The sequence below is a fragment of the Humulus lupulus genome, chromosome 3 (genome assembly GCF_963169125.1).
Source record: "Humulus lupulus chromosome 3, drHumLupu1.1, whole genome shotgun sequence".
Lineage (NCBI taxonomy): Eukaryota > Viridiplantae > Streptophyta > Magnoliopsida > Rosales > Cannabaceae > Humulus > Humulus lupulus.
In genome coordinates, this window is record NC_084795.1 from 174809380 (window position 1) to 174881468 (window position 72089).

At 34.9% G+C, this 72089-nt stretch overlaps 1 long non-coding RNA gene and 1 pseudogene across 1 annotated transcript; one reads left to right on the top strand and one right to left on the bottom strand.

Annotated features, from left to right (window-relative positions):
- Positions 1–10452: 10452 nt before the first annotated feature.
- LOC133825227 (kinesin-like protein KIN-UA) lies at positions 10453–17273 on the bottom strand (annotated as a pseudogene).
- Positions 17274–63163: 45890 nt separating this feature from the next.
- On the top strand, positions 63164–64756 carry LOC133821447 (uncharacterized). Its single transcript, XR_009887585.1, has 2 exons — positions 63164–64307; positions 64384–64756. It is a non-coding gene; the product is annotated as an uncharacterized LOC133821447 (long non-coding RNA).
- The last annotated feature ends 7333 nt before the right edge of the window (positions 64757–72089 follow it).

Consider the following 72089-nt stretch of genomic DNA (forward strand, 5'->3'; position numbering starts at 1 on the left):
TAAAAGACCTAGAGCTTAAGAGAGTTTAAGAGCTAAATGCCAAGCTCAAGGAGGACAAGAAAAAAACTTACATGTTCATTGAGAGTGAGAAAACTCGTCTTCTTAAGGAATTCAACACCAAAAATGACAATTTCATTGATATGGCTATGTATCGAATCTGGGTAACAAATCCTAACCTCAATACCAGTTTCCTGAGTTGCAAGGAGACTGAGTACATCGACAAGTTGCATGCTAGTTTAGCAGAGGAGCAAGCCCAGCTCGCAATTCAGGAGGCTACAAAGTCAAAGGAGCAAGCTGGATCAGTGGTTGTCGGGTCCGTGCATCCTTGAAGATTCAAACATGGGCTGCAACCCATGGTATTATTTGATAATGAATTATAATTTTTTGAGGCCCTTGGGGGAACGACAATTTATAGCTTGATGTCTACTGAGTTTTTCGGAAACTACGAATATATCGAGGAGTGAGAGCTAAAAAGTAAAGAAAAGAAATGAACAAGATCACAATTTTTACTTTGCTGGGGCATTAATGAGGCTTAGTCCATAAGTCAATAGTATTGAGCTTTAAAGAGTTTAGCAATGAAGGTTTTCACATGTTCAGCAGCATTTCTGCTTGCATGAAAAATCGGATCCTTTCCACAATGCAATAATGGCCAAATTTATAGGTGGCCATGTAGTTTGGGCTGGACTATTCCAGGCCTAATAAAGATATAAGCATAATTTCTCTCTAATGTAGCTATAATACAAGTTCATAACAAGATTACATAATGTTTATTTTAGGCCCACTGGCCAGTTTAAGCATGATAAAGAATTACAACTTCCTTTGTACATTAATACGGACTGAGGCGCCCCTAGGGGATTTGAGGGACAGGATCTCTAAGAGTAGTGGCAGAATCGATCCCTAGGAACATTGTACGTTCCGTGTGAACCCTTTCTGTAGGTTAGTTGAGGAGACCAACTACTGAACATTGTACATTGTACATCAGCTGTATGAAGAACTGATCTTGTTCTATCAGGACATATGGTCCGGGTTCATTTACTGAGGATCAGGTCCTACTCAGGTCCAGGGTCATTTACTAAGGTTAAGGTTCATTCATCGAGATGGACGTCTATTAGCAGTGATAGATCGAAGGGCGTGTCAAGGTAGCGAATTGAAATACGAGGATGGACTTGGAAACTTTATCTGGATCCCACATGATTGGATCCGTCCTTTGGAATGGACCACCCACCACAGTGATCTAAATCACGGATGATGGATTTTGGGTGCACCCATGAAGTTTGTTTGAGCCTACGTCTTAGGTCCGGACCCTTTACTATGCTTGTGCTATTCGCTAGTTAATGGGCTTAGCATGGTCTAGGCCTATACGGTTTGGTTGCTCATTGTTCGCTAGTCCTTGGTTGTGCCCGAACCTCTCATGAGAGCCCATAAAGACCATCTTACCATGCCACATGTTCAAGGCTGAAAATATGGACAACATTTACCCCCCAAGTCTTCATCTGTGTTCATGCGGCGAACATTTGCTTCTTTGTCCAAGTTCAATCACCTGACTCTAGGATCATTTACTAGTTTCCCAATACATTTACCACAGCCCCGCTCCATTTACCTAAGTCCAGGTTTGATGGGTTGGGGGCTAACTGAGTATCCCTGGTCCTTTCGAATTCCCGATGACCTAGACAAGTGACTCTAGGTGAATTGTACGTTGAGGCTGCTCGCACCCAAGAGACGTGTGGAAACCCCTTCGTGCTTCTGGGTGACTGATGGAAGTCAGCGTGTTTTTTGAGGCGTCCCATCTAAGGGAAAATGTGCTTCTAGCACTCGAGTGGGCTACTTAATGTTTATGCAATGTCCGGAATTTTAAGATAAGGATCGTCTTGGGATTTTCAACATGGATTGACGAATCGAAAATTTAGCACTTGATTAGGCTAATTAATGCGCCTTTGCTATCTGGAGCAGTCGGACGTGGATCCTTTGGGGATATTCCATATGGATTGTTGGATTGAAAAGGAGAATTTTCTCCTATAAATATACCAGTGGGCTCCTTTCCTCACTTTTATTGATTCTAAATTTTCAAACCAGATAGCAGAGAGTAAAAACCTTGAATGTCTGAAATTGCAGACGAGATTTTCCAACGTTTTGTTGCATTTTTGATCCCACCTATTTTCATAGAAGCCGCCCTCCATTCATCAAGAGGACAACTTCACCCCGGACGACCCTTCTAATAACATCGACAAGATGTTCTACCGTCTCCTCAAGTTCAAGAATGAGTTTCTTCAGTAAGTTTTTTGGTCAATTCTTTGTTTTCCATCATTATTTTTTATTATCATATTGCTTTTGCAACCATGTGGCCATTAGGGCCGCGACCACCTTGTAGGCTGGTTCTAGGTAGTAATGAATAATAGAGAACTTTCTAGGTGACATTTCCTTTCCTAGATAAATTGGCCAATGGAGTGTGTTGGATCGCTCTAAATCAATGAACTCAGACGCCTCAAAACCGTCTGGGTGAATTAGTTTCCTTTTGCAAAAATATTTTGCTTTTAGTTCCCGACTCTTACTCTTGGGACCGTAATTTTTCTCGGAATGGTGTCTAGAGGGGACCTCTCCAAGCAGTTTAGGAGAATCCCCGTACCTTAAAAAAAAATTTGCGGTTTTGGTTCTAACTGCTTGGCTCTTGTTTTTCCTATCACTTCCAGGTGTTCGATCATGGCTCAAAGCATCACACTCTACCCGGAAGATGTAGTAAATACATACATGGAAATAGATGGGAAGACAAACAAGTTCCGTAACCACTGGATGTTGAACGAGTTGGAGAAATCCTTTAAGATAAATTCGACTTTGGGGCTCTTCTTGAACAGACAGGCCCGGAAAGAGGAGAAGGCCCATACTGAAGTGGGTGTATTCAAATCCTGGAGCACAGGCCTCATTACCGTGGGAGACGCTCTCCCGCACCACGAATAATTTGTGCGATTTCTCAAGTTTATGGGGATCGTGTCGTTCCAACTCTTGCCCCAGGCGTACAAGTTTCTTGCGGGGTGGAATGAATTTTGCACCTGGAAGGAGATGTCGGAGCCCACCCCCGCGAAGGTGTTGTACTACTATCGGTTGGATCCACAACTGAACTCCAAGGATAAGATGCGGGATGGGTTTTATCGATTGAAGAGTCGTAATTTCAGTCCGGCTCAATCCATCTCCTGGAAACACCCCCGGAATGTCAGACACTACGTGTTTATGACATTCTGTTTCCTTCTAGAGAAGAACTTTACTTTAGTGTTAGACATTCAAGATGTGGGTAAGTTATCCTTTCCCATTCTATGTCTCATCCCCTTTTTTTTAATCGGATACTTATGTTCCTTTGGATAGGTCTGTATGCTCACACCGAGCTCACCAATTTCATCTTTGACCGGAAGAACAAATACGCTACAACAAGTGTAGAAGATCTGGACGTGGGGGGGGGGGGGCGTCAGTAAACACGGAGAGTCTTTGGCTGACCGGGCTAGTTGCCGATCGTCAATCAATAAACACCCAAAACCTTCAGGGATTGCAATTCGAGAGGGACCCCACTATGAGAGAAGAGTTGGCCCTTATTCACATTGAAGCAGTGGAGGCTACGATCAGGGTAGACGTAGAGAGGTTGAAGGTTGAGCGTTCGTGCCTTGCAGAGCGGGTCGAGTCCAAGGAGCTAGATGCCTTGCTCGAGGGGAGGCATTCCAACACTAGAGCTTCTGGGGCCAGCATCTCCAGGCAAGGTAAAACGCCTCCATTTTTACATATGCCCCTCATACTGAGGGCTTTGTTAGGAATAGGCAACGACACTGGCACTTCCTTGCCCCATTGTCGTGGACACTAACCCTCATGCATTGGTCTTGGTTCCTTCAATATGGTAGATTTTGGGCCTGGATGACATGGGGGATCAAATTCATCCTTTTTCCCTAGGAGAACTAAGTCGGGCCCGTTCCATAGTTAAGGGACCGTCCCGCAGGACTTACACTTGCATGTTTCTTTTGTGTTTGTCCTTCCCACTTCATTACTAATCAATATTTTATTCTCTCTTTAGGTGAACCGAACATGGCTTATCTCGTGGCCAAGATGAAAGAAATGATTGAGGTCAGGGCTACCAAGGCCAAGGCTTCAACGAAGAAGGATGCAACAGTCCGACCAAGATGAAGATCATTGACTAGATAGTCGGGGCCACAAAACCGGCTGCGGGGCCCTCAGAGGGAGTTCAAGCTGCCAACCCACTTATTATTCCATTTGTTGAGCAGCATCTACTCTCACCTGCTCCTTTCTAAGTAATAAATTTGCAGCAGGAACCTCCGGTAGAAGGCGGGGCGAGCAAAAGGAAAACGGATCTCACTGCCATGACGTCCACAAAGCGGGCCAAGAAGGTGAAGATAGTGGGGTGCTCCATTGTGAACTAGGCGAACACCCCCAATGATGGCTTTATCATTACACTGAAGCTCCCGGACGCTCCCAAGCTCCCCACCCTCCTGACTCTTTTTGGAGAAGGTGAGGCAGTCGTCCTTGAGGAGAGGATGAAGATGGCATCCCGGGCTTGGGATGAGGGGCATGAAAAATGGGACAAGGTGGCTCAAGCTCTGATTACTCGCCGGAACGTGGAGTTCTACTATTGTCCCGAGGATCAGTTGGGAGCAAAGATTGGATTTCGGCTGGGCAGGACGTGGCCCCATTCATTGCAGACTTGTTGACCTAAGTGGGGACGTCCGAAACCTTCTTTCGACTCAAATGCTATGCCACCCTGGCTAGCAATGACGCCCTATTCATCTCCCAGGCCATCCTTCATCAGGTCACGGAGGTAAGCCACTTGTTCGTCTTTTTTCTTTATTACCGTTTTCTTTTTGTGTTGTTTTTCACTTTGATTTGTTACAAGACACACTGCTGGCTCATAGTAACATGGACCTGGTGGTCTAGATGGCCATGAAGTTGGAGACAGCCCAAATGGAGCTAGACAGAGCCGTTAACCAACAGGCAACTCCCAAGGTTCAAGCTCAGCATGAGGAAGTTGACAACAAGAAGGTGCTGGACAACCTGGAAGCGAAACTGTCCGGTGCCCACAGCTTGAAAGCTTCGACCAAAGCACTCTTAGAGGCGACTGATGCCCAAATTATTCAAGAGTGGGAGAAGGTTGAATCTCTTGGGGCCGAAGTCTAGGCGTTGGAGGTCCGGGCCCAGCTAGAATTGAAGCAAATTGAACAGGCTCGCAAGGAAAAAAAAACAAGGTGAATTGTCGATGGGGGCCACTTTTGATGAAGCCATTTCAATGGCCTGGCTCCCGGACAAGAATATGAATCTCCTTGTCTATCCAGATCCGGCTACATAGAGGGTCGAGCTTGAGGCCAAATAGAAAGAAGACGCAGAGCTCCTTGCTGAGGATCCATGGGGTGAAACTGCTCCAAATGTTCCAGATCAGAAACGAAATACAGGCTCAAGCCTTTGTAAATTTACTTCGAACTTCCTCTCTTTTTATTTTATTCTTCATAGAACATATTTTTTACGGGCATGGATGTGCTCTAGACAATGATTTATCTTATTATCAGTTATTATATTTGTTTCCATCCGTGCATTATTATTTCCTGCTTTATTCTCATTTATTTATGTAAAAATTCACTAAGTGTTTTACCACTATGCATGAATATTTTAAATGTGGAATCCTCGTTCCAACATCTAGGACCATTAGGGGAAAAATTGTGGAAGTTTATTAATTTATCCTGAAACCAAGTTTCAGGTTGCAATAGCCTGGACCATTTTGGACTTACCAGATATGGTTTAACTGATTTATCCTGAATCTATGGTTCAGGTTCCAACAGCCTGAACTGTTATAGACTTATTAGATATGAGTTAGTTTTAATTGCCTTGACCATTAAATAGTTATAATTATGATCAATTCAAACCTAAAATTCGAGTTCTAACGGCCTTGGATCGTTATGTGGAAACATTAAATAATGGTTAAACTTTCTCAGACCATGTTAGGTCTGGGCTAATTTATGGGGAGTTGGGTTTTGAACCCACAGTCCATACAAGTCCGGAAAGGACTAATCTCTGAGCCTTGCATCCCATTTTTTATATCCTGGACTGTATAGATGGTCCTACCTACCAAGTGACCTAAGACTGTAGTCTTAGGTCACTTATTTGTGTGTAAACTAAAGAAGGATACGAACTTTTTCTTCTCTTAAAAAATTGCTTATGGTGTTTTAGTCACACCATTTACATTAAATAAGAAGTACCCCTGGAGCATGCATTACTTGAGAATAACATGCTAAAGAGAGAGAATATGACTAAATCCTCCCGCTACTGGTAGTACCGGCGGAGGTGTTCAACATTCTAGGCCCTTGGGAACTTTCTTCTATCTATACACTGTAGGCAATATGTTCCCGGACATACTTCACTTTGGATCTCATACAGTCCTTCCTAGTTAGGTCTTAGGACCCCACTACCGTATCTTGAAATGTAGGGAAGACTTTTCTCAGGATCAGATCACCAGTCCCAAACCTTCGGCTCTTAACTCTAGAGTTAAAGTGTCTTGCGATCTTCCCTTGACACATCTTCAGCTACACTTGCGATTCTTCCCGGATCTCTTCGATGAGATCTAGGGATTCTTGGAGCAAGGCGTGATTCTGGATAGGATCATATGTACATCATCTGTGGGATGGGATTATAGTTTCTACTGGGATGATTACTTCAAAGTTCTCTCTATGGTCTAGTATGGCAATAGGACACGGGGCAACTCTTCCGGTCACTTGCTCTTGCAAGCTTGTAGCTTTTTCTTCAGTTTCCCTTTTAAAATTTTATTCACAGCCTCTGTTTGCCCATTTTCTTGAGGCCTTGCAACTGCGGAGAAGCTTTTCAAAATTCCATGTATTTCACAGAAGTCGGTGAAGTGGACGCTATCAAATTGCTTCCCGTTGTCGACACAATTTTATGACGAAGGCCGTATCGGCACACAATATTGTTGATGATAAATTCCAGGGCCTTTTAGGAGGTGATTGTGTTCATTGGTTCTGCCTCGACCCATTTGGTGTAATAGTCGATGGCTACAATGGCATATTTCAATCCACCCTTTCCTGTTTGGAGGGTTCCTACCAAATCAATTCCCCAGATTGGAAATGGCTAGGGACTAGTCATCAAAGTTATCTCCATGGAAGGAGCTCGCGGGATCTTTGCATATCTCTGGTATTACTCACACTTACAGACATAATCTACGCAGTCCTTCTTTGTTGTTGGCCAGAAATATCCTTGCCTTAGGATCCTTTTGGACAAGCTGAGTCCAGCTGAGTGATCTCCACAAAAGCCTTCATGCACTTCATGCATGATTGCACTTATCTCAGTCCCGAATACGCATTGAAGACAAGGCATGGACAACCCAGTATGATAGAGCTTGTCGTCCATCATGACGTATTTTGAGGCCTGGTATTGAAGCTTCCTGGCTCCTCCCCTATCCGTGGGAAAATCCCTAGTGGTTAGATATTGGATAATAGGCCTCATCCAGGACATTGTGTAATCGATAGAATTTATGATTGTAGGGGCTTGAATACTGGGCACGGGTAGGATGGTCGATTTGGACAACTCCAAAGAGTTTTGCTTCAACATCTGTGACCAACTTTGCCAGTGTGTCTGCAAACACATTCTATTCCCTGGGAATTTGGGGAATTATGTATCTTTTGAATGATTGTAGTAACTCTAGGGTTCACGCCATGTATCACTACAACAAAGACCCCTTTCAATAACACATGATTATAAGACTATTGAAAAAGTATTATAATATATATAAAATAAATGCGCTAAAGAAAGTAAAATTAAATTAAAAATGTGGCAACTGAAAAAAAGAAAAGCGGTAAATGGAAAGAAGAAAAGCCCTCTTATACGCAATACACTTTCTTTTCCTCTCTCTCTCTCTGATTTTCCTCATGCCCTCTCTAATCTTTCTTAAACCCTAGTTGAAATAAATTTGTAAAGAATGAACCTTGAACACCACCACCTCTTTCCAATGCAACCTCCTATAAGAGCCTCAACAAATGGAAGGAGCCCCTCAATCACCAACTTTTCAACCTCTTTGATGAAGCGAAGTCGTGGGACAGACCTAACCATTTCTCTTTGTCCCTTTATCTTTCTCTCTGGTTAGAAACGTATAACCATTTCTCAATGCTATGAACTAACGAACAATTTATACATTATATATATATTATAGTTTATGCAGTCAGGGTGTTTGAATGAATGCCTCAATGGCGAATGACTCAGTAGATTTGTGTTGTTTATTATGTGTGTCATAGATTGCTTTTTTCTTCATTATTTATATATTTGCATAAATTTATTTGTAAAACATGATGTTTATTAATGAAATCAAAGAAATTAAGTCATGGGTGTAGGCTATATGCAATTAAATTCAAGTTAAATTTATGTCGCATGTCATATGTAGGCTATTCCATATACTCTGTAGTTTCACAAAATTAAATTCATTTTTGTTGTAAATCAAAGCATATTGATTCATGATACAATTATTGAACTTCTGAAAAAGTTTTAGAGCTTATTTGTTTAATGGCCATTGACTACATGAGGTGTTCCTCTTATTTAGTATTTTAATTTATATTCGACTGAGAATAAACTTCTTAGTTGCATGAATGATCTTTTTGAAAGTGTTTTTTTAAGTTATGAAATGTTTCTTACATTTTGTGGTGTATCTCTCTGTTCAGAGATAGAGCTCATCTCTTCATCCAACAGGGTTTTCATTTCTGTCTTAGATTTCTAATATTTTCTTTTTAGTTTTTCTTTGTTGTCACCTGATCTGAAAGGTGCTTATATATATCTGAATTGTGTTGCTAGCTTGCCTTTTTTGTTATTTATGTAATCTATCTCAAGTCTATAAATAAGGCTTAGTTGACCTAAGTAATGTGATTATTTCTAGAATAAAGGGATCTAGAGAATGCAAGAGTAAGAGAGAACTCAGTGAGAATGCTAACGGATTGGGGTACTAAACGCATTTTTATTAGATTGAATTAAGCTATTAACAACCTTTACTACAGATGTAGGTAAATTGAAGATATTACCTCAGTTGATTTGTAGTGCATTTAATTTATTACTTTGTTGTTCTTATTATTCATGGTTTCCTTGTATCAATTCTTCGAATCTTGCAAGTCATGGGAAAGTTTCAACATTTTGTATCATGAAGATTCATTTAATTCCCTTATCCACGTGTGAGAGTTCAGTTTTTATTGTTTATTGTGTTTTTTTTAATAAAAAGTTTAGAACTAAAAAATACTTAGGAATGAAAGAGGAGAAAATTAACTCAATTTTTATGAAGGTTTTCTCAATACAAGGAAATTTGTTTTTAAAGTAATTATTAATTATAATTTTAATGTGGAACTATATACTTGGTGATAAATTATTTTTAGAAGATAATGTGATTGAGTTTGTTAACATTTTCTAATAGAGCATAAGTGCGTGGTTTAAGCTTATCAAATAAGTGCAGTGGTCTGTTTATTCAAGGCTGATGATGATGAAACAGGCTCATCAAACAATTTGAATGGTCCTTTTACTGTGTTGATTTTTATCTGGGATGTTATTTGAATGCAGTTTCTATTGTGTGACTTACTAATAATCAACTCAACTGGACTAATTTTTTATTCTTACTTGAGTTTTGACATATCTAATGGCTCTATATATACTTCAAGAAATTATATTGCAAGTCAGGAGGAAGTACAGTATATGTCTTATTTGAAAGATGTCTAATATTTCTACAACATGATCAGGATATGCTACAAGAGGAGGAGCCACGTTTCGTCTGTGGGCTACAGGATATGCTCAGGATACAAATAGTTTTACCAAAAAGAAGCCTCTCTTAAATGGTATGATATTTCTTAATTTCTTTTTTCTCTGTCTATGTATATAAGTGTATATATATATATAAAACAAGTATGTAGGCATGTATGTATACATTCTGTGACATAATGATAGAGATAGTGTTAATTTTAATTTGTTTTTTGTTTCATTGCATTGACTATCAGTTTCAATGTTTATGTTTTGGAAGTGAGAGATAAATTACTTACGTGGATTAGAAAGATAATGTTATTTGGATTTATTTGATATGCTATGTTTGTATCGATTTATCTGTAAAAAAATTAGTCTGACTCCTTAAGACAGTATTTTTTTATGAATATATTACTAAGCTTTTCTCAAATAATGCATAAAACTACTTGATGGAATGATTCTATTGATTCTCAACCCTGTATCCTTTCTTAATTTGGCATATTCTTTAAGAGATAAGGATTGTAAATGTTAGAGTAGACCATTATTTCTATAGCATTGGAATAATTTTTTGTAAATTATTTGGCTATCCTAGAATTTAATTTGCGAACCTTAGCTTATGATTTTATGTGTTGAAGATACATAACAACCATATATTATTTTTTAGTATAGATTATTGTGTGTGCAAAAATAATATGCATTTTATGGAAATGAGGGTAATGAGAGTGATGAAGGGGAATATGAAGAAGGGCCTGCTGAAATTATCTGGCAAGGAAATGAGATCATTTTCAAGAAGAAAAGGATTAAGGTCTCGAAGAAAAATAGTCAGCTAGATGACTTAAGTAGAAAAGAGGTTTGGATATGAATATCAAGTTTGGGTTTCATTTGTGTATATCATGGTCTTGAGATTAGTAGAATATTAAGGAGAGTAACTTGAAATAACTTATACCATAAAGGCATCAACGAATTAGAGTTATAAGAAGAGAGGAAGAAACATACCTCTGACCTTATCCATTGAGAAAGTCGATATTTTAGAATATTAATTTCATCTTCAGCATTCTTCCTTAGAAGATTTTCTTTCTGAAGCATTTTTTTGAGTTCAACAACTTCCTCTATAGCAGAAAAATTATTTAGCTAATTATTTAGTTGTATTATAGTATGTATAGTATTATCTTTGTTACTGTGGATTTTTGGTTCAGACCAGGAATTGTTTGGACACTCATAGTAGTACTTATAGATTTTCTAAGTTTAACCTATAGTTTAAGAATATTAATTTTAACATAAGGTTGATTAATATGACTGATATTAAGGATTATATTTATTATACTATAAGGTTTAGATATCAACCAATAGGATTTTAAGCACATGTTATGAATGGTAATTAAGGATTAAGTATTTTTGAGGATTAAATTAAATAAGGGTAAAGTTTGAATGTTATAGGGTCAGTCAGCAGCTTTGAATACGTTGAAGGCTTAGTCAAGGTTGTTTACTCCATTCAAACTTAGCTAAAAATGTGTAATTTCGTGTTTAAATATTCAGCGTGTGCTGATATATCGCAGCTATAGGGGGTGATATATCGCAGCACGTAGATACGGAAAACACGAGACGATGCACGGTCGCCTCGGGCATACTGGCCCAGGCGATATATCGCCTACAGGGGGCGATATATCGCCTCCTCCAGCATAAATTCAAACACTTTTGAATTCTTTTCCTTTCAGCCATTCAAACTCCTCCATAAGTCCAGCATCTTTTGAACGAGTCTTCAGCCTCTGCTGAACGATTATTCAAATGATCTTCACCTAAAAAGCCATTATTTTTATTCAAGTAAAATCAAGATACTTTCATTCCCAAACTCTATAAATAGGACCTTGTACCCAGCCATTATTCACCTTTTGCTCTAAGTTCAGAAGCTGCTAGTGTTAAGTGAGTGTGAGAGTGTAAACACATGGTTTGGGAAAATCATAAGCTTAAACATTATAAGCTTATCAAACACTTTGGGAAGTGAGGTTCTATAGTATTTCGGTTGAGGTGTAGATTGGTCTTTCAAGTCTTTGAGGTAACCAAAACTCTAGTTCATTTCTGTATTATGTTATTTTCTTTCTCATAGTCTTCTACTCAATCTCTAACCTTAATCTTCATTTTGGTTAGGGAATCTAAGTTCTTGAGCACATAAGTTTTGGTAAGCATGTTTCTCAAATGGTTTAGTCTTTCCATCCCTTTCATTTCATCTCCTTTCTTCTTTAGACTCACTCTTTCTAATGGTTATTAGGAGTGTTCCAAAAGGTCCCAACTCAGTCCACATATCTCGGTAACTTTGGTAAGGAAAATAGGATAGAATCTATATGTTCATTGCTTATGTTATCTTATGTGTTATGTTATGAAATATGATATGTTATGAATATGTTATGAATATGTATGTTTGTAGGCTTGGGCTTATGCCCTATTTGACTAACAAGACCCCAAAAAGATTATGGGCATATGCCTACTTAGCTAGTAGGACCCCACTAATCTCATGGGCATAAGCTTGTTTAGTCTATGGGACCCCAAGTAATAATGGCCATTATAATAAGTGTATGTATTAAGTGTTATGATATGTCTATACGTTTATTATGAAATTTATGTGTATGACTATGTGTTAGATTTTCCTTGCTAGGCATTAGGCTCATTCCTTTCTGTTTTATGTGCAGGAAAATAAGTTTTAGAGGCGGTAAGATTCGTGACGCTTAGAGGATGTGTATCGATGGTGAATGGAGTCAAGGGGCCGAGCGTTATTCGATTCGAGGATGTAGTCTCATTTTACCTTTTTTATGGTTTTACATGTATTTTCCGCATTTTCTATGTAACTCTTTTCACTTTAAGTTATTTTTGTTTTAAAGACAATGGGTACCCATATCCTACTTAATTTTATGAAAGTAACCTTTGTTTCTACAAGTTTATAATAAATTATGGTATTTTCGCAAATGTATGTTTTAGTAAGAATTTGTATGTATAGTTCGATAATGGTCCAAGAGTCTAGATTAGTGGGTCATTACAAAGACGTTGTAATAAAGCAACATATTCATCACTATATAAGCCAATTATTTAATGATTGAGATATTGAGATGATCAAAATCAATAGTGAATACTTTATATTTAATAAATTCTCACCATTTATTTTAGTGTTTGTTTTTGTTCTAGTTGAATTAGCCATGTATAATTATTACATCCTTAGAGACATCAGTGCTGCCAAACACGCTTTATGGTGGATCAGAGTACAAAATAAGCAAAATGTGTTGTTTGATTTGATGCTTTATTTTTCCAACTTCTGTGATGATAATAGAGGTGTCATTCAGAAACAATTATATAGGAAGCTTTTTTTCTCATCTGATATAATTACCTCTTTGTTAGATGTCACATCAGTGCCATTATCTTTCGCTCCATTTGCGATTTTGTCACTGCCATGGTTTCACTGATTCATCATCAATTGCTCTTCAAGCTTCTTTATGGATTCCATGTAATCTTTCTGATACTTTAATCTCTCCTTCTACAAATACAAAAAATGAGGATTACAACAATTACAACAACTATAGGCACTTATCAGATCAGAAGTTCATGTATTAAAAAAAAACGAGGAGACCTGAGCTACTTTTCTTACTTATAAAAAATAATAAAATGAAAAGCTGTTAAGACCAATTATCTTTTAAGAAAATTTAACACATGAAGGAACACACTTGAAGAGACAAATAAACATGACAAAATTTTCAAAGGAACATGATGCTTCTGGATAATATTAACACAAATATTTACCTCCAAGGCTTCTGCATAACTACTTTCAGTCTCAGAAATATGATTTTGTACCTCTATGATTACTCTCTCAATTTCATCCTTAAATGCTTTCTGCTGCCTTTCATTTTCCATAATAAGTTTATCTAATTGTATATCTAGCCTTGTGGATAAATATTTGTGATCAAATTCCTCTTTAAGTTGGTATAAAATGTGGAGAAAAAACTGCCTCAGTTTAAAGCATATGCCGCATTGTTGCTAAATGTTGCTGACAATTGGTATAAATGTTGCTAAATGTACGTTGTTCCTATGAATAAATGCCAGTCAATAAAGCAATAAAAAAAAAGACTCATTTTGTAATAAGAAATTCAAACACTCATACCTAACTTATCAATACGCTCTGAACCAGCTAGATCGAACTAAAGGATAGCCTTTAGAGTTTTACTTATGTGGGAGATGTTACCATTTTCATTCACAAGAGTTGAATCTCTTCCTTTCACATGCCTCTTCACATTTACATGTAGCAGTTTATGCGATTGTTAATGCTCCACCTTAAACAATTTAAAACTTTTAAAATTCAGAACCATTGAAGTACCAAGAATTACACATTAAGTATTACCATCAAAATACCATGACTACGAGAAGATTATGTTTTCAAATTTGTATTTGTAGCAAAACGATGAGCCTCTCCAAGTCTTAATAGTTCCACAAAACTCATATGGTCCCAAATTTCAATTATTGTAGCCTCTAGTAGAGTTTCATCTCCAGTTTTGGGGTCTTCCACTATGGAAATGTTATCATTTACAGGATCAAGAAGGTCCTGTATAGTTTCCATATAAAGCTGCAAGCATAGATGGAAAGAAAAAAAACTAGGACCATTTGGAAAATATTACAAATTAATCAAAGCACAAAACAACTTTGATTGTTTATGAAATCAAATATCTGACAAGGAATATACATAAGATTATGACTATGTATAAAAAAATAAAAGAAATTGCCTTAAAATATAACAACCTACAAATATGAAACTGACACAGAATCAGTCTCTAGAGAAATATCTCCTAAAATGTCCTCCATTGCACGCACCATTATACCACGAGCAGCTGTGCCTTCTTCTCCAAGTCTTCCAAGAGTATATGTTTTACTTGTACCAGTCTGGCTATATGCCATGATTGTCCCATTATAACCATCTAGGACACTCTGGGAGAAGAGAATTGCAAAGTTCCATGTTACTTAATGAAATATCTAAAAAAAATATAGTTTGTATTATAAAAGTGCTATGCATAAGTACAACACTAATAATGAAAAAAAAATTGATGTAGATGCACCTCCACAACAAGTTTTTTCACAACTTCATAAACACATTTTTGTGATGCAAACTAAGTTAGCACCTCATCAAACTTGAATGTATCAAAGTCTAATTTCAACCTTTTAAGCTGATAACAAAAGAAAAAGAATCTAATCTAGTTACAACAAGCATCAAAAAATAGTGTCTGCAGATGGTTGACAACTATTACCAAAAACACCATATATAGCAGCAGGGTACCTCTGACTGTAACTCTACATAATCAGCAAAGTCAGCATCCGCTATCAATCTTACAGCAACTCAAACTCTTTCAGCAATTACATCCACATATAGAACAATAAAATGGAATTAATTAAATTATAAATTTTATTAAAGGTAATCATAATTTCTCTTTGATTGAAGACAACTAGACAAGCAAGTACAAAAAAGGGACAGCCAACGGCAAAAGTATGTGGACTAAAAAAAATACAATGATAATGTTAAGATATAAAAAAACAAGTAATCTTTTATTTTTGTTGATAAGAAGAATAATGTTGTTGTTATGCCCGGTGCTTTTTTATTTCGTCCTAACTATGCGATGCATACTATACGAGAAGTTGTTGGTTCAACAATTGCATGGCCTTCTCAAAAGGTTATTCCAAGAGGTATTTATTTGGTTATTTGATTATACAAATACTTGTTCAACATTAACCGATATGCAATCGAAGATCATGATAGTATTATTTGATTGATTTGATAGGGAAGATGAGAAAGACAAAATGATAATGTGGCCAATTTGAATTAATATTATGCACCATTTAATTAAAGTTCTAAGGTCACTTGAGTATAGATAGTTGTAGTAATGTGTGTAATATAATAACTTGTTTATTATTCAAACTCAATTATTGTAAATTTTGTTATGTGTCATGATATTATTGACTATTTTAGAAGAATGATATGATATTTCATGACCTCATTAGTTTTTCTTTTATGTTTTAGTTACCAAATTCAACAAGTGAAGTGCAAAAGAAAATATGATTTGGAAGGCTTTGGTGTGCTGACATTTGGAAGATCATGAATTCTGACCTTTACTTTTGAATATGCAATTGTTTAAGACTATTTTGTTGACTATTGTGAGAATGTTTTGTTTAAGTTAATTAGACAATGTTGAATATCTTAAGACTTTTGGAATGTTTTTTAGATAATCTTGAATGTATTTTGACACAATTATTTGGTTATATGTGTTATGAACCATATAATTGGTACTCAAAAATATATTTGTACAATGTTAAGGGTGTCTTAAGTATATTAAATGAAGCGGGTTTGAATTAAAGCAATAAAAAATAATTATCATGTACAAGTTTATATAATAATAATTCAAGCTTATCCAAATATTAGAATAATACAAAAAATGTGTTATTGTATCTTTTACAATAACACTGGTTTATAAGCATAAAATTATATTATGCAAACTATTTTCTATAATGCAAAAGGTGTGTTATATAATCTATTTATAAATAGCATAATGAAATACTTATCTAACAATTTTAATAACAAAATAAAAGTGTTATTGTAGGCTATACCATAACACATGTCTATAACTATGGAAAAGTGTTATGCAAAGTGCTTCGACCTACTATAACATCGCTTTCCTTAACACATCAAAAAGTGTTATGGTATATATTTGATAATAATTTTTCGGTCTTATTGAAAGTATTTTCTTGTAGTGTATGCAGCCATCTTCTCCCCCTGCGTTTGGTATTCTCCCGAGATCTGTCTTCCCACAAACTGGGAATCAATGTGGACTTCAATGTTCTCTGCCCCCATTTCCCGAGCTAAACATAATCTAGCCAACATGGCCTCGTGCTCAGCCTCATTATTTGACACTTCAAACTGGAAGTGTAGGGTTCTTTGCAATTGGTGACCTTGGGGAGATATTAGGATGATTCCTGCCCTAGTCTCGTTCTCATTGGAGGCTCCATCAACATAGATCTTCCAAAATGACATTACAGGGACGATTGACTCTTCTTCCTCAGCAATCTCGGTAAATTCTACGATGAAGTCGACCAGGGCCTATCCGTTGATGTAGATTCTGGTTTTGTAATACTTGTCACAGAGGATGGTTCGTTAGTACCTTGATGGCATGAGCATGAAAGTAAGGTCTTAACTTCCTGCAGGCGGTCTGTACGCAAAATGTCAGTTTCTCTATCATAGGGTAACTAGACTCTGCGCCCAGCAACCTTTTGCTTACGTAATAGACCGGGAGTTGGATCCTTCCTTCTTCTCTCACTAAGGCGGTGCTTATAGCATGTTCTTACACGGACAAATATAGGTACAGTGGCTCCCCATCCACCGGCTTTGACAATATTGGTGCTTGTGCCAAATGCTCCTTCAATTTTTGGAAATCCTCTTCACACTCGATTGTCCATTGGAACATCTGGTTTGCGCGAAGTATGTTTAAAAATGGGATGCACATGTCTGTAGACTGTGACACAAAGCAGCTCAAAGATGTTATTATTCCCGTTAGGCTTAAATGTATTTATGTGGTGATGGCATGTCGATCAAAGCTCTGATCTTATCCAGATTAACTTTTATCCCTCTCAAGCATACTATGAAGCTTAGAAACTTCTTGGATGCCACGCCAAAAGTTCACTTCTTGGCATTTAGCTTCATCCCATAATTATGGATAATGGTGAATGCTTCCACCAACTGGTACCACATTGAGTGTGTCAACTTCCCGGTTTGTCTCAAGTGGAGCTAGGGCACAATACTCTCCTAGAGCTTGATTCACTACCAACTGAGAGTCACTATAGGAGTGTATGGCCTAAGCTTTAAGGTTAGAAGATACTTGGAGCCCTTCTAATAGTGCTTCATATTCAACCGTGTTATTTGAATCCTCGAACCCAAATCTTAAGGTTGAGTGAAACTTTTTTCCTGATGGGGTTATTAGGATAATGTCTGCCCCCGATCCGTTCTCGTTAAAGGATCCATCGACATAAAGTCTCCACAACTCACGAGCTAGGGTTATGACTTCTTTATTGGTTATTCCAGTACATTAAACTACAAATCATGCTAAGGCCTGACCTTTTATTGTTGTTCTCGAATGATATGTGATCTCAAACTGTCCGAGTTCAACTATCCACTTCAATAGTCTTTGGGATGCTTTAGGTTTCGCTAATACCTATCTTAATGGCTAATCACTAAACACATGTATAAGGTGTACTTTGAAGTAAGGCTTAAGTTTTTGATACGTATGTACTAGGCATAATGCTAGTTTTTCCATCAGTGGAAATCTTGATTCAGCTCCCAGTAATCTTTTGCTAACGTAATAGACTGGTCTTTGTACTTTCGTATCCTCCTGAACAAGCGCTGCACTTATTGCATGCTCTATTGAAGCGAGGAATAAGTACAATATGTCCCCCATGACTGGTATGGATAATATTGGTGGCTCAGCTAGGTGACTTTTGAGAGCCTGAAAGGCGAGCTCGCACTTGTCTAACGACTCGAACTTCTTTCCCCCTCTCAAAAGATGAAATAATTGTAGGCACGTATGTGTGGATTTTGAGATGTACTTACTTAAAGACACAATTCATCCAGTTAGGTTGTGTACTTCTTTACGCTTTCAAGGTGATGGCATATTGATCAAGGCTTTGATCTTATCTGGATTTGCCTCGATTCCTCAAGCATTCATTATAAATCCTAGTAACTTTCCCGAAGATACCCTGAAGGATAAATTTTGTGGGATGAGTCTCAATTTTCATTTTCAAAGTATAACAAAGCATTCTGCAAGGTTGTAATGCCCTAATTTCCTAAAGCATTAATTTGACAATATTCATCATTGACGTTTAAAATAAAACTACTCTTTTATTTGTAGAAATCGATTGTAAATACAAATCCAGGTTAAAAGAATGAAACTCCAAAGTTTCGTAGTTTTTATTAATAAAATAAAATAAACAACTTAAAAATCCAATCCTTAAAACTAAAATATTATTAAAAAAATACTTAGTAAATTTCCAAAATGGGCTGATCCCTTATGGTCGTTAAATCCTTGACATGTACACCTTCTGCCAAAACTTTCACACTTATTGCATAGTAACCACATCTTTGCCTTTACATGCAGCATAGAGTACCCATGAGTCAAAGCCCAGCAAGAAGAGCTGTGTAGGACCCAACCCTGTAACATTAATAATGACTTAAATCAATAACAATAAAGATAATGTAACATAAATCATGTAAGATCGTAGCCCAAGTTGAATTGGAAAAGTGCGTATAACTTAATCATGAAATTTCCAACATATCATAAGCATGAAATTTAGTAACATAGACTTTCATTTTAAAACGTAAGCATGTCAGGCAATTATTACATTCACATACACAACACATAATCACATTTACATATAAGCTCATTAAGCATACTCATTCACAAGAAAAATCATATAGTAACATAAACATATCATATAAAATACAATAACTACCATAAAGCACGTCAAGCATACACCCTGTGTGCAGGTGTCCCCTCTTCTTACCTCAAAAGCAACAACAATCCACATGCCCTAACGAGTCTCTTCAAGTATCTTTAGCGAGCCAAAACATAACTTATAACATCAAAGTTTTAAAAACCTCAACCAAATAAAACAATAAATATACCTACTAGTATTCCTTCTATGATTAATTCATCCCCATATCATCCTTAAGAAAGTCTTAAATCCCCTCAACATATAGCCCCAAAAGTAAAATTCTTGAGAAACTGGCATGGTAGCGCCAGTGTCTTTGCACGGTAGCGCCCATAGAGCACCTTGCCAAACTAGACAAGTAGCGCGGTCGCGCTAGGTCTCTACTTTCAGAGATCGCAGTTGCAATTTCTAAACTTGAAACTCGAGCCAAATCATAATATCTCGACCCCAAACCACCAAAACAGGTATCCTAACACCATGAATCCAAATATTAACATCCCTAAACCTATATTAAACATTCATCAACCCAGAAACAACAACAATAGCCTCAGAATTTCAAAAAATTTAGATTGACAATAACTTTAACCAAAAGTTGAAAATTTACAGATCATAATCCAGCCACCAAATCCTAGATCCTTGCAACCTATGAGATTCCTAGCCCTTCAATAACTCAGATTGGTGATCTCCTACAAACCTGAAGCTTTAAAAATCACAGATCGAGAATGGGAGATGGTTTTTGGTCTGTTTCCCTTTTAGCTTATCGCAAAACTAGATTCTGAAGAAAATATGACATCTAAACCTATTTTACTTATTAATTAATTATTTAATCTGACTTAACTCGTGTAAAAAAAATTACACTACTATCCCCAACTTCTAATTAATCCTTAATACTCACTTAAGATTCGTCCACATACACTTCCATTTTGTTTCCAATTTGTTCAGCAAACACTCTATTTACGAGTCTCTGGTACACTGCTCCAGCATGTTTTATCCTAAAAGGCATTACATTTTAACAATATAGTTCTTTGTTCGTCATCAATCTTGTATGCTCCTGGTTAGGTCCATGCTTTGCAACCTAGGTATATATCCAGAATATGCATCCATGAATGACATGATATCATGACCTGCGGTTGTATCAACGAGCTGATTGATTTGAGGCAACAAAAAATCATTCTTTTGGTCATACTTTGTTGAGGTCTGAATAATCGATGCAAGTTTGACACTTACCATTCAGTTTTGGGACCAGTACTGGGTTAGCTATCAAATCTGGGTAAAAAAATGTCTCGAATAAACCAATTTTCCTTCAATATGTCGACCTTCTCTTTCAAGTCCTTTTTCTTCTCATAATCGAGGAGTCTTTGCTTTTACTGTTGTAGAGGGAAGATTTTGTCGATGTTTAGTATATAACTTAAAACATTAGGATTAATTCCAATCATGTCTGAGTGTGACCACTCAAATACTTCCCGATTTTCCCTCGGGAAGTGAATTAATTACTATCTCGCTTCCTTTGTGAAGTTCTTCCCAATTTTAACAACCTTAATGTTTTCCTTATCATTGAACTAAATGTCTTCGACCTCTTCAATGGGACCAAGATCGACCCTATCTTCTTCTATTTTGGGGTCAATTTTTTCTTTGACCTCCTAGATTCTTTCATCAATTTCCTCTATGATTACTAATGCCTATGTACTAGCTTGGCTTTTTCACCTTATGAGATATTGTAGCATTCTCGAGCTGCTAATTGATCTCCTTGCAACGTTTTGATATGACTAGGTGTTGGGAACTTTATGATCAAATTCCTAACAGATGTGACTGCCCCTAGCCCAACCAGACTGGTGTCTTGAGCAGGACATTGTAGGTTGATGGGGTAACGACTACTATAAACTCTAGCATTTTAGTTATCAAGACTAGATAGTCTCATAAGGATACTAGGTGCTCGATGGATCTTGTAATGGTGATTCCCTCTCCTGAGAATCCGTATAAGGTCGTTGCACAAGCTTTTATGTCTCAAACAAACAACCCTATTTTTCTCTAGTGTCACCTTATAAATGGTGTTGATATAGCTCTCGTTATCGATGAGGACTCAGCGAACCCTCATATTTGTGAGCTGGAATGTTATGACCAGTGGGTCATTGTTAGGAAATTGTACGTGGGAATCATCTGATTTGGTAAGAGTGATCGGTTGGGTTTCGATTGTCTGTTGTTTCGAAGCTCGCCGTTCAAGAACGTAGGGAGATCCATCTCCTATTTTCAGCTCTTGTACTTACCTCTTTTAAGCATTTCTTCTTGCCCCTGCAATGTAAGGTACCCCAACGATGGTTATTACATCTTCTCCATCAATTGGGTGAGGTCGAATATCCTCCCTTGTAGGTTGTGTCGCAGCTTGTTGAGCAGGTTGAGCTGGAGCTGGCCTTTGATTAGGCGGAGCCTGGGCATGATTCTGATTTTAGAAATTTTGTCTGAGGTAACCCCTCGAGATCAATGTTGGTCGTTGTAGTTATTGAGGGGGGAGAAGCCAGTTTAAGTGTTGAACTCGGTTATCATTTTCACGGGCTTCCTTTGCATATCGTCCCAAAGAGAACTTCCAGGAAATACTCTTCCTCATACTTCAATGAGATGACCGGTGTCATCAACGTTACGAGAAAGGGCTACCTCTATATTAACCTCCCCAAGTCACTCTTTAACAATTCTCCTGGCTGCTGCCTTATTTTTGTCAAGGAAAAAGCCTCAGGCTTGATGCTTTTCGCAGCTTGGAATTGTTTCTTGAATTCCCATGAAGAGATCGAGTGCCTTCAAAATTTGTCAAACCAACTATTTGTTGGTCCATTAAGTGTGGTCTAGAAGAGCATGCATCTGAGCTCATACAATACATTTTTAGCCCTCATTACTATATCGAAGGTTCTTAGGTGGCTGCCTAGGTCGGTAGTCCCATCGTAAGGTGCAACGTGAGGTATCTTGAATCCATTAAGGAAAATTGTGCTCGAAATATGTGGAGCACAGGGCTCGAGCACCTCATCTAAGTCATAAGCCTTATCCTTGTTTTTCCATTCACAGAGGAGCCTTGACATTTCCTCGAGTTGGTTAATTCTTTCTTGAACTGATTCCTTTGGAAGGAGAGCCTATCCCACAGGGAGCTCGTTATTGTTCATAGGTACTCCAACTCCTTGTTGCAGTATAGAGTTAAATTAATTCGCGTACACAGGCTGTAATGGCTCCCTTTGAGCTTTTAAATGTGCCCTCGGGTCTGGGTTTGGCCGGTTGAATTTCCTCAGTTCTAGTTCAGATGATCTCGAATATCAAAATGATCATTTAGATATTTCTCGTAAGATCTAGCTCGATGTTATAGACACTCACTAACCTGGTATAATCTTCCCTTCAGGTGGCTAAGGGTTCTTTGTGGCTATTGTTGTTGTCGTTGGGCATGTTTTCGAGCTGGATTATTCACGTGCACCCTAACTCTGGTAGTACGTGACCTAGACATATAACTTCCCGATGGCTGGGGCTGTCTAGAATGTCTATGGCCCCAGTGGGACCTCATGATCTCCCCTATGCTTGGGTTAAGTTTGATGGCTTTTGTCCCGACTACCACTCCTGTCACTTTGGGCAGACCTATGAGGTACCCTTTCCAAAGATTGATTTACACTAAAAGCCTTCTAGGGTACATCTCAGCCAAGAGATCGATGTCTAATGGGTGGCGGAGGATGCCTAATTGGAGATGGAGGTGGTCTCTTGATGTTCGTGGGTGGCCTCGCTGGTTATGGGTTATTTTTCTGAGCTGCTTGCGAGGCAGCTCGGTTGTTCCAAATGGAGATTGGAACCTCTGTTGGATATTTGGTTCGCGAGGGGTTTTGAGATAACACCCCAGACTAGTTGATTCTTGTACTCACACCAGCCCTTGTTACTTGACCTTCTTGGGCTCTTTGTTCGGCCACCCTTACCACAGTACTACCTCGAGGGCGTCCCCTAGTCCGTCATGGGGGTGCCTACAATTCTGCAGCCTTCTTCATCATTTCTTTGTTCAGCCACGTGGCTTCAGCAAGAATTTTTCTCAACATTCGATTCTCAAACTCCATCACTACCATATATCTCTTGGGATTACAATAATAATCCTCTTTAGGTGGTCTAGACCCCTGACCAGGTTCTCGCGAGTCCGATGTTACACTCCCTTCAGCAGGATTTTCCTCATTCGTCGGTTGTTTTCCAAGTTGTTGGGGATGTTCTTCCATTTGAGGAGTGTTCTTCTTGGAGATTCTGGGCAATGGTTGACCATTTCCAAATCCAGGGACATTGCCAGTGAGTGCAGCCATTTTTTGTTCAACAGAAAGTTTGAAAGAAGAAGAATGCTTAATGCTCTCAATGAAAGCACCAAACTGTTGACAACGTTTATCGTCAACTAAGAATAACAGCAAATAAGAAAATGTAAAATTTAGCATGAAAAGAAGAATAGAGATTTTGCACATGGTTCAGCAGTTAAAATGTGCCTATGTCCACGAGTCACTTTTATTAAGGTCTGTATTAAAGCTTTGCGATAAATTTCACGGATCATTTCTCAGTGCCAAATAGAGCGTGAGTACAAATGAATTAACCCATGATATTTATTGACTCGGTTACAAGACCCCTCCATTAATCTATCGGATATTACAATATACATATCAAGTTTCAATTTGAAATACAAATCTGTTCATTATAATACAATCATTTGCATTAATTGTACATAAATATCCCTAAACAATAGGGATGATTACAAGGTTTGAATTAAATCCCCATGATTATAGGGAATTCCTAATAGCAACTTCGAGTATTAGTTTAATACGTCTTCGAGATTGAATGTCGCTTCAGCGTGCTTTCAAGATCATATGTAGCTTGAAGCTCATCGTTCCATTTGTCGCTACCTCATTGCTTGATTGGACTTTCGAACTCATCTTTTGGAGGAGACACCTGTTGCCTTCGAGCCCGATACTCATGCCGAGTGCAAATGATATGGCCCTTTGGAACTTAATGTTTATTTGTACAAGTGTAATGTTAATACTTATTAATTACGAGCTTACACCTTACGAGCCTACATTTCGAGGTTGTTTATTTATTCTCAAAATTTAGGTGTAACAATACTGAAAATAAAATCTTTAGTAAATTGTATACGACATACAACACGAATCAATGCCACAAATTTAAAGCAACAAACAAACTTAGCGAGTTACCAAAAAGAGTCTTCTTATGTTCTATTTAAAAGTTAGCAAACATTATCCTAAAGAATCTTTTTTAAAAAATTAATTTAAAATGTTTCTAAAATTTCTTTAAAGGATCTTTGAATATCATATGTTATCTTTTAAATGTAAAATAGGAATACAAATTTTGATATATAAAATTTTGTTTAAGTTTAAAATTTAGTTACTTTTTGGTGAACAAAATATAGAAAAGATACTAAATGGTTGTCTTTTATTCTGATCATCTTCTCTGGCGACGGCGAAAAAATATATACTTCCCACATATCAAAATGACCACCATTAAGAGTAGGTCATGAGGGACCACTCTTGAGCCCAACCGTTCAAGCCTATTTCAAAATTTAAATTGGGTTAATAATATTTCAAAAATACCATTCAAGCCTATTTTTTATCAAAAATTTCTTGTTGAGTCAATTTAATGTTTTAAAAATGTTGTTGGTTCAAGTGGTATATAAAATATAGAGGACTTTTCATAAATATGGTATTTTATTCATTAATGTGTAATAAAATGACAGTACCATATATTAAACTTTGAGAAACTTAAATTTTTAAGACCAATATGGAATATGGCATTTTAACATTATTAACTTTATAAAACAACCATAATATAACCTCACAAACCTCTAGTGCCGAAAAATAACGGAACAATGAAAGAGAGGCAGACATATCATAAAGAAGTTAGAAATTCTTAAGTAAAGTTACAAATAGAATCAAACTTCCGATTGATTCCGACAAGACAATCAAGAAAATAGAGATTGGCAATCCATACTCTCTGAAAGTGAAGTTGATCATCAATAACCTGCAAAATAATAGAAAATACAACCACAAACATGAGGTAACTATGCTAGAAACTCAAAATCTTAAAATCTATAATTTTCCAATGGCATTTCAACAAATCAGATTTAATCTCGATAAGAAAAACAATTTTGATTTAATAAATACATTATGATATAAAATAATGAAACTATTTCAAATTTATTGGACAGAATTTGACTTTGTATGTCCATTTAATGCATACTGACGATTTAGTTACAAACTTATGCTCTAACTCTAATATGGATTATTTCTAACAATGATTTTGTTGCCGCAAGAAAAAAATTTGTTCGAGTTTTTAATATGATTTTCTTGTGAAATATTATATTATTCTGTAATCAGTTACAATAATAAGAATTTGGATACTTATATATTTCTTCGTATAGATTTGCGAAAAAAAATTATTATGTTGTAACAAATTACATTAATGGCACTAACAGCAAAACTGAAATTCTTGTGAAATGTTGTATTATGTTGTAACTAGTTACAACAATGACAGTCAAAGCTATGCTTCATAACGGAGGAGTGTGGACTAATTGCAATGAGTATGTAGACTATACAATCGCTAGTTTATTGCTTCCTAGCAGTTGCACATTTGAAAATTTGATGGGGATGATTAAAATAAAAAAGAAATGCATCCTAAAAGCTCTATAGAAATCAGCTACCAACTACAAAAGAAAACTCAACCAATCAAAATATTTACTGACAACGCAGTAGCCTTCTACGTGGAGCTAAAGAAGCAAGAAAACTCAATAACAAGCTTACCATTGTGTGTCAAAAGTTTAGGGGACAACTCTTGCAACACAACAAATCAAATTACACCCATTCAAAACAATACAACAATACAAGACATGCAAATGGGTTCAATACTTCACCAACTGATAACTCTACAAAATATAGTTATTTTACTACTTTTTTGTGTGCTAATTGTTGCTTAAATCTTGAGTTTTTAATTGATTTATTAAGTTTTTAATTAATTTTGAATTTATTAGTCTTCTTTTGATTTTATATATTTTTGTGTGTTTTTATAGTTATTTTATTGTAATATATTGTAGTTTAATTATTTGAATTATTGTAGTTTAATTTGTGGTAAAAAAATGTTATATTATTGAGCTTAAGTGTTAAATATAAATTAAGTTATAATTAATATTTTAAAAAAATTAGCTTGATTTATTTTATAATTGAAAATATTTGAATTTGATTTAATTTATGTTTATTTTATAGGGAGTAAGTTGTATTTTTTTTTTGCTTTAAAAAGTAAAGAAAAGAAAGGAAAACAAGTGACAAATTTGAAAGAAAATATCTTGAGTTGTGGCATTTTTCGCCACAGCCACTTGGGCCTCCTTCAGCAAACAGCCCAGGCCCACCTCCTAAAGCAGCTCCCTGCCTTGCCTCCTTCCAAGTGCCAAACCGCCTGTCACATCAACAAAGATCAGCAAGTGACCATGCGCAAGTCAGCCTGCTGCATTTCCTTCCTTCAGCATCTCCTTGCATATATGAATGCCTCAAGCCCATCTGCCAGCCCAAGTCACCCACGTTCAGCACATCTCACGCCACCTGCCTCCCAACTCCCACATGCCACAAATCAGCCAGCCACTTTGCCATGCATGCCATTTTTTCCTTGAGCCCATAATTTGTACTCTTGTCCCTTATATTCAAAAATGTCACTTTTTACCCCCACTTTCTACACATTTTACCCCAAAACATAATTATTATACCCTATAATTTATCCCTATTTGCCATATTATAATTAATTTAATCAATTTAATTAATTTAAATTGATTATTTTAATACCTCATTTTTTGCTATAAATAAGGGATTTGGGGTGTCAATATTTTAGAGAGAGGTTACCATACCAGAAACTCTACACATTTCAAAACCTCTCCATTCTCTTCTTCTTCTTCTTCTTTTTGGTTATTTTTCTATGTATTGTTAGAGGAAATTTTGGGGGTTTCTCCTCCAAATTTTCCTATTTATGTTTGTAATTTTTAGTGTGTATTTGCTATTCTAGTTATGAGTTTCTAATCTTTTTAAGATTATTAAGGTGATGATGAAACATTTTGTAACTAGATAGTGTTTATTTTGTATGTTGATTTCTCATTTTGTTCAACAAAGTTTATGGAATTTTCTTATTCAAATATCTTCTTTTATCTTAAATATCATGTATTTTGGATTGTTAGCACATATTTACACTTTGTTCTTCATTAGTGCTAAAACATGATATTCTTTGTGTAAGATGTGTCATTAAATTGTACACATCCATGCTTAGAACAAAAATATTATGTTTTTCCTTATAAATAATGTTCATTGATTTATTTGTTATTTCATTAGATTGATTTACACTAAATGCTTTGAAATTATAATTTTGAAAAGTGAAGAAAAATCATATCTTTTTAGAAGTAATTTATGCTTAAAATTATAAATATATTTGGAAAATGATAGCTTGATTTATTTTAACTATCACTAAAACTTGGGAATCAATATACTTATAAATATTATTGAACTTATATTTTGTGGATTCTAATCCTTAATAATCTTATTTTACCATCGTGATTTCTACTAGTAATTTATGTTTATACATTGTCTTTAATTTATTTATAGTCTTTTATTTTATTTTTATTATACAAAAATCCCATCAATCTTTGGAACTAGGTTAGAGTTTATTACTTTTGATTTAAAATAGTTTTCTCTTTTCAATTTTAGACAACTCCTTTGGGTTCGACATCCTTGCTTACACGATCACTATTCTTTATGAACGATTCGTGCACTTGCGAGTTATAAATATTTAAAACATACTCGTTTTGGGTCCATCACTAACTAAATAAAGAACTAGTTCCAGAGAACAAGCACTTTGAAGAAACTGCCTCAAGTAACACCAACATATACACTCAAGAGAATCAAATCATTCTAAAGGTCGATGATTTCAGCAAATACCATATAGAGAATAACCTCAAAGGCAACAAGCTATTGGAACCTCCAACCATAATCATTACTGATTACAATGTGTTAAATATCAATGAGGGGGATGTTTTTTAAAGACTAAAATGTATTCAAATCTGTTGTTATCTACTTATCTTTGTTCCATTCATTTTACTTGAAGGTGAAAAGGTCAGAATCTAGAGAATGTGTGCTTGTGTGTATAAATGAAAATTGTAACTGGTTACTTAGAGCATCCAAGTACAGAAACACAAACACTTTTTTTTTAAAGAATGTTCATAAGGAACCAGACATGTCCTCTACATGTGATATTAGAAGATCATAGGCAAGCAACAAGAAATTTCATTGGAGAAATGGCAAAACAAAATATTTTTCTCCCAAGAGAATCCACTAGCCAAATTATGATTTAATGGACATGGTTGATGACTTTGGGATAACCATGGCATATGAAAAGCTTGGACAGAAAGAGAAAAAGCCATAAAACTAGTAATAGGCAACCCCAATGAGTGATACCAAAAACTTCCTATGTAGTTACACATGCCCCCAAAACCATAACTCACTTGGAGACCGACCACAAGGATCACTTCAAGTACCTATATGTGACGTTCTCAAATGCATTTAGAGGATTGGAGCATTGCAAACCTATTTTTGTTGTGGATGGAACATTTCTGACATCAACTCATATGGGTACAATATTCACAACTTCAATGATTGATGAAAGAACAATATATTCCCCCTCGCTTTTGCCTTTGGAGATACTGAGAAGCATGAGTCATTGGAATGGTTTTTTAGGAGGCTGAGGGAAGCATTTTGATAGCGTGAAGGAACATTTATAATATAAATTATAATTACAAAAATAAAAATCCTATATACGAAGCTAGTTATACGAAAATTCTACATTCAGTTACACTATTAAATTGTAACTAGTTATAGTTTTACAAAAATAGAAAGAACTCAATTACAATATTGCTCACTTAACAGATTGCTGCAACACTTTAATTTTTGATACCAGGTTTAATAATAGTGTCTAACATGCACAAAGATATTGTAAATGCAGTACAAAAAGTGTACCTAAATGTATTTCATAGAGCATACATGTTCCACTTGCTAAACAATTTTAGATCAGGGTTTGGAGGCTGTAACGCCTCAAAATTTTACATAGTTAGATAGTAGTAGCTTATGTTGCAGCATTTTTTTTAGTTTTCAAGGATATTGGTTCAAGCCGAGAATTTTTTGGAAACTCATAGTGATAGTTATGGATTTTATAAGTTTAGCCTATAATTAGAAATATTAATTTATCATAAGGTTTGATTATTGAAGGCGGTCCTAGAAATATTATTTATTATAACCTAAGGTTTAGATAGAATGATTAAGAATGTGACATTTGTCACATGCATGTTTATTAAGGATTTAAGGATTTTAGATGAATAAAATAATCAAGGATAAACCTAGGAAGTTTAGAACCTTCCCTCATATGTTAGATACTCGTCAAAGTTGATAACTTTAAGGCTGCTTAAAATGTGCAAAAATGTGGTTTAGTATATTAGCGTAAGTCGATATATCGCAGTTATAGGGGTCGATATATCGCCTATGCTGATATGGAAAACACATCAAATTTGCACGAACGAAACCACGGAGCATCAAGAAAATGGGGCAGGCGATATATCGCCTATAGGGGCGATATATTTGCTCTACTAGCCCATTTTGAAAATCCGTGGAATTCGAAGATACAAATAGTCCTCAACAACTTGGACTTTCTCTTGAACGATTCGGACCAAGTTCTTGGAATCTTTTGAGCAGAAAATTCAATTTTTTATTCATTTATTTAGTCATTTTAAAGGAGTTAGTTTCACTCCTTGAACTCGATAAATAGGACCCTTCACTCAGCCACTCGCATAATCTTTTCAAACACTTCTCAGAGCCTCCAAGTTGCCAATTTCGTTCTAGAAAGAAACACTAGGGTTTTGGGGTTAAAATTTAAAAATCTAAACTTTTCAAAACACTTGGGAAGTAAGCTAGAGTGTGATTTTAGTATTGAGGTATAGATCGAAGCTCTAAGCTATCTAAGGTACTCTTAATCCTTAGGTTTAGTCCATTTCTATTCCTCTTATTCTTTTCTTTTACTTCAAATCCTAACTCGTTATAATTGCTTTTGGTTAGGTGCTTGATTTCTTTGAAAGTTAAGGTTTTCAATAAGTTCTTATCTTGATGGCTTAGATCTTCTTTTCTTTAGGAAATTTATGGTTTCACTGTTTGGTTTTAGGAGTTTCCAGTCACGCACTTGTCTCCAATACACCGATTTTTGGTAAGGAAAATAAGTTAGATTTATGCGCTACGTGCTATGTGTATGTATGTTTTTTTATGTCTTTTAGTCGCATGGGAAATATGGTTTGTTATATAGCAAATCCCGAGATTTTAATCATTATCGCAAACTATAGTTGTGCGTAAACCTACCTGTAAATAGTAGCAAGAGGACTATAGTGGTTTCTATCACATACTACGGTAATGAGTTAATAGCCATTAAAGTTGTAGCCCATTTTTATGTTTTATGTATTATGTTTTATGTTTATGCTTTCTGTAGTTTTTCCTTACTGGGCATTAGGCTCGTTCTTTTTTTTATTTAGATTGTGCAGGTAAATGAACATGGAAGGCGAGTGGATCTGAGGTGGCTTTGGCATGTGTATTGGGTGAGAACTAAAGGAATGAACCAATGGGATCGATCGAGGATGAAGTTGACATTTGAGTCTTTGAATTATCTATTTATTATTTTCGCATTTAGTATTTGAACATTTATATAAAAGTTTTGTTTTCTTTATGATTTTATGTACAAATGATGGGTACCTATATTTTGGAATTGAAATAATATTGTTTTATTATTTTATATATGTATCCAAAAAGATAGTAGTTATTGTTTTAGTAGTTTTAATGGTCCGAGGTCTTTAAGTTAGTCAGGTCTTTATAGTTGGTACCAGAGCCACGGTTCATATGAATGAAGTTTTCCTTGATACACACACAAAAGGTCTGGATCTAACTGCCAATTTAAGTGTTTATGTTATGAATATTATGTTTATGTTTAGTAACTATGCTTTCAGTCAAAAAATTAATTGAGCCATGACTTATCAAGATATCTTTGCCATTAAGGCATTGAAAAGGATTAGAGAACCAAGGGATACAGTAGGTGTGCTAGAAAGAATGAGTCAAAGATTGGTCATATTTCACAAGGAGATAGTTCAACTTCAAATCACTAGGCAAATTATGATGAGAGCCACGAAACAATATATCCTAGCAATTAGGCTTTTTAAAGATATCCCTTCTATGGTTTCAAATTTAGAAAAATTATGGGAAACTTTAGATGATTAAGATGACTTACCGGTAGCCATTAGACATTATTTTCTTATACATAGCTTTACCAATAGGTTTAAGATTTGATTCACCAATGAACAAAAGAATAATATCCTAATGAATATTCTCCGTGAGGGTTGATTTAAATTTATTTTTTAAATCCTAATTAATTTAGAATAAAATTAATAAATAGTGGCTAAGTTCAGTGAGGGTGGATACAAATTAATGGACCAAGTTTTATATTGAGAGTTTAGGGAACGATTTTACTGATCCCAGCACTCCCTCAATATGGTTAACTTTGGAATAGCTACAAGTTTCGAGCTTAAGAATTAAGTCATACAGGGAGGTTGGAAACAGACTTATGAAATAAAAAAGTTGGCTTAATAGTCTATGTATAGAAACACATCCTAATTTATAAAGATGACTTACATAATTTTTTCATAAGAAATCATAACTGATAGATCCGAGTTATATTTGCTTAGAATAAGTTTTTTCCTTAGAAAGTATTAGGGTAAGTTTTAACGTGTTTTTCTCGACTGTTAGAACATTGTCGAAGATGTCGCTCTAAAGGTCTGAACGCACTAACGAGAGTGCCCCCAGTACCACCAACGAGACACACGAGGCCCCTCCAGTCCGAAGAAGGGGAAAACATACTGCCACTGCTGCTGCTAACAGAAATGCATCACCTCTGGTTGACAACAATGCTAAAGTTATCTGGTTACGACGACAAGTAGAAGAACTACTACAACAACAACGACAACCTCAGCCGCAACCTCAGCCAGTGGCTCAAGCACCCCAGCCAGAGTAGAATGGAGGATATTCATACGAGGGTTGGCTGAAGGAATATTACGAGCCCTATCCCGCTCAGTACATAGAGCCAGTCTACAAGTGTTTCTGAAAGTAGCATGCTAAGGGACAACAAACCCTTTTGAGTCTGAAGAGTGGCTCAGAAATATAGAGCTGGTTCTGGCACACATGAACCTCAACAACACAGATCGCATATCTTGCGTTTCTTCTCTACTGAAAAAGGATGCTGGAATCTGGTGGGATCTAGTGTAGCAAACTCACGATGTCACCATCATGAATTGGGCCAGATTTGTTGAGCTATTTCACAAACATTACTACAACTCGGCAGTCATCGCTACAAGGGTGGAAGAATTTCCCAGTCTGAAACAAGGCAATTTGTCTGTAGTTGAGTACGCTTGACAATTTGACCGGCTAGCCAAGTTTACACCAGATTTTGTCCCTAATGACTACTTGAGGATAACCAAGTTCCCCAGAGGACTCAGACCAGAGGTTGAATTATGGGTCAAGCTTTCAAATCCTTGAACCACTACTTACGCCAATGTTCTGGAAAGGGCTATAGAGGTGGAAAGGCTCCAAGAAAATGTTAGCAAGGAAGAGGCAAGCAAGTTAGAAACTAAGCAGCAGAATCAGACTCATAATGGTCGAAACCATAACAACCAGTATAACAATAATGGGCAAAAAAGAAAGCATCCAGATAATAAGCAGATCGAAGCTGACAAAAGAGCACAAACCAATAACGATAATAACAAACCGAGTTTTGTGGAATACCCTCAGTGCTCCAAGTATCAGACATAGTGGGAGTGTCGTGCAAACAACAAGGGTTGCTACAATTGTGGTCAGGAAGGTCATCAGAAAAGAGAATGTCCATAGCTCAAAATAGAAGAGAAGAAGGACAACAAGATGGTTCCAGCCAGAGTCTTTGCTTTGACCCAGGAAAAAGTCGAAACTAGTTACAAGGTGGTCACAGGTCAGCTTCCTATCCTCGATAATATATGTTCAATATTGTTTTATCAGGAGAAACATACTCGTATATCTCTTTAGGAATGATAGAGAAATTTGACAAACCTTGTGAAAGATTTAGAAATAGGTTTCTTACGGAACTGCCTTCAGGAGAAATCGTTCTATCATCACGGATAGTACGAGGAATACTGATCAAAGTCTAGGGCATGGAGCTAGATGGAGACCTATAGAGCTAGAGATTAAGGATTTTGACGTAATATTGGGGGTATGGACTGGCTACCAAGACATGGCGCAACCATCAACTGTTGACACAAGCAAGTGACGTTCAAAACCCCTGAGGGTCATAAACTATGTTTTATGGGAAAGGTTTCAGGACTACGAGCACCGCTGATCTCATCTCTCAAGGCTCAAAGGATGATAGAGAAAGGATATCACACATTCTTAGCAAACATCACAACTTTGGCACAGGAAATACCATTAAAGATTGGACATGTCCGCATTATAAAGGAATTTCTAGAGATGTTTCTCGATGACTTACCAGGGTTACCCCCTGCTCGGGAAATTGACTTCACAATTGAACTAGTGCTGGGAACTAAGCCTATCTCAAAGGCACCATACCGAATGGCACCTACCAAATTCAAGGAGTTGAAAGTTAGTTACAAAAGCTCTTAGATTTGGGATTCATCAGATAGAGCCATTTGCCATGGGGGGGCACCGGTTTTATTTGTGAAGAAGAAGAATGGAAGCACGTAGATGTGTATTGAATACTGCGAGTTGGAAAAAGTGACAATTAAGAACAAGTACCCGCAACCCCGAATCGATGACTTATTTGATCAACTCCGCAGAGCGACTATAGTTTCAAAGATTGATCTAGGGATCAGTTATCACTAGCTCAAGGTAAGGGAAGAGGATATACCAAAGACGGCTTTTAGGACTCGATAGCGATATTACGAGTTCCTAGTTATGTCTTTTGGTCATACCAACGCTCCAGCCACATTTATGGACTTAATAAACCAGGTCTTCAAGGAATTCTTCAACATCGTGGTATTCATTGACGATATATTGGTGTATTCCAAGGATGAAGTCGAGCACGAGGAGCACTTAAGATTGACCATGCTGCGACTAAAGGTGCACCAACTTTACACCAAGTTCAAGAAATGAGAATTTTGGCTATCAGAATTAGCGTTCCTCGGGCACATAGTATCCAAGGATTAAGTCGCAGTAGACCCAACTAAAGTAAAGGCTGTAAAGGATTGGCCAAGACCTAAGTATGCATCAGAGGTTAGAAGTTTTATTGGGCTAGTAGGCTATTACTGGAGATTTGTAGAAGGCTATTCTAAGATAGTCACTCTGCTTACCAACGTGAGCCTAGAAACAACAGAAGTTCAATTGGACAGATAAATGTTGAGAAAGCTTTCATTTTCTCAAAAACAAATTGTGTTCAATACCAATACTTTGCATACTGACACCCAACGACAAGTTTGTGGTATTCTGTTGTAACGCCCTGGTTACTCCAAGACCGTTACTGTGGACTTTAAATAGTGCTTAACTCGCTAAACGATTCATTAGGTTATAAACGTGCTTCTAGGTGTTATTAATAGGCTAGGGTGAAAATCTTAGTCAAAAGGAATGAATATATTTTAATTTAAAACGTTAAACTGTAATGGGCCCATAAAGTGTTTACAAAGTTATTTACAATCCAAAATGGTCAGTATAGTACAAAAGTTACAACCCACCGACCTAAGCGGCAAAAATACGGTTAAACCGTAGTTCCCCTGAGAAACACCTTGGCCATTGTGGCAAAGTGGCTGCATATGTACACATCACCACCTAAGTTATCTACTCAAGCCTGGGTGAGATTTTCTTTCCCTTTAACTGCACCACATAGCACCCGTGAGCCAAGGCTCAACAAGAAAACTTATTACTGCATGTATGCATTATAAATAATTGATTCTAGGGCTTGCAGCCCTAATCAGATGGTAGCTAATAAGTTATTTTGCGTAGATGACTAATAAGTCTCTCTGAGTAGGTGACTAATGAGTCACTCTTTGGATAGGTGACTAATGAGTGACTCTCTGAATAGATGACTAATGAGTGACTCTCTGGATAGATGACTAATAAGTCTCTCTCTGGGGCTCTGCGCCCTAAGCCATGTGATATTTCAGTCACCTAAGCCTTTTAGCCCTGGCTCTAAGTACCTAGCCTTTAGACTAGACAACCGCTTTAGTTTTCTTCGACCAATAGGTCGATCAAGCATTTAATGCTCATGTTGATTAGATCTAATCGTTTCAGCCTACGTTAAACACATTAATGCCTCTCTTGACTCATAATTCAATACCATACAACTAGTGCTCAGTACTACTGCCGAACATGACTGATAAGCTAAGACTTCACAACCAGTACAAACACCAATGTCGTTTCTGACTAATAATTCAATGCCTTTCACAAATAACCAAAGTTGCTAGGCATTTATAATGCGATCCATGTCCATATATCGAGCACTGAACATACCTTATCAAGTCACATACTGGGTCCAGTTTTCTTACCTCTGGTTCGAGCATGAAATAATAAAAGTACGACCCTTGGGAATGATCAGTATCCCTTAGCAGTCACCTAGTCATAACCATGTATGAAATCTCAACAATAAAATAAATAATAAAAGGTTCATGGACTAAGACCCCACTTCGAGGACCTCGAATTCTATTAAAACAGTTAGTAGATTCGATCCCGAGCTTAGAGAAATGAAAACCCGCGCTTAAAGCTCATCAAAATCCATCATGGCACAAAAGGGAGGGGCGGATCGCAACCTTCTTCCAAGGGCCGCGGTGTGCCCCCAAGACAGAGAGCCCTATTTGGGGTGCTAGGGGCGGGCCGCAACTTGACATATTTCCACTAGATCTTGTTCTCTACGCTCTCAGCTGTGAGCGCCTTCTTAACCACCTATGCATAAGTAGTAACTCCAGACACAGTGATAATATGAACATCCCTGGTTATTCTAGGCTGTAGCCGCTGGAGAAACATCTCCCTTCTAGTCCCATCAGTGGGCACCAATTCCATTGCAAACTTGGCTAGTCTGTCAAACTTTAAAGCATACTCAGTCACTGATAGACTGCCCTGAACTTATCTGTTGAACTCTTAACCCTTGCAGCCATGATGGCATCATTATAGTATTTCTCATTGAACAGGGTCTGAAACTCTTCACAACTCAGAGCATTAACATTTCTGGTCTGGGATATCACTTCCTACCAATTTCGAGCATCCTCCCGAAACATGTATGTGGCACAAGCCACTCTCTCATTACCAGACACCCTCATAAAGTCAAGGATGGTGGTAACCATGCTCATCCATTGCTTTGCCTTACACTACAACAATTATGCCCATATATTACATTAAAATATCACATATTTTAAAATGTGTTATTGTTTTTTCTAATAGAAAAAGACACGGCTAAAACTTTAAGGCGGTAAATGATACACTTAGGCGCCAAATGAAAGACAAAAGTAAAAGAATCCCTAATAACTCTCTCTTGCTCTATCTTTCTCTTTGAGCAACTCTCTTGTTTAATCTTTCTATATTTCTCTTTGTTTGTTGTATTTGTGTAACAAGGTGATGGGGGCCCGCGGCTTGGGTCGTGTGACAGGGAGGCTCGACTCGTGGGTCTACGGTGTGGCTCGCTCGTGGGTGCAATGGTGCTTGTGGCAGTGGGTCTACGGCGTGGGTGCGGCAGTGCTTGAGCTCACAATCTCCGAGTAATATATATGTGCTCTTTTGGTGGCTGACCTTGCCATTCGTGGTGGACGCAGTCTTCGTATGAGGGTATTAATCTTTTTACAATGTTTAATTTTCATATGTTGTTTACCACATTATATGTTTGTTCTTGAATCTAGGTATATCTTATTTTTGAATCTTGTTATTATCTGTGGATTTTTTGAATTTGAGTATTGTATATTGATGCAATCTTTGATTGGATTGGTGCTAAACCCTCTTCATTATATATTAATTCTTCCGTAAAATTTTAATATTCATTTTATATATTGATGTATTGTGTGCTGATGATGTTGTGATGATATGTGTATGCGTATATATAATATGAATGTGGGGTACACAGAAAATAGCATCTGTATGGTCTAAACTACTCTTTCAAAGTTTTCTTGGTTCACATTTTCAAGCTTATACACAATTAGGTATTTTAATCTTATATTATAGATTTGTTTGACATTGGTGATTGTATTGTGAATTACTGGATGCTTGGGCATTTGTATTTTGTTAAACTGCAGGCCTTGAATTAGGGGATTGCTTGATTTTTAGTTGTCATGTTGTGCGATTATTAAGGAAAAACAACAAACTATAATCAACTTTAAGTATATAATTATTCTATTGAATTGACTACAATGAAGGTCTCCTAATTAATCTTACTGTACTTTAAGATTATGATTTCTTATGCTAAAATAAATGCATTTGAATCTATATCTCAAGGCATTAAAAGGTAAAACTCACACTAATTTTGCTTTTCCTTTAACAAGAAAATTTTATAAATGGGTTTATTAATTTTGCACGTGTATACATTTGTGCTACAAGGGGTGTTTAACTATAGTTATAGGTCAAATTTATATCTTCATCTAATTTCTTATGATTAATTTGGCTGGGTTTTGTGGTAACATTGGCTTAGTTTTGTGCCAATTCTGGTTTGGTTTTGTGCCAATTTTGGCTTAGTTTTGTACCAATTCTGGTTTGGTTTTGTGCGGATTATGGTATCTTAGAAGTGATTGTAGACATTTTTTACTTAGGTCTCAACTTTAGTTAACGAATCTAAGGTATCTGGCACTTGATTTTGTTTCATGTTTCATGTTGCAAATTGAAATTGTTTAGCTCTCATGATGGATGCTTGGTGAATGGTGAAGAGATTTTTTCTTTTTTGCAACTCAATGAGTTGTGTGGGGCGATAGTGAATGGTTAGTTGTGTTTTATTTTTCAGGTGCCAGAGAACTTGGACTCTTGATCAGAATTAGACAAAAAGACAACTATTAGTGATCTTAATGAAAGGCATGGTAAGTTATTATTTTTTTTAAGGAATCCTTTTCTTATTTTTAATCACATCTAGATCATTTTTATCTCAGTTTCTATGTAAGAAAAACACTGAGAGACTGATGAGATTTGATTGAAAACTGTCAAGTAGATGAAAATTAATTTTCTACTTATTAACAATCATCTAGCTCAAAGATGTTGGCTTTGCATAGCATCAGAATGATTTGTTGCCACCGTAGTTGATTTTAAGACTAGTTTGGCTGTTTCCCAACTATTTTATGAGTTTCATTTGACTAAGATTTTTACTTTGGAATTCAGATTGCATATTTGTAGTATGTGCTAATGATTTTTGTTCTTGTTTGTTTTTGAGTGAAGCAAGAAAACTGTTTGATGAAAGTTCTAGGTTAGATGTTGTATTTTAGAGTTCTATAATTATGGGTTTTCTAAACATGGAGAAGTTGATAAAGCTATTAGGTTGTTTGATTGGATGCCATCAAGAAATCCCATTTCTTAAATTACTTGATTGGTGGGTATGTTAGCTAGGATGCCATCAAGAAATCCACCACCTATTTTGTAAAGGTTCTAAATTGTATTTTGGATTAGTTTTCTCTGTGATAATACAAACTTTTTAAATTTTCTTGAAATTAGTAGTAGTAGTAGTAGTAAACTACTATAATTTTTCTTGCAAGCTAGTTACATCATAGAAAAGCAAATCTCAAATCATGTAAAACATATTAAAATCTGGGTCTAGTTTGATTTTTTGTTTCTTTATACATTTCAAGGCGATGAGATTATTTTATTGCAAGAAGTTCTATAAAATCAAAAAATTAAATACATTTCTTTCTAGTTTTGTGTTCCCTTCCCCACCTGAAACTTTCTCAATTTGACAAATTGGTTTTTTCTACTTTGTTTGGTGAGTTGTATCTCTGTTTGTATTCATTATTCTAGTGACAAACCTCACTGAGTTGTATTATATGACCTATCAGTTCTTAAGTATAACAAATACTTTTGTATATATGTATGTACAATATGTAATGCAAGCTTGTGTGTTTTCCATGCAAACTGTACAATATATTTGGATCATATAAATAAACTAAGTATTGGGTTTTACTGTGCAAGTAACATCATGTCTTATGAGTATACCATTTTCCTTTATTCTTCTTTTTTTCGGGTATTTTCTTTGTTATAGTTCATGCTTATTTAAGAAAATTGATAACTATTGTAAAATGACATTATTTTGTCTTGAAATGGTGTGGCTAAAGGATTCTTGATGCAAACAATTTCACTGGAGGGTTCCTTCTGACTCTCACTAATCTCGTTGAACGGTAAGAGTCAACATGTACTATAATTCTATATCTGAAATGATCAAGATATTTTGGTTGAATAATCATTAGTATTATGTCACTTTAATCTCATTGTAGAAGGATTAGTAGCGACAACTTCACAAGAAAGATACATGAGTTTGGCAATTGGTGATACCTATGTAAAGCATTTCCACTTGCAATGTTTTATCTTATCATTTTTAATTACCTTCTCCATTTTCTGTTTACACTTTGTAGCATTGTTAATTTTATCTTGATTTTTAGACTATCTTTTCTTAGATTCTCTTTTCTCTAACTTATTTATGTCTAATATTTTTTTTTCATTAATCTACCTTTGGTGAGGTTAGTGATGATTAGAAGTCATTACTATGAAGCAAACTTGTTTCTGAGACTAAAGACTTATGTGCTGTTATACATTTGCAGTACCCTTTCTTTAAACAACTTTTTGTCTTTCTCATTTAGATTATAAATAATAGAAATTGTTCTGTATTGCTGCTTGTTGGACTTAGAAGTTATTTGTCAGTTTCAACTTTCAAGACCTGCACTCTTTAAAAATTACATATTCTTTTCCATTTTTGTGAAGGTAGAAAATTATTGTTTGGACAACTTACATTAATTTTGTTTCTGTGCTGCCAACTTGGAGTATTTGAAATGTCACAATTAGGAATGCAAGCAGTTTTAAATCCCAGTGAGATGTTTTTAAGTGAGAAGTATTCAGGCTCATATGTTTTAGACGTGAATGTTGCAGTTACTATGGATGGATCTCAAAGTTTTCTTGTAGAGATTCAAGTAGCTTCTTAAAGAGAAATGAGATACTCGTTCTTGCTAGAAAAACAGAAGCAAGCACTCTCAGAGTGGTAACGGAAGTTAGCTGATAACTTAGGCTCCATTTTTTTGGGGATAATGGAATGGAATTAAGAGAGGTCATCGTTCGACCACAACAACCCGTGCAACTGGAGTCTTCCTCTCTTCTCCGGTGACTAGTTTCTTTCTTATTACTAGGCACAAAAAAACCTTGAAAATAACACCTCAGGCGCACTACATATTCCCCAGGTATGGAGCTCATCCCTTTCTCATATATGTTCATATCTCATGCTAGATTTGGAGGTTTTGGGTGTTGTTTATATATGTGAAATGAGATTCTTCAAGTAAGAGTTTGGATAGTTACTCATCATTTAATATTAAGTTTTTTTATTAGAATTCCAAAAATTGGCTTTGGCCTCTTTCTCATGTAATAAAATCATTGCCCAAGGAAGTTATATCAATAGTTTCATAGAGAGAAAATTAGAATCAACAATAGTATATTACCTGTTTATATTACAGTCATAATTTTTCTCTTCAAAAACAGAAAATTGACGTTCTTTTGCAAAATTTTCAAACCAAATATTAATATATAGCTTAGCCTCTTAAGCTATATAGTTTTAGGCATTTCCACCATGCATAACAACCTAGTTGACAATACATAACTCAAGTTATTCCCACTTGGCAGATGTTGAATATTTCAGTGCCATTAATCACACCAGAAGGTTCTATACAATTACAATTTTTCATAGCCAAAAAAGCTTAACAATGGAATAATAATATGGGTTGACTTTTCACATCTTAAACTGAAACAAGTGGTCCTTTTGATCAATATTATTTTATCTTTGGTATGATTTAGTAAACTTCATCTGAAATAAGTGTTTGTTTGATGAGAAAATGAGATTTTGGCATTGTTATCTAATGGATATGTTGCTAGATTCTGAAGCATGTATTAATCTTGTCACAGTAACCCATTAACCTTTTTGTTGTATGAGACATTAGCTAGCTTCCTATTTTTTAGTGTATACATTAAATATATACATAATAATAATACTTGGGTTATAATCGGGTTTATGATTTTTTTTACCTAATTCAAATTCTATTTTTACTTGGCGTATATTATGAGTTATGTATAATTTTGATTGTATATTGATGGCAAAAGGACTGGCTAGTGATGGGTGGCATTCTCAACTGTAGTAATGGACAAAATGTGCCATCCATTGGAAAGTCCAAGAAATCCTCAATGCCTTCTGGATAGGTCAAAAATTTGAATGTTGGAGGTAAGAAAGCTGAAACGACTCGGAGTTGTATTGAAAATGCTTCTATTACTTGTATAAATAAATTAATGGTTGAATGGAGAGCTCCATGTGAGTGTTTATTGGTTGTATCATGGTGCTCTCAAATGTTAAGCTGTCAATTCTTATCTAATTTAACATTTGTTACAGCTTCAACCAGGCATTTTAGTATTACAGATGCTCATTTTATTGTTTTATATTTAATGCTCAGAGTTTTTTCTTCCATTTATAATTCACTTATTTGTTTTGCTTTTTCATTTCTGTTGTAGATTTGTTTTTGCTCCCATAACTGATTCTGCTTCAAATCATGGCCCAATCCCAACAATTCTCTATGGGTGAGCAATTTTGACAGAGTAAGAATCTTGCAACTCTGACCAAGCTATGATTTGTTAACCAACCTCACTCTGTTACAGTTTGAATTTGTACTTTTATTTATAAGTAACAGATGTGCTGGGTCTTGGAAATTATGCCACTAATGATGATGAAATTCATATCTCTAGCTTGCCAAATTCCTAGAATAAAAAGCTTCAGCATTCAAATTTTGAACAATCTTCAGAAGACAAGCATGATGTTGGTGCAAATGGCAGTTTGGTAGCCCTTGTTGCCAAAAGGTGCACACAAGACGCAACTTGTCATGCTCCCCGTCACCTGGCAAGTCTAGAAGTAGAAGAAGGTATTTTTGTGGGAGTTTCATTATATTTTACTTTTTCTGTAAAGTAGTTTTAAAAACAAAATTTGATAGTGATAAGAAGGTTGCGACTTAATCTCCTTATAAGGAGGTTGTGAGTATTAGTAGACTCTGTCTTTTGTTAGCTTCAAAATGATTTAGAGTGATAACTCCAGCACTTTAGCTTTACTTATTTATTTATTTTATATAATTGATTATATCTGTGCATATAGACTGTATCTTTCTCTCTTCTTACTATATATCTCTAACTCAATTGTTAATACTTATTGATTTCGTGCATTGATTGCAGTCATGTTGCACCATGTTTAATGGTATACTTAAACTTAATTGAGTTGGCACATGTAAATTAAACCCTTTAGAATCTAAATAAATAAACATTACTATATATAATGTAAATGTTATAAAACTAATACTAATAAAAAATGAGATTTATTTTGTATAAAAGTGTTTAAAAAATGAGATTTCTTTTTACTGGTGTATTTTGGTGTCATAGTGGCTGAAAGTATTGTGATTGGATTAATGAAAAAATATGACAGTGGTTGAATTAGTATTTTGACTTGATACTGGATTGAACATTGGTATTTTTATTATCTTCCTATGGCAGAATTAGTGCCTTGATTATCTTGTTTAGATTAGTCTTTTTGGTACTGTAAAATAAGAAAAATTGAATTTCCTTTTTTGTTTTCAAGTATCTTTTGTTTTGCATTTTCTTGTATTTTTCATGTCTCTGTGAAGCAAGTACTCCATCTTCTCTGTAAAGTCCAAGAACTTTACTTAGCTAGTTAGATAGTAGTATAATAGTAATAGTAGTAGTATTTTTATGACTGTGGATTTTGGTTCAGACCGGGATTTAATTAGACACTCATAGTAACACTTGTAGATTTTCTAAGTTTAACCTATAGTTTAAGAATATTAATTTTAACCTAAGGTTTGATTAATATGACTGATATTGATGGTGATATTTATTATATTATAAGGTTTAGATAGACCCAATAAGATAGTAGCACTTGTCATATGCATGATTATTAAGGAATTATTATTTTAATGATAAAATAAGGGAAATATAAGACTTAGTCTTCACCAGAATCTGTTAGGAGCATGACATTTATCACAATTTTATTTATTTGTGTTATTTAGATAATTAAATAGATTTTTCGTAACTTTAGGGTACTGTCACTTCCAACCTATTTTTGACCTAGTTATATTATGAATTTTGAAAAATATTATTTCTAAAAAGTTGTAGATAATTTAATTAGCTTTCTAACGGTATAAAAAGAGTCTAAATAGGAGTCCTAAACCTCCAGATATGTGGATTTTACTACAGGGGAGTTTAGAGTTACGAGATTTAGGGAGTTAGAAGTTAGGATTCTATTTGTTTTTATTATTTTTGTTTTAAAAATCAAGCTTTGAATCCTTAAATCTCTCTAAAATTTTTGACCAATTCCTAAGCCTTTGGCTGAAGGATATTCAAATATTTTCAATTAAATTTATTATTTTTATTCAAAGCCAAAAAGAAGATTTTTATTCCTAGAACTCTATAAATAGGACCTAGCACCAAGCATTTTTCATTCATTCATCAAGCTAAGTTCAGAGGCTGCAAGTTGCTAGGTTATTGTGAGAGTGTAAACACTTGGGTTGGGAATTATAAGCTTACCAAACACTTGGGAAGTAAGGTTTATAGCACATTTCGGTTCAAGGTTTAGATTGGTCATAAAAGCTTTCAAGGTATTCCAAACTCTAGTTCATTTTGGTATTGTTTTCTTTAAGTTCTTATAGTTTCTACTCAGCACCCTAACTTTATTCTTTATTCGGGAATAGGAAATCTAAGATCTTGAACATAAGGTTTTTGTTAAGTATATTTTTGATGGTATAGTTCGTCCATTCTTTTCATCTCATTCTCTTTAGTATACTCACCCTTCCATTTATGGTTTTTAGGAGTGTTCCAAAGTCCAAATCTGTTCTCATATCCCAGTAATTTTGGTAAGGAAAATAGGATAGGATTTATGTGTTATGTGATATGATTGATATGTTATGATAAACGTTATCTTATGATTATGTGTTATGTAATATGCTATAATATGTATAATTGTAGACTTGGGCATATGACCCGTAAAACTAACAAGCCCCAATAAATTATGGGCATATGACTTGCTTAGCTAGCAAGCCCCACTAATCTAATGGGCATATGACTTGTTTAGTTTATGAGACCCCAAGTAATAATGGCCATTATAGTATATGTGACATGTGTTATGATACGGTTTAGTATATGTTGATATGAATATGATGTATATGATTTATGTGTTAGGTTTTCCTTGCTGGGCATTAGGCTCACTCCTTTTTGTTTATATGTGCAGGAAAATAGCTTTAGTGGCGAGAAAGGTTCTTGGAAGCTTGGGGATGTGTGTTGAGGCGGAATGGAGTCAATGGACCGAGAGTTCGATCGAGGATGAAGTCTTTTTAAATTTTATATGTATTTTTCCGCAATTTATTACGTAATTCATGTTATTTAAAATTATGTTATGTTTTTCTTTTAACAACAATGGGATCCCATATCCTACCTATGAATTTTATATAGTTTTAAACCTTTAATAAAGATATGTTATTTCAAATGTATGTTTTCGTAAGTTTTATTAAAAGAATTAGTGTCTATGTATAGTTGTCGTTAATGGTCCAAAGTCTAGAGTAGTTGGGTCGTTATAGTTGGTATCAGAGAAATGGTCCATTCCATGAAGTTCTCCTCGATACACACACTCAAAGCTCCGAATATAATCGCCAGTGTAAGTGTTTATATTTTAGTTGTTTTGATTATGTGTTTACTTAACGTTTTAGCCCATATGTTTTCAGTTAAGAATATTTGTAAATTAGTTTATTTTTTGTTATTTATTTTATTTATTATCTTTGAGTTTATGATTGTACATAGTGAAAACTTTTTTTTCCAAATAAATATCATTGTTATTTTTGAATGACATGTCTGAGTTTGATTTTTTTTACAATCATAATAAATAATAAATTTAATAAATAATGACCAAGTTCGGTGATGGTGGATACAAATCAATGGACCGGGTTCTATATTGAGAGTTTAGGGGGCCATAGTAGTGGGAACGATTTTACTAATCCCAACCCTCCCTCAATATGGTTAATTTTGGAACAACGATGAGTTTCGAGCCTGAGAATTAAGTCATATAGGATGATTAGAAACAGACTTAGTAAATTATAAAGATGGCTTATTTTTCTAAGTTTAGAAATAGAGCCTAATCATAAAGAAGGCTTACATAATTTTTTTTTAAGAATTCATAATTAATAGGTCCGAGTTATGTTTTCTTAGATTAAGTTTTGCCTTAGAGACTATTAGGATAAGTTCTGACATGTTCTCGACTGTTAGAACTTTGTTAAAGATGTCGCTCAGAAGATTTTCTCGCACCAACAGAAACGCCTCCAACGCTGGTGAACAATGAAGCCCCTCCAGTTCGCAGAAGGGGAGTGCATGCTACTGCCAGCCGCAACGCGCCGCCACCACCAGCTGACAACACTGCGGAGATCGCCAGACTGCGACAACAAGTGGAGGAATTACTGCAGCAACAATGACATCAGACTCACACTTAGCCTCCACCTCAGCCGCAACCACTTCCTCAGTAGATTGCTCAAGTACCCCATCAAGTAGGTCCTTATGGGGGATGGCCAATGGCGAACTATGCGCCATACCCAACTCAGCACATGGAGCCAATCTATGAGCAGTTTCGTAAGCAACACGCTCCAAACATTGAAGGGACAACAGACCCTTTTGAAGCAGAAGAATGGCTCAGAAATGTAGAGCCGATCCTAGCGCATATGAATCTCGGCAACGCAGACCGCATATCCTACGTTTCGTCTATGCTTAAGAAGGATGCTAGAATATGGTGGGACTTAGTTCAGCAGACTAATGATGTCGCCACCATGATATGGACAAGATTTGTGGAGTTGTTCCACAAGAAGTATTACAACTCGGCAGTCATCGCTACAAGGGTCGAGGAGTTCGCTAGTTTGAAGCAGGGCAACTTAACGGTAGTAGAATATGCTCGGCAGTTCGACAGATTAGCCAAGTTTGCACCAGAGTTGGTTCCAACTGACTTTATGAGGGTGACCAAGTTCGTTAGAGGACTTAGACCAAAGATTGAATTAGGGGTTAAGCTAGCAAACCCGGGAAATACTACCTATGCTGATGTTCTAGAAACAGCAATATAAGTAGAAAGGCTTCAGGCGATCGTTAGTAAGGAGATGGCTAGTAGGCCTGAGCCTAAACAGCAGGGTCAACCTCAAAATGGTCGGAACAACCACAACAACAGCTGTCAACATAGCAATAGTAATAGTCATGGTCAGGAGAGAAGGCATCCTAATGATAAGCAGGCCAATGGTGATAAAAGAGCACGGACAAACAATGGAGGCAATAGGTCGGGTTATGTAGAATACCCGCAATGCTCTAAGGGCCAAAAGAAACATCTTGGGGAATGTCATGCAAACATCAAGGGATGCTTCAACTGTGGTTAGGAAAGTCATCGAAAGAAGGAGTGTCCATAGCTCAAGCAGAAGGAGAAGAGGGATTAAATGATTGTTCCAGACCAAAGTCTTTTCCTTGACACAGGGAGGAGCCCATGCTAGTAAAAAGCAGTTACAGGTCAGATTCCTATCCTCGATAGTATATGTTCTAATAACGCTTGATTTGGGAGCAACATACTCGTATATCTCGTTAGGAATGATAGAGAAATTAGGCAAACCTTGTAGAACTAGGTTTGTGACATAGTTGCCTTTGGGTAAAGTAGTTCTATCCTCACGGACAGTACGAGGCATACTGATCAAGATTGAGGACATAGAACTAGAAGGAGACCTGATAGAACTGGTGATAAAGGACTTTGACGTGATACTAGGCATGGACTAGCTAGCACGTCATGGCGCAACCATCGACTGCAAACGCAAGAAGGTGATGTTCGAGACTCCTGACGGCCAGAAACTATGCTTCATGGGACAAGCTTCAGGATTACGCACACCGTTAGTATCATCTCTCAAAGCTCAAAGAATGATGGAAAAAGGATGTCAAGCGTTCTTAGCCAGCATCACAGATGTGGTAAAGGAACACCACTCAAGGTTAGAGACGTCCGTATTGTAAGAGAATTCCCATAGGTATTTCCTGATGACTTGCCAGGATTGCCGCCAACTCGGGAAATTGACTTCACGATAGAATTAGTACCAGGCACCGAGCCTATTTTCAAGGAGTTAAAGACGCAGCTGCAAGAACTCCTAGACTTGGGTTTTATTAGGCCGAGCCATTCACCATGGGGAGCACCAGTGCTATTCGTGAAGAAGAGGGACGGAAGTATGCAGATGTGCATAAACTACTGCAAGCTGAATAAAGTAACAATTAAGAATAAGTACCCACTACCCCGGATCGATGATTTGATTGATCAACTCCGAGGTGTGACTGTATTTTCAAAGATTGATTTACGGTCCGGGTACCATCAGCTCAAGGTACGGGATGGGGATATTCCCAAGACGTCTTTTAGAACTCGTTATGGACATTATGAGTTTCTAGTTATGTCTTTTGGTCTTACCAATGCTCCAGCCGCGTTTATGGATTTAACGAATAGGGTCTTTAACGACTACTTTGATAAATTCATCGTAGTTTTCATCGACGACATCTTGGTGTACTCAAAGGATAAAGTCGAGCACGAGAAACATTTAAGGTTAATCTTTCTACAACTGAAGGAGCATCAGCTTTACGCCAAGTTCAAGAATTGCGAATTTTGGCTTTCACAAATAGCATTTCTCGGCCACATAGTATCCAAGGACAAGATTACTGAAGACCCATCTAAAGCAGAGGCTGTGAAGGATTGGCCAAGACCAAAGAATGCATCCGAAGTAAGGAGCTTTCTGGGATTAGCAGGTTATTATAGGATGTTCGTAGAGGGTTTTTCTAAGATAGCCACTCCACTCATCAACCTGACCCGGAAACAACAAAGATTCAACTGGAATGATAGATGTGAAGAAAGCTTCCAGTTGCTTAAGGACAAGCTGTGCTTAGCACCAGTACTCTGTGTACCGACACCCAATCATAAGTTCGTAGTCTACTGCGATGCATCAAAGTAAGGGTTGGGTTGCGTGCTGATGCATAATGATAAGGTGATAGCCTAAGCCTCACGGCAGCTAAAGGAGTACGAGCAACGCAATCCAACGCATGATATGGAGTTGGCAGTGGTGGTCTTTGTGTTAAAAATCTGGCGCCATTATCTTTACGGAGAACGATACGAGATTTATACGGACCACAAAAGTTTAAAGTACTTCTTCACACAGAAGGAGGTCAACATGAGGCAGCGCAGGTGGTTAGAGCTAGTGAAGGATTACGACTGCGAAATCATATACCACCCGAGAAAGGCAAACGTAGTTGCCGATGCGCTATGTTGGAAGAGTTATGGAAGTTTAGCAATTTATTACGTAATTCATGTTATTTAAAATTATGTTATGTTTTTCTTTTAACAACAATGGGATCCCATATCCTATTTATGAATTTTATATAGTTTTAAACCTTTAATAAAGATATGTTATTTCAAATGTATGTTTTCGTAAGTTTTATTAAAAGAATTAGTGTCTATGTATAGTTGTCGTTAATGGTCCAAAGTCTAGAGTAGTTGGGTCGTTACATTCTCCCTCTCTATGTAGTTTTCAGTAGAGGGATTTCTCAACTTTTTTTTGTGTGCTGACTCTATTTTCTCATTCTCATAATTCATTAGAGTAAAACTAACCCTCCCAAAAGTTGAAGTATTAATTATTTAAATTTTGTTGTAGTTAAGCAAATGGACTCACAACAAAGACAAGTGCACAAAGGATGATGAATTGGGGAATGGAGCAAGTTTCATGCATGGTTTACTTTTGTGTGTCTTGTAATGTTTCTGTTTTTCATTTTTGAAGTAAAAAATGTTCAAGATTATAAAACTTTTTTATGTTATGCTTTCAAACTTAAGTTAGAACTAAGATCTCATGAAGTAGACACATTCATCATTTGAAATAGTTATTCTTTAATATAATTACATTTTATGATTAATTTTGATTTTTTTTATCAAAATACAATAATGAAAATATTTTAATTAAAAAAAACCTTACAAGTATACTTATTAAATTAAAATTTAAAATATATTATCCATGCTAAAGTAACAAAATTTTATTACTAGACTTTTAATATTTTATGATTTAGAAACATATTATAAGTGTAACAAATCGTTATGATTTATATAATATAACAAACTAAAATCGCTATCAAAATAATCAAATGTAACAGTTGAAAAGTGTTATGCAAAAAGTATAAGATTAAATGTCAAATTTATAACCAAATACTCTAACTAAATGTTATTATTTGAATATTATAGCAACTCAAAATGTGTTATTGAATAGTTTAAGATAACATCGAACATAACATTCAAATACTATTATAGAAAAGACAGGACTTTTAATAACAAGGGCTATGTTAGCGTTTTCAAAAGTGTTATCAATACTCCCGGTTAGCAGTTTTTAAGTGTTATGAATACTGTTTTTTCTTGTAGTGTTAGTTGGATTCGCACTACCCTCAAAGAATGGAGGGTGTTGTTTCTTGAACCTTTCATAAAGAGGTTCCCATTTACTTTCAAATTCTGGTAGCTGCTCAACAGTTGGCACCGCTACAGGTGGTGCTTCTGGTAAAATGTTCCGTACAGGAATCTGTTGTTGTCTCAGCAGGCAGATTTCATCTTCTTGCCTCATAATTCTAGCTTGCAAATCAACAAACAGTTGTTGCTAGTTATCAGGAGCTGGCCGAGGGATCTGACTCTGGTCATTTTCCTGACCCTGTCTGTCATTCTGGTCTTGATCTTCCTGGCCAGCTGATGATTCTACCTGTCTTGGAAGCATACTATCAACTTATACTTTCCTGCAATAGTCAATATGACTAGTTAGGTAGTGATAACTATACCTATTGCCACCTCACGGTCCAAGATCAAGCAGATATTCATCCATGTTCCACAATCATATCAATAAAAATGTTGATTCATGATTATAGCTTTTAGCATTAAGCATTTAGCACTTAACAATTAACAATTAACAATTAACGATTAACGATGCTAATAAGCATGTTCATGCAATATCAGTGCTAATAAGCACATTCTTGCTCATCATACACCAGTCAAGGCCCAGCCATATTAACATTTCATATGCTTGCAAGGAAAGCATTTATTTTCTATTTAGGCAGTTAAACACACAACCACATAAATAGTTACCAAACCATGAGTCGATCTTGTCTTTAGTGGCGAGTGTAGATGCCTAGCCAATCTATAGGAACCCTGAACCTTGCACGCTCTGATACCAAGTTGTAACGCCCTGGTTACTCCAAGATCGTTACTGTGGACTTTAAATAGTGCTTAACTCACTAAATGAGTCATTAGGTTATAAACGTGCTTCTTGGCATTATTAATAGGCCAGGGTGAAAATCTCAGTGAAAAGGAATGTATATATTTTAATTTAAGACGTTAAACTATACATGGGCTCATAAAAGCGTTTACAAAGTTATTTACAATCCAAAATGGTCATTACAGTATAAAAGTTACAACTCGCCGACCTAAGTGACGAAAATAGGGATAACCCCTAGTTCCCCTGAGAATCACCTTAGCCGTGGTGGTCAAGCAGCAGCATATGTACACATTGCCACCTAAGCTCTCTACTCAAGGCTGGGTGATCTTTTCTTTCCCTTTACCTACACCACATAGTACCCGTGAGCCAAGGCTCAGCAAGAAAACTTATTACTGCATGTATACATTATAAATAATTAATTATGGGGCTTGCAGCTCTAATCAAATGGTAACTCATAAGTTATTCTGGGTAAATGGCTAATAAGAGTCTCTGGATAGGTGACTAATGAGTCACTCTCTAGATAGGTGACTAATGAATAACTCTCTGGACAGATGACTAATAAGTCTCTCTTTGGGGATCTGTGCCCTACATCATGTGATATATCAGTCACTTGAGCCTTTTGGCCCTAGCTCTAAGTAACTTGCCTTTAGACTAGGCAAGCGCTTTAGTTTTCTTAAACCAATAGCTTGGTCAAGCATTTAATGCTCATGTTGATTAGATCTAATTTTTTCGGGCTTCATTAAACACATTAATGATGCTCTTTGCTCATAAGTCAATACCATACGATTAGTGCTCAGTACTACTGCTGACCATGACTGATAAGCCAAGACTTCATGACCAGTACTAACACCAATGTCGTTTTTGACTAATAAGTCAGAGCCATTCACAAATATGCAATGTTGCTAGGAATTTACAATGCAATCCATGTCCATATATAGAGCACTCAACATGCCTCATTAATAACCATGCATGTCACATACTGGGTGAAGTTTTCTTACCTCCGGTTCAAACTTGAAATAATAAATTAACGACCCTTAAGAACAATTGATCCTTAAGTCCCTTAGCGGTCACCTAGACATAACAAAATATGAAATCATATCAATATAATAAACAATAAAAGGTTCATGGACTAAAACTACGCTCCTGGGACCTCAAATCCTACTAAAACGGTTAGTAGATTCGATCCTGAGCTTAGGTAAATGAAAACTCGCGCTTAAAGCTCATTAAAACCAATCCTGGCACAAAAGGGAGCGGTGGGTCGTGACCTTCCCCCAAGGGCCGCGGTGTACCCCCAAGACAGAGAGTCCCTGTCTGGGGTGCCAGGGCCAGGCCGCAACTTGACCAGAGGGTCGCAGCGCGCTTACTAGACAAAGCCCAAGCGAGGCTCTAGAATGGGTCCAAGTCGAGACTTACATGAACTCAATTGCGACCTAACCCCACGAACCCAGCTCCCCTGCCTAATTCTCAATTCAAATCCAACCAAAACCACACCAAACCAATCTCAAAATCAAAACCAAGCATCAACACAACATACCCACAAGTTTCACAACAAAACCCAAGGCTTCAATCACCAAGAACATCCCCACATATCCAATTATCCAATCAAACTACCAAGCTTTCAACCAAACTAAAAACAGAGTAAAACCCCATAATTCAAGCTAAAGAACCTTACCTCAATCACGAATTAAACCTCTTCCAGCAGCAGTAATTCAACCTTAAACTCTTAAGCCTTAATTCTCAAATTGAATCCTCAAGTTCAGCTTCAAAATTCCAACCCGAGAGAGAGAGATGATCGAGAATGAGAGAGATAGAAAGAGACTCTGTTTTGGCTGGCTACTTCCTTCTACAGCCTACTTATCTTAAGCTTATCCCATGGTCAAAATGACCAAACTACCCCTAGGGCCACTTAAAACCTTCACAACCACCCAAGGGAAAAACTGTCGTTTCCCACTTATCTCGTAAATTATAATTAACATCCTCTAATTACGGTTACACCCAATATTCTCAAATAGTTATTAAATCATATCCCATTACCCGTTCATTTTTGGTAATGTACTAATCATCAAATTACCCCCAGGCTTACCCCGAGCCCAGTAATTAATCCCGTTAGGACAAAACTGCTAACTTGCATCCTAGGATCGTCTCATGTTGAATAGCTCGAACAAATCCACATAATAATGTGGTCTCACCCATAAATCACAAACATGCACATAAATATACAATTATGCCCTTAACAAGTCAAAATTATGAAAATGCCCTTCTAATAAGAAGTGGGCCCACATGCATGCAATTATAATCATATTATAATATAATTCACATAATCATGCATAAAATCACATAATTGCATAATTGCATTAAGCCACATTAGGAAATTTGGAACATTACATCTATGATGCATCCAAGCAAGGTTTTGGTTGTGTGCTGATGCAAAATGACAAGGTGATAGCCTATGCCTCAAGACAGCTGAAGGAATAAGAGCCACAATGATTTATGGGTCCACTGTATTATCGAGACACTCTACGTGTTACTTTTGAAGTCGTCAATGGAGACAAACACCAATCAAAGAATCTTGGTATTATTATGCTTATGGGGTAGAAAGAGCCAAGATCCTCTTGATTTTCAAGGTGGACCTCTACACAGGAGGACAAAGTGCTGCGATATTCTTCGTCATACTAGCAGGGCTGGATGACGAAGACTGGTGGAGCACAACGGGTGGTGATTGGAGGTCTGGTCTGGTGGTGTAGACAGGGACTTTCTCAATCTGGTAGTTGTCATTAGTGATCATTGCAAACTAAGAATTTCTCAACATTTAGTTATGTACAGTACGTGAATAATTCAAATTATATATGTATATATACATATCTAATAAATATAGGGAATTTTTTATGTAGGATGACCATTTTTGTCAGTACCTAGGAGTATTTTTGTTTTTGACACATAATGAAATTATAACAAATTTTTTTATATGACAGTGTAGATTATAGTTTTAGCAGATATCCCAACGGTTTTCGAGAGATTTAGAATAATTATGTCGTCAAAATAAGAGTTCAAATAATCAGTTGCATGTGTGCTTGATTTTTTTTATACGTGTATAAAATAGACTATTTGAACCGTGATTCTCGTACTGTAAACTATTCGGATATTTTTAAAAATTGGTGGGATGCAAGCTATAACTATCATGTACATTGTTATATATATATATATTTATATATATTGTGGGTTCTAATTTCTCCTTGTGCCAAAAATAGAAATGTCTCTACACAAGCAGCTCCCAATATATATATATATAGATAGATATTCTTAAGTAGGGGCATCATGGAAAGTATCTATTTTCATTACCTAGAGAAATTATAACCCAATTATATTAATATGAGATGTACATAATAGTTATAGTAGGCATCCCACTAGATTTCAAAAATTTCTGAACAATTTATGGTGCCCAAATAAGGGTTCAAATAGTAAGTTGCACTCATGCCTGGTTGTGCATAAAATAGTCTATTTGAATCCTAATTAGTGGGATGTCTGCTATAACTAGTATGTACAGTGTCATATAAAATAAAATTGTGTTATAATTTCTCCACATGCTGAAAATATAAATAACCTTACAATGATGCCCCTACCTAAGATCATATATATTTATATAGGAGTTTTCTTAGGTAGGAGAATCATTTTTGTCTTTACTGGTAGAGGTATCTCTAATTTTGGCATGTGTTAAAATTATAACCCAAATTTTTATTTGATGATATACATTGCAGTTATAGGAGGCATCCCACAAATTAATGGAAAATTCTGAATAATTTACAATATCAAAAACAGAGTGCATGTTTTTTTATACTCGTCTAAAACATACTATTTGAACTCTGTTTTCGGCACCATAAATTATTCATTATTTCCCAAAAAAACAAGTTGGATGTCTGTTATAAGTACATTTTGTACTATTATATAAAAAAAAATAGGTTATAATTTTTCCACACACCAAAAAAAAAAAGTCCTTCCCCATAGGGGCAAAAGCAGTGTCCCTATGTTAATGCCCTTTTCAACGATCATTTGCAAAAGACAACTAATCGATGCTTATTTAGAAAAATACAACAATTCTTCAAAAGGTTCAGCAGGGCCTTATTAAAACATGCAATATGAGCTCATTTGTCTAAATCAAAATATATTGTTTTTCATGCAATTTTAAAAATAAATTGCAAAGTGCCACTCAAATATCATTAAACGTAATAAAAATCATAAAAATGTTCATCCATGTTTCTAGATCAGTTTTTGTCCATTCACACTCCACGACATACATACTTTGTCTATAGAATGCCCCAAATCACCATGCGTGCCAATCAGAAAACATATCACCTACCTGAAAGGGGATAAGTAAAGGGGTTAGCTAAAAGTCTAGTAAAGAAATACAAACAAGAACAACAATTCACATAATTACAATGCAAAACTATTTTCAAGGTACATAAACATAAAATGGCATAACATAGACATTTCATAATCTCATACACTTTATCTAAAAAATTCATCATAACAAATAAAGAAAACAGTTATATGAGGTAACCAGTAAAGAATAGCCCGGTAAATCCTCTGCTTTCCCTCGTTTGCCACTTGGCGCATCTGCCCAATGATTTATGTCGTACCTTAGTAACTCATTTGCTCTGTCGCATTTCAGCATGCTAACAACACTCTACTTTCCATACATATACAATACATACATACATACATATATACATACATACATACATACATAACAACTTATCTCATAACTTGGTGTCTCATATAGTTCAACATATTTGCATAAGAACACTAGCTAACTTCCTCACCTCAAGTCCAAGCAATATAAAGAGTTGGACAACTTCACAACGAGCCTATAATAACAATCAAATACTTGTCTTAATATCATGTAAATACATGAACGCGTCAAACATAACCCACGTGCGCATGGGTCATGCACACGTGGCACCTATCTCATCACAAGTTACATCACTTTCTAGATTCTAGCATATAATTCATACATAAAACCATGCTTGCATATTACACATAAAATCATGGAAAATAGTGTCATTACACATAACAATCTTAATTGTCTTCAAACAAGGACCTTAGACTTACTCAAACAACATATAATTTTGCGTAAAAATACATTTTGCATGAAACATGCATACGTGGGACCATTCTTGAAAACATACGTGGGACCATTCTTGAAAACTATGTCAACGTTGGAATTATCATGCTCTTTATTTCATGACGATTTTACAAAAATTCAGCAATCTTGATTAAACTTTTAAATTAATTACTTATTCACTTCCTAGTATGCTTGCTACCATTAGTCATCTTAAAATCACTCCAACAACATGCATTAAGATTTAATTCTAAAATCCCATTCAAAATCACAAACTAATTATTTTTTAATTTAACAATAGGCATAAAAAAAATTAATGATCAAGAACTCATTATTGAAACCATATTTCAAAATAATGGTAAATTTTTAATCATGCTTTCAAATTTTAGTAATAAAATAAGAAACAAATTCTTTTTTTCTAAATTAAAAATAAAATATGAAATCTTTTTAATTCTCTTTCTAGAACACATAACCACATAAAATCATGGTATTCATATAAATTCAAAACTTGTTAATAATCTTATAGCTTTATGGTGTAAAATTACTATTACATTCATATGCTTGCAATTCTCTTAACTTTTAAAACAAAAAATCAGCATGCAACTCTTTTGCTTTCTTTTCTCTTTTAAGCATACCAATTCATATAATAATGGATTTTCTTAAAGGAATTAGAAAATAAAATATATAAAATAACTTCTTTTTATCATTAACATTTCTCATGAATTCATGGAATGGAACTTACTCACATTTTTACTCATGCTTGCTAATTAACATACTAAAAATAAAATTCAGCAAACACATAAAATTAAGGACACTTATAAACTTTCCAACAACACATAAATAACTTTAACATGGTCCCCATACTTTGAACACCTCAATTTCATATACAAAGCATGCTAGACTTATCACCATATTCAAAACGACCTTAAACTAAAATATACTCATGGGCGAAACATATATCATGAAATAACAAAAGATACGAAAAACTTAACATGCTTATTCCTCAATAATTCAAGATAACAATAATGAAACAAAACAAACACTAAAACATTTTTTAATACCTTTGGCCGAATTATACACATAACAATTTAATAAAATAATTCCCAAAATTTATCATGCTTTTTATCCAACACATCAAAAGCGAATTAAAAAAAAATTAAAACAACAATTCGAACCCAGTACACTCCAGTTGATCGTAACCTATAGCATGGTAACATACATCAAATTTTATCATAATTACAAGATTCAAACCTAACATGTTTCTAATACCAAAACTTGCATTATCCTTCATAGAATCAAGGCATCAAGATTAACTTAAACATCAACACAACTTCAATATACCAACATCAAATCATAACTTAAAAAAATTAAAGAATTGAATCCTAACATGCTTGTCATTCCAAATCATCAAATCATAAATAAAATCATGACATAAGAACAATAAATAGATAACACAAAACTATTTCATGCTCAATATAACCACCAATATCCAATGATACCAAAACATATATTCATCAAACTTTCATCTTCATTTTCCAAAACAACCATCAATTCTATTACGAAAAACAAGAGTATCAAAACAAAACATATCCTTTGTGTAAAATAACTACTACCAATCAAACATGCTTTCCCATGAAACCACCAATCACAAAATCACAAAGCAATCAACACATGCATAACAATAAACCCTAACATTCGTAAATGATAGAGATTAGAAGAAAAGAAAAATCAAACCCCCACACATAATTCCTTACCTCTTGATCTAGTTAACTAATTAGAGTACCTATGAAATAAGAACCCTTCCTTTGAATGTGTTCAACCTCATAAAAAACACAAATCCTAGATTAGTGTCAAGAGATAGAAGAGAATAGAAAGCCATGAACTAATTTAACTCACCACCATAGATCTTCTTCCTCTCTCTTCCTTCCTCTTCTTCTCTTATTTTCCCCTCTGTATTTTCGCAGCCCCAATGAAAATGGCACTGGACCTGAAGCAAATGAAGGAATGACAAACCTAACTAGTAATAATGGTCGTTGAACTGAAGCAAATGAGACACAAAATTTTATAATCCAAAAACAACAACCATCAAAGGAAAACTGAAAATAAGAGTAAGATACAAACCAGTACAAATACAAAGCAAAAACTAGAACACTATAAAACAAAAAGAAAGAAAAAAAAAGACATGCATAAGCGAACATAATAAAGAAAAATTAGTAGAAGTGCAGATAAACTTTATGCAGATTATCACATAATGAAACTTACCCAAGAAAAATGACACTCGTAATAATGTTCGAAAGTTGACGGAGTGAGGCAACACAAAAAAAAACAACAAACCAATGATCAACAATGAAGAGGAGCAACTAAGAACGACAAATATTAGTTGCAATGGAGAGCCTTTCTAAAATGAAAATGGAAGATAAAAAGAAACAATGGTGCCGAAAGAATCTTTGAGAAGAAACGATTGAACTTTTCAACATTTTTTTTTATTTTAGAAATTAAATTAGAGGAAGAAGAACAAATATGGAATCGTGGTAAAAACGCAAACGTGGAAACATTTACTGTTTTTGAAATTTAAAAAAACTTAAATGACAATGACCAAAATGCCTTATAACTAATAGAAATTAAATATGCCACAAACTATGGCTTTATTTTTAATTTATCTTTTTTATGGTAATTTAAATACCATATATTTACAAAAATAAAAAAAAATCCATACAAACAATATAAATTCAAAATTTCCATTTAAAAAGATAATTAAAAAAAGTTGTACAACATGTAAATTCCACTAAAATATGCTACATTTGGGCCCAACTCAGCTGCATGTTGTATGAAGTAACAACCATGACCAATGGCCATCTCGGATTTGGTCGACCACGAGGTTGGTCATTGGTTTCATATAGTTCACGGTAGGTGTTGCAACACGAAAAATCGAGACTATATCATTTTCATTTTTAGTACATCATGTTTTCTATATCATAATGTCACTTTTGATTGGGCTGGTTGCTAGAGCGATGAATTTCCAAAGGATTTCGGCGATCAAAGTGATTTTGGTGCTACTGTAATATCGAGACACTCTGGGTGTTAATTTGGAAGTCTTCGATGGAGACAAACACAATCGAAGGAATCGTGGTACTATTATGCTTTCGGGGTAGAAAGAGCTAAGATCCTCTTGATTTTCATGGTTGACCTCCACACAGGACGACAAGGTGGCCCGATATTCTTCGTCATACTGGCAGCGGTGGATGAGGAACAATGTTGGCACACAACGGGTGGTGGTTGAATCAAATTTATGATTCATAATTATTCTCAACACGCGAGACTCTTGATTATAGGCTAGATAGAAAGGTTTATCTTTTGTGAGAAAAGGTGATCAGTTTTTCTGAATGTTCTTGTAAAACTATTGTTCTCCTATTTTTTATCATATAGAATATAAAGGTATTATTATCATAATAATAATAATCAAATAAAATTGATCATCTTAATAATAATAAAATAAATGATAATTAAAGACAAATTCTTATATTCCATTTTAAAAAAATCAAAATATTTTATTGATTAATTAAATAAAATAAAAAAACCAATAACTAATCACCATCAGTAGTGGTACACGCATAGGGCAGTCCAGGAAGCCCTATGCTTGTAACACCTCGATAAAATAAGGGGATTGGATTTTTCAATCATTTTTATTTTAATTAATTAGTAATTAGATATTCAAATAAAGTATCATCTTTTTAAGGACAAGATAACAACTTAAATTTCAAAATTCAAAATGCAAAATTTGAATTTTCATTATCATCTTATTATTAATTAAATAAATATATTAATCAAAATCAATTTTGACTATCCATATTTATCACTTATTACTTAAATAAAATAATTAATAAAATCAACTTCTTTTATTTCAATATAATTTCGAAAAATTGCATTAATGCAATAATAAACTGTACAACTTCAATTATCATATAATTGTATATTTATTTTGAAGAATAAATATTCTCTCAAATAACCCATTTACAGTATGACCCTTGTATCAACTCTTTACCTTGAATAATGTTGATAGAGCCGCCTCGGGGACCGATGTACCTATATTCCAATAAATAAAAGATTATTAAACAAAACTCTTTGATTCAATAATCTCATGATTGATCCACTTTAATTATGAGATTGGACTCTTGAGAATTAAAGACATACATTTACTGAGTACTTTATTGTAACCATAAAGTGTCCATTGATATAATCATTACATACAAATTAATCCTCTATTGATGATTCATAATCTGATTATGAATTTGACGTCAATAACATTTTCAGTTCCAAAAGCCAACCCAATAGGGAACCATCATTCAATCAATAAGAAGGTATTGATTCCATATCAGTTAAGCTATGTCCCCAGCCATATACATCATTGAGTACCCAAAACAATAGTTCTTAGCCTGATCATTCTAACAAACTGTAACGCATGAATCAAAGGATCAAATGACATATATAAGAGTTCATAGTAACTTCAGGATTTAGATCATTTTGTATATGATCATCAGTTGTTGTGTTTTATAATACTATGAAACGGTATTTAAACAAGTATTATCAAATCACATCTGGTCTAGTTCTACATACTCTCAGTATTCAAAGTACATCCACTAAAGTGTCCTACTACACTAGTAACCTGGATCTTAGTCACATGTATTCATAATACTAGTGGACCGTACTAGTAGTTATTAATCTAAAGATTCCACAACTTTATTTTACTGCGAAAAATTTAAGGCCATTATTTCAATATCGACTCTCTCATACTAATACGAGATTGAGACCACGTAGATTAACTTGGGAACTTTATGATATTTACTTAATATTATGAACAATAATATAGTATATAAGCCACATATACAGAATAATTCAATTCATTTATTCATTTCAATAAAACCATTGCCAACTACAATTGCTTTAATGACACAATTTCCAACAATCCCTCTAGCCCTAAAGCAAGTGAGGCATTTCCCTTAACCCCATGCTTCTTACATGACCCGAAAAAGATTTAATAGCTAAAGTCTTTTTGAATGGATCTGGATGATTATCTTAAGAGGCAATCTTCAAGACAGTAACATCTTCTCGGTTGACTAATTCTCGGATCAAGTGATATTTCCTCTCGATTTGCTTTCCCGTCTTGGGACTTCTGGGTTGCTTTGAATTAGCTACTGCCCCAATGCTATCACAGTACAGAACAAGTGGCTTATCCATGCTTAGAACAACATCCAGATCAATATGGAACTTCCTGAGCCACACAACCTCTTTAGCTGCTATGTATTCGGCTTCCATGATGGAATCTGTAATACTAGATTGTTTAATACTTCTCTGAACTACAGCACCTCCTCCAAGTGCGAAAACTGATCCAGATGTCGACTTTTGACTATCTTCGTCTGATTGAAAATCAGAATCAGTATATCCAGTGGGGTTTAAGTCTCCCCCTGAATACACAAGAATGTAATCTCTAGTATGTCTGAGATACTTGAGAATATTCTTTATTAATGTCCAATGACTCAATCTAGGATTGGATTGATAATTGATGACTATCCCTACTGCATAAAAGATGTTAGGTCTAGTGCACAACATTGCATACATTAGACTGCCTACCACCGAGGCATAGAGATACTGTCTCACACTATACCAAATATGTATTTCCATAACACATAAATATAAGACTATCTAAAAAGTATTATAATATATTGAATGTTAGTGAAGGAGAGGCAACACTTTTGGGAGAAAGCCCGCCCAAGTAATTCAAGAGGCGCCAACTTTTTTTCTTTGGGTTATTTTGGAATTAGAAAATAGTCTATCTACTAATACTTTTTTTTTCTTCTTGGAATCAATCTTTCCTATTTATCTATCTCTCTCTCGTATTCTTCCCCATCTATCAACTATCATCATTCTGAGTTACTCTTTCCTATATTCCATGTACCTTCTCCTGCATTTGTCTCTCTCCTGAAGGCACTCTCTCTTTGCTTTGGGTAAGTCATCTCTCTAACTTTTTATTTTGTTCATTATTGTCATGTATTTGTTAAAAATAAGGGTTTTATGTTTTCACTTCTTGTTCACACTTTAATACAAGACTCTAGGCTTCCTCTAATCTCCATCTCTACACATTCTATAGAGGATAAAGAGATTGTGTTTCTCTTGTTGTCTGCCTTGATTGAACCCTAGTTACTTTCCTTTGGTCTCTTCTTGGCTGCCATTATTTCTAGTTGGTTGTTATGGTCTTTCTCATTCTTTTAAGTTTTATTTCTGTAAATTTTTTTTCTGAATATGGTGGCTGGTTTTTTTTTCTTTTCTTCGCTTTTGGGTTTTTGGTTTCAGGTTGTTTTCCTTGGCTTGTGGTTGGTGGGTGTTACTATTGATGCTTACCAAATCACTGAGGCTGCACCGAAGGTTCTAGTTTTCTCAATCTTGACTGTAGTTGTTGCAGCTTTTTTATTCGAATGTCTAGCAAATATATTTATTTATTTGTAATACTGTAGACATAAATGGGTTTTGATCTCTTGGCCCATACGAGCTTCATAACTTGTCAATGAATAATTTATGCTCTAGTCATTTACTTTAAAGAAAATAATAGAAAAAGTAAACAATTAAGTCGATTGAATTCACTATACAATTTAATTGCTCATATAATTAGTCACATACGTGAAATAGATATAGTGAAATGGAATCGCATATGAGTGAGCGATAGACCTCCTGATATATATAATTAAACTCATGTATTGTTGTAGGTGCCCTATTATTCTTTAATAAGAAGAGAAATGCATCGATGAGTTGAAAAACAGAGCATGTTTATTTTTTTCCATTCTTCATATATCTATTAAAGTGTGAATATAGTATAAATATAAGGGAAAATAACTTAAAGGCACTGTCAATAATGACCAAACTAATTGAAGGCACACATACATGCTTCTTGTTCTCGGTAGCTTATTGGCTTAGATAAAGTAAACTGCATGTTTAATGTTTTACATACATAATAATATAGAGCATAATAGAGTGTATCCATATGAGATGAGCATTTTATATTATTGTAATAACATGGCCTATATTACTACTTGTTAATGAATGTGGCCCCACTACTCACAACTACAAATGTATATAGATAAAACTATAAATATACTTTCTTTGGATGGTGGAAGAAAGTATGAGGGCACACTTGGAATAGTCTACATGCATAGACTAGATTTTAAAATATCTATGAGGACACCTTGTATAGTTTTAATATTGTTTTGCAGAAATGAATTAAAACAAGAACAAATAATATGTACAAACTTGAATTCACTAATTTCTTATGTAATAGGTGAGGAATCTATTCTCTGATAATTGTTATACACAGATAAATTATTTTTTGAAATTATCAAATGAGAAATGTGAGAAATTTGTTAGTAGGAGGAAAAAGTAGGTGATAAATTTTGTAGTTGGGTATGCATGAATTGTATTGAGTGAGATTAACTTATGGAGAGTACAGATCTCTCGAATACATCACTACAAAGATAGTGATATTCTGCATATTGAGCCAATAAAACCAACTCCAGTTGAGTCTACACTGTTCAAGTTTGTAGAGGAAGTAAAAGATTTAAAGAACCTAGCTGCTAAGCTGCGTGCTGTAAATGAATTTGCAGTAAGATATTACTAAAGCCATTCAAGACTGTTTGCTTTGTCTTTGTGGCAAAGTTGCAGTTTCATTTTCTTCTTTGTGGATGATCTGTTTCTTGAATTGGAGAATGAAGGATCCTTTGAAATGGATTTGATATGAACAATGTTGAATTATAGAAAACTAAACATTTTAAAGTGTAAGCATTTACCGCTCATGATATAATACGAAACTCATACTTAAGTGTAAGCCTTTTCGCTTATGGTCTATTATGAAACTCGATACTTAAATTGTTATTATCGATAATGTATCATATATTTTCTTTCTTGTTTTTCATGTAAACCTTTGATCACAACAATGATTTTGCTGAAGTTGGCATTTTTTTCACCATTAGCTTTCATGTTGTGATCCTCCCCATCATTCAAGATGTTTTCAGTCAATTTTCTACTTTTGACAAACCAAGCCCCCCATCAAAAAATGAGAAAAAAAAAAAAATTCTAATATATGCTAATGTTGTTCTTTTTAACTTTGATTTTTCTTATCTAGATTGATTTGGAACATAATCAATATATCGTTCTTTTCAAGGATTGACTTGTTTGATAGAAATCTAACCAAGAACTGAAGATTTTGTAATAGATGCTCTGAAGCTCTGAATTCATATTGGTCCATATCTTAGAGAAGTTTTCAAGGACCCAACAAAGAGAAAGGTTGATCTCCTAACATCCTCTTTTCTCTTTTCAGCATAGAACACCGCAATTTATGATTATATGTAAACTGAATTAGGTGATGCATGGAGTAGACTGTGATATTTTTTGGCTTCAAAGAGATTTTGGCATTTTCATCTGCAATATGTTTGACACCGGCCAGGTATTGTACTATAAAAATTACTGGTATTTGGAGTGAATTTTAGTTGCTCTTTCTGGAGATTGATTAATATGTATAATTTCTACACATGGAGAAGTAGTTTCTTATTTTCATTGGTATCTTAGCCTCAACATTTTGTTTCATTTTCGTTCTTTTGGGATATTTGGTGTACATACTTTCAGTGGTGGTTCCAGCTTTTTGTTAATTATGCTATTTATTATTATGATTTTTTCCTAAACATTCCAAGACAAGGAAGTGATGCATCTAATATAATAACTATTTGTGATCATAATGCCACTCCAAACCCTTATAAATATGTTCTTTGTACAATTACCATTTCCTTATTTATGTATGTTTAATTGCTTCTTTAAGGTCTTGAATTTTTAAACATAAATTGAATTGTAGATATTGTAGTGTAAGTTTATTTTATATGAACCATGTGTGAGGTTGGTAAATATTCTTAAAAATAAGTAGCTTTCATGGATCTATTAGCTTTTACCCCTGATCTTTTCGTTGGTGATAAGATCACTCAGTCCTTCTAGAATTTTAAAGACTCTAATCTCGTATTGGGAGTCCGTTGATTGAAGGACACTCCTCTTTACCTGAAATCTATTTGGAGTTTGCACTCCAGGTTGTTGAATAAATTCTTCATGTATATTTGATATTTTCTTCCCACACAATAAGAACCCAGCAATGACTAACAATCTCTCCTTCCATATATTTCTCAAACCCTCTTTTTTGTTTCAGGTTATTATTTCTGTATTAATATTTTAGAGTTTCTTTTCAAAGGTAAATGAATCTATCTTTTTCTCAGTTATGATTTTTAATTTATTTCATGAGAGAGTAGTATTTCTCTTCATGTATATGTATTTGTAGCCTCTTATAACCCAATATTTCTATAGAAATTGCTTCAATCTTTTCAATTTCTCTATTCGTCATATTTCTCTAGAATGATGCAGCTATTTCTGGTCTACTTATTTCCATTGTCCTTATCTTCTTTACATTGATTTAAACAGTGTCAATTATTCAATATCAGTTACTGCCCACCAACAGAAGAAGACATTCAAGAAGGGAAAAGTTTGGTAAAATTTTGAGATTTCCTTACCCTTCAATGGATACTAAGGTGAGATTTTTAATTTTTCATTGTCTTAATTACTAATACTATTTCAGGTTGTAGTGGCATATAATCCCTTTGGTTGGCCCCGTACTGACATTGTTAAAATATCGGTAAGTATATGTTTGCTCAGTTCACATTATCATATATTAGAATATTTGAATGAATAGAATACTCTCTCCAATATGGTCTGAAAATCACAATTTCCACCAGGTTAATGATGTCAATTTCTTAACCCAGTAGTTACATATTATAAAATCAAGCAAGCCAACCACAAATGGGCACTAAAAATGGAATGCTAACTTAAGTTTATATGTCAATTTTATATCTGTAAGGAACTTTTTTATTTCTTTTCTCTGACTTGACAAAAAAATTTGCATGCTAAAAAAATGCTCATTTGATTGTCATATATTACAAGGTTGATGTACCAATACAACAGAGATATCTCTGGTATGGTTCAAGCACTAGTGATTCTGATTCTCAGGTAAGCACTTCATGTGCTATGGTTGTCGAGTTATTCAAGTCCCAAATTTGTCCAAGCAATGCGTTCAGTACTTAAAATGACCTGACTTGCAAGCTTCAGGGGCATACATTTTCCGGCCTAATGGGGCTCCTCCAACTGTTGTTTCAAGATCAGTAAGCACTTTCTTGCAGTTCAATGTATATATATATTATTATTTATTTTCTATAAAAAATTATCAGACCAATTTATGATAATAAGCTTTGAAAACAACAAATTAGCAGAGAGCTTCGAATGGTTTTGACTTCTGATCTGTTATCTAATTTCATGCATTTTACAGGTTCTGCTAAAGGTCATTCGTGGAGCTTTAGATGATGAGATTCACCAATAGTTTAATTCATGGATATATCAGGTTATTAACATATTTTTGGATTTAAAATTTTAGGCCATAATGTAAGAACCAGAACTTGTTGTCTTATAATAGTATCAAACAAAAATGAAACACAATCAGATTGCAATTTTCTGCTCTTGGGAACTATCAGACCATAGACTTAGTGTGTGTAGTTCTGACAACTCTTTATTTTGAAAGATTGGTCCAATGAGGGAAAATTGAGAATGTGTTGAATTGCTATGTTATAGGCTTTCTAGTAGAATGTTTCTCCGCTCTAGTACAACCCTCTCTTTCTCTATTTCGCATCTTTAGATTATCATTTTTTTCACTTCAAGTCTTTCTCCTGTAGTATACAAAGATCATTGCAAACTCCATGCCAGCTCTTACATTTCATACAAGTGTACTCACAGCAGAGAATAAAATGTCAGATTTAAAAGCCAAAAAACATATTATGATTAATATTTTTAATAGTAATTTATCATTACTTTGAAATATAATAAAAATAGTTTAAATGCTTATGCAAGGTTATATGTATTCTTTCAAGTTTTTAAGATTAAATGATTTTGTTTTCCTAGTTTCAATTCCATGTTCTTAAGAAGTCTTTTAACTTTCATGTCTAGCCACCTGACTTCAGAAAGTTTCACTCACATTTCACTGAATTTTACTTCTAAAAGAGCTGATATTGTTCTTTTACTTTTAGTTGTTGCTCTTCTTTGTGTGTACGAACTTTGTGCTGTGTATGTTATTGTTCAGCAATTGCGTATCAACAATTGCCTTAGCAATTAACCTGCTCTTTATATGTAGAATGGTGTTTAATGGTACATGCAGTTCTCTTGTCTGGAGTTTTGGTCATTTGTTTCTATGCTTTCTGCTTTTGCAGTAGCAATTGAATCTTGTTGTTCTATGCTTTTTATGTGTTGATAATTGAGTAACACTTTTATTTTCTGTACAGGTTAGTACGTCAGAGCCGTCTTTCTACATTTATGCTTCGTACTTCCTAGAAATTTCATGACCTTCCTATGCATGCAGGTTATGAGTTTTTCTCTGTTTGTGGCTTCATAGGATTGGATCTTTAAATTAATGCATGCAGGTTCTGAGTTTTTTCTCTGTATTTCTTGTTTAATTTTAGAGGGAAGTAGTATGAACCACCTAGGTACATGACAATAAAGACTACCATTGAGCACCTCCTGGAAGTTGTGCAAGCAAAAGTAGAATCTGGTAATGATAACTACTACTATTACTCTATAACTCACTCATGTCTTAACTTTGAATTTCAAAGAACTAAATCAGACTTAGTTTATCAATTTAACATTGAATGTTGTTGTATTATGTTGCATTGCAGTCTGTAATGAAGACATAGAGTGTGTTGGTTTTGGTAGAATTGGAAGTGAAGATCAGATCATTGTGGCTGGTACAATGAACCAACTTTAATTGCATGTTTTTTTCCTATCAAATAGTACTGTAGGAGTGTGCAACTACTCAAATTTTGACGTGTTATTATGTAAAAAATTAAACTCGTCAATATTTTGTGCTGGAAGTAGTAACTTTTCAATATGTTGAATATTTAAAACTACTTGAATACTTAAAGAACATTTTGTTGTTGATGACAGTGTTGAATGTTTTAAACTAATTTGTGGATTGTTAATACAATGTTGAATGTTTTTACTTTTTGTTATTTGAAAATCAAGTTCATTTGATGATGCTAGTATATATTAGAAAGCTAATTTTAATTATATAAAAAAAATTAAAATATAATTGAATAAATTAGTGTTATATAAATGAATATATAATGATAATTTAAACTTATCTAAATATTAAAATAATACGAAAAATGTGTTATAATATCTATTACAATAACACTTTTTATGTAAAGAATTTTGTTATGCAAACTTCATTAAATAACACAAATAATGTGTTGTACTAAAGTGTAGTATAACACAAATTTATAAGTATTGAAATGTGTTATATAATCGACTATAAATAATATAATTAAACACTTATCTATTTATTAAAATAACACAGAAAGTGTGTTATCGTTGACAATATAATAACACATCTGTATAACAATGATAATGTGTTATGTAAAGTACCCTGACCTACGATAACATAGTCGGTCTTAACACATCAAAAAGTGTTATGGTATGTTTTGATCACACATTTTTGGTGTTATTAAAAGCATTTTTTGTTGTAGTGTCATGTCCTCCTCTTCTTGAGGTGTTTGTCGACATTGTTCTTTTGACAATTTAACTCCTGATCGGGTATGCATAGTGCATTTCTTGGAGTATTGCATGCAAAGCGTTCTATCACTTTATGAATATAAGTTGCTTGAGACAGTGCCAAAATTTTATTTTTTCGATCTCTAAAGATCTGAATTACCAAAACATATTTGGCTTCTCCCGAATCCTTCATTTGGAATTGATCAGCTAACAATTTCTTTATTTCTGATAATATTTCTATGTCATTCCCAATGAGTAGAATATCATCAACGTAAAGAATGAGGAATTCCAAAATATTATCTTTTATTTGTTTGTAAACACAATGTTCATCAACATTTTGTTCAAAACCAATCGTTTTATTATTTCATCAAATCTAAGATTCCAAGATCTTGAAACTTTTTTGAGTCCATGAATAGACTTAAGAAGCTTGCAAACTTTTTCCTCCTGGCCTTTAACTTTGAACCCTTCTGTTTAATACATGTAAATTGTTTCGTCAAGATATCCATTTAGAAATGTTGTTTTAATGTCCCTTAACCAAATCTCATAATCCATGCAAGCAGCTATGGATATGAGTATGCAGATAGATTTAAGCATGGCCACAGGTGAAAAAGTTTCTTCATAATCAACTCCTCCTTTCTATGTCTAGCCTTTTGCTACTAGCCTTGCTTTGAAATTCTCTACTTTCCCATATGCTCCTTTCTTCCTCTTGAATATCCATTTACAACCAATATGTTTAACATTTTCAGGTGGATCTTCAAGAGTCCAAACATAATTGGAATACATTGATTCCATTTCAAGGTCCATGGAGTTTAACCATTTTTCTTTATTAGAATCTTCCATTGCATCTCTATATGTCAATGGATCATCTTTTTTTGTATTAGACATGAGCATTTGAACTTCATGTTCATAGCGAACTTGTTGTTTACCAACCCTCCCACTACAAGGAAGCTCTCCATTGTTCTACTCGTGATTGGTCTTGTTTATTTGAGACCATTTCCTCAAGTATGACTTTACTTTGAGGTTTGTGGTTATTTATATAGTCATGCTCTAGAAAAGTAGCATTTGTAGAAACAAATGTTTTGTTATCTTTAAGACTATAAAATATACCACCTTTTGTTTCTTTGCAATATCCCACAAACATGCATACTTCAGTGCGTGATTCCAACTTTCCAGTCTTTCCTTTATGCATGTGTGCAGGACAACCCCATACACGGAAATGGCGTAAACTAAGTTAAGTACCATTCCATAGTTCCAAAGGTGTTTTCTGAATAAACTTAGATGGAACAACATTGAATATGTATAGAGCACATTTTATTGGATAACCCCATAATGACAAAGGCAGTGATGAGAAACTAATCATCGATCTAACCATAACCAATAAGGTTCTGTTCCATCTTTTTGAAACACCATATTGCTATGGTGTTCCAGGTGCAGTGAGTTGGGATTGAATACCATGCTCACATAAATGGCCCTAAAATTCATAATCTAAGTATTATCCACCTTGATTTGATCGAAGTACTTTTAGTGATTTACCTAATTGCTTTTTAGTTTCTGCTCAAAACTCTTTAAACTTACCAAAAGTTTTGGATTTCCTTTTGCATTAAATATAGGTAACCATATCTAGAATAATCGTTAATGAAAGTGAAAAAATATTCATAACCTAATCTAGCTTGGACATTTAATGAACCACATATGTTTTTATGTACAAACTGAAGTAGTTCTGTGGCTCTTGAACCTTTAGTAGAGAAAAGTCTCTTGGTCATTTTGCCTTCTAGGCAGGATTCATAGACTGAGAAAGAACCAATAGATTGTTCTCCTAAAGGACCATTCTTTGTTAGTCTGTTCATTTTTTCTAGACCAATATGCCCCAATCCAAAATGTCATAGATATGTTTCACTATCAAACTCTGTCTTTTGTCTTTTAATAGATCTAGGATTTGTAGTTTTAAATAATTCAAAATTATAAACATGCTCAATATTTGACTCTAACTTGTAAAGTCCAGCTTCAGACTTTGCAAAACAATTGTCAAAACCATATTTCGAAATTACAATAGAATAATTATTAAAAGAAATATTAAAACCTTGTTCATGTAATTTTGAAACGGAGATCAAATTTCCAAACTGCATTTGCTAAAATCTCCTGTCTACTTCCAACTCTAATGGTCACCTCTCCATGAGTAGGCTTCCTCGAAGTACTAAGAATCTGGGAAGAAAAACAGACATGATTAGTGGCTTCGGAATCAACTATCCAAGATGAAAAATCACCTTCCACTAAACAACAATCTAAAACAAGTAAATCAAATTTACCCTTCTTTTTTTCTTTCAATTCTGCCAGGTACTTAGGATAATTCCTTTTCCAATGACCATCAACTCCACAATGAAAGCATGATCCTTTAAATGCATTATTTTTGGAGTTTTTATCTTTTACTAGATCTGGGATTTACAGTTTTAAATAATTCAGAATTATAGACATGCTCAACATTGGACTCTAACTTGTAAAGTCCACCTTTAGACTTTGAAGAACAAATGCCAAAACCATATTTTAAAATAACAATCGAATTATTATTAAAAGAAATATTAAATTCTTGTTCATGAAATTTTGATAAGGAAATTAAATTTCTAGAAAATCCAAGAATAAAACAAACATTGTCCAACACAATAAATTTATTATTATAAAAAACTAGGCGAGCTTTTCCAACTGCAACTGCCGAGATCACCTGTCCACTTCCAACTCTCATGGTCACCTCTCCATGAGAAAGCTTCCATGAAATAATTATACTCTACGAAAAAAAAAATGATCAATGGCTCCGGAATCAACTACCCAAGATGAAAAATCACCTTCCACTAAATAAGATTCTAAAACAAGTAAATAAAATTTACCATTCTTTTTGTCTTTCAATTCAGCCATGTACTTAGGACAATTCCTTTTCCAAAGACCATCAACTCCATAATGAAATCATGATCCTTTCAATGCATTCATTTTGGAGTTCTTTGTCTTTTAATAGATCTGGCATTTGTAGTTTTAAATAATTCAGAATTATAAACATGCTCAACATTGGACTCTAACTAGTAAAGTCCACCTTCAAACTTTGCAAAACAAATCGCGAAACCATATTTCGAAATAACAATCGAATTATTACTTAAAGAAATATTCAAGCCTTGTTCATGTAATTTTGATAAGGAAATTAAATTTCTAGAAAATCCAAGAATAAAATAAACATTTTACAACATAATAAATTTATTATTATCAATAACTATGCGAGCTTTTCCAACTGCAGCTGTCGAGATCTCTTGTCCACTTCCTACTCTCAAGGCCACCTCTCCAATAGCAAGCTTCCTTGATGGACTAAGACTCTGAGAAGAAAAAAAATGATTAGTTGCTCCGGAATCAACTACCCAAGATGAAAAATCACCTTCCACTAAACAAGACTCTAAAACAAGTAAC